Source organism: Podarcis raffonei, chromosome 8, assembly GCF_027172205.1.
Source record: "Podarcis raffonei isolate rPodRaf1 chromosome 8, rPodRaf1.pri, whole genome shotgun sequence".
Lineage (NCBI taxonomy): Eukaryota > Metazoa > Chordata > Lepidosauria > Squamata > Lacertidae > Podarcis > Podarcis raffonei.
In genome coordinates this window covers 7,965,440-8,022,666 of record NC_070609.1, presented here as the reverse complement: position 1 = coordinate 8,022,666, position 57,227 = coordinate 7,965,440, and the positions used below count along the sequence as shown (strand labels likewise).

Here is a 57,227-nt window from a genome sequence, read left to right as displayed (position 1 = left end):
CAGCCTTTACCAAAGGTGTCATGGGTTTTGAAGACACTCAAACTCAGGACGCAAGGGAGAAACGTGCTAAGAGGAAGGCACGCTTGGCAAATCCACACCATGATCAACTCCCGCCCGGAAACCTATGTCCCCACTGTGAAAGGACGTGTGGATCCAGAATTGGCCTCCACAGTCACTTACGGACTCACTTTTAAAACCAGGTTTATGGAAGACAATCTTACTCAGCTACGAGTGATTGTCCAAGAAAAAGAAGCCCAGGTTAGCGTCCTGTTGCAGACATTGGATGCTACTACGCAAGCTGCCCAGCAGGGGAAGCCGAAGTCTTCCATTCCAGCAAATTATTGACAGCCTCCATTGCTCACTCTACCGCAGGCAACCCTAAGATGGATCTGCACGACTCTTCTCCAAGGACCCTCCCAGAAAACAGTTGACAACCCCGGAAGAAGTATGGGTGGAGATGGAGAGAACAAGAAGGCTGGAGAAAACGACGCACAAATGGTTGTCAGAGTGGTGCATGCTCTAGTTATCTCCCACTTGGACTACTGCAATGTGCTCTATGTGGGGCTACCTTTGAAGGTGACCCGGAAACTACAACTAATCCAGAATGTGGCAGCTAGACTGGTGACAGGGACTGGCCGCCGGGACCACATAACATCAGTCCTGAGAGATATGCATTGGCTCCCAGTACGTTTCCGAGCACAATTCAAAGTGTAGGTGCTGACCTTTAAAGCCCTAAACGGCCTCAGTCCTGTATACCTGAAGGAGCGTCTCCACCCCCATTGTTCAGCCCGGACACTGAGATCCAGCACCGAGGGCCTTCTGGCGGTTCCCTCACTGTGAGAAGCCAAGTTACAGGGAACCAGGCAGAGGGCCTTCTCGGTAGTGGCGCCCGCCCTGTGGAACGCCCTCCCACCAGATGTGAAGGAAATAAGCAGCTATCTTCTCTTTAAAAGACATCTGAAGGCAGCCCTGCTTAGGGAAGTTTTTAATATTTAATGCTGTATTGCTTTTAACACTCGATTGGAAGCCGCCCAGGGTGGCTGGGAAACTCAGCCAGATGGGTGGGGTATAAATAATAAATTATTATTATTATTATTATTATTATTATTATTATTATTATTGCAAACGATACCAGTTGAATGGGGGCGAGAGACGGCAAATGTGCGGGATGCTGGATGTTGTCTGATGCCGTGCAAAAGAACCTCGTGCGTCCAAAGTGGCAATTGGGATGCATATATTCAGTTGCCCTGATTTCATAGAACCATAGAGGTAGAAGGTCTTTCAAAGGTCATCTAAGCCAGCCTTCCCCAACCTGTTGGCCTCCAGCTGTTTTGAACTACAACTCCCATTGGATGATGGGAGTTGTAGTCCAAAACAGCTGGAGTGTGCCGGATTAGAATCATAGAATGAACCCGGCTTCCTCTCCCTGCCGCAGCAAAAAGCACTCCTCTTTTCCCCAGCCCTGCCTCAATGCAGTAAGGGTTGCCAACTGTTTTAGCTGGTTCCGCTCCTGCGCCTTTCACTGTCCAGCCCAAATTAAGCAACCGACTGAGTGGCTGTATCTATACCCCGCCCTTCCTCCCCAAGGAGCCCAGGACAGCCAAAGGATCTGCAATCCAAAGACAAAAACAAAGCACAAAGAGTCTAAGATGGTTAAAACAATCCAATAACAATAAAACCATATCTAAAACCAGCTGTAGTCTCAGTTACAGTTAAAAATATTCGTCCATCTGAGTTGCCAGGAACTGTAATAATTCCCTCGCACCTTGTCTCGACATCGGGAAAAGGCTTGCCTGCAAAATCCCTGTGCCTTGGGCTGCCTTTAAAAAGGCAGTTCCGGTCTGAAAAAGTGGCAATCATACGCACACATCGCTCAGCTTCCCAACCAACTGAGAAGGGCCAGGGCTGGATCAATACCATTTGCTGCCTGAGGCTGAGGATGGGACGCTACCTCTTTCTTGCCCCATGCACAAAAGCTGGCCAGCCTGCCAGTGGAAGGCCAGGAAACAGGTGGCAGCAGAGCCCTTGTAGGCCTTCAGCCACTCTCTGCTTCTCCCCAGCTGTCAGTATTTGCCGCCTGAGGCAGTTGCCTCCCTCTGGCTAATGGCAGAGCCGGCCCTGAGGCCAGGCAAGTTGGCCAACTCCTCCTCCCTGTAGTTAAGAACATCAGAAGTTCCTGCCGAATCAGGCCAGTGGCTCACCTAGTCACAGAAACATAGAATTGTAGAGTTGGAAGGGACCACATGGGTCATCTATTATTTTTTAAAATTTTTATTCATTTTTCTTTTTCATTCATTACATACATCTCATATTCATAACATTTACTATGCCTCCCTCCCTCCTCTCCCTTGGGTTCCCTTTACCTATAGTGGTTAAGAGAGGTGGACTCGTAATCTGGGGAACCGGGTTCGCTTCTCAGCTGCTCCACGCTGCTGGGTGACCTTGGGCCAGTCACACTTCTCTGAAGTCTCTCAGCCTCACTCACCTCACAGAGTATTTGTTGTGGGGGAGGAAGGGAAAGGAGAATGTTAGCCACTTTGAGACTCCTTCGGGTAGTGATAAAGCGGGATATCAAATCCAAACTCTTCTTCTTCTTCTCCTCCTCATGAATTTGTCTGAGCCTCATTTAAAGCCCTCCAAGTTGGCGGCCATTGCTGCCCCCCGAGGGAGCAAGTTCCTCGTTGCAAATTCTTACGGTCTGGTTGTGGTTAAATGACTTAAGTTCCTGTTACTAGGCAGCCCTGGGGAGCCTGCAGCAAACTTTCCTCTGGTTTGCAATAGAGCAGGTGGGTGGGTGGGGGCTCTGTCTATATAATAAGGAATGAGTCTCGCTGACGGGGAAAGCTCTCGTGGCTTTATTCAGCAGACGAGCCAGTTTGCAGTCATTGAAGGAAGGAGAGAGAGAGAGAGAGAGAGAGAGAGTGAGAGAGAGAAATAAGCGTGGGAGTCTGGTTGGAAAAAAGAAAGCTATCAGCACCCATTGGGTGGGTAGGCCAAGCCCCACCCACCCTGTCCCTCCCCAGTCCCCGCCTGCCTACTTGAGTCGAAAGCTACTCCCTTACGAGCTCATGACAGCTCAGATGTTCACCCACGCAAAGCCGGCAGCAGCCAGACACACTTTCGACGCTGGGCGACTCATTCGGAAGCAAGCAGACTTCTTCGCACCCAGCCAGGGATGGGATGGGCAGGCTCCGTCCTCAGATACACCAGCCCAGAGTTGTCACATCTGGGAACTCCTGAGCTGCAGAGGAAACAGAGCCCTGGACGCCTCTGCCTCGGCTTAGCCCCTCTTCCTGCTCTCTGACGTTTCTAGAGCTGGGAGGAACAGAACCCAGGACCATTGACTCAGTCCTTTTTGGAGGGGGGTCCCAGCTCCACCTGCCTTAGCCAGGGGGCATGACCCCATCCTGACCCTGACCCTGGAACGCTGGCTGGATTCTTGCTCCGTAATCTGCTGGACCCTGATGTAGTCTTTCACAGCTTCTGGGAACAGGACTCCGGGCTCGTCTGTCGCGACGAGGGGCTGCCCTCCAACGTGAATTAATTGGGGATTGAAAGCAGGAGGAGGAGAAGGATCTGAATCCACCATCCGCCTCCTTCCTTCTCGGAACTCTAAGGCCTCAGATCTGAGAACAAGAAGTCCCGAAGCTTCCCCCTTTCTCCTCCTGGCCTTCCCCCTCTGAGACCTCCAGCCCCCTCTTCGTGCCAATGTATGCGCCGCAAGCAAACCTGACCCCTCCGGAAGACTGCAGCAGCCTGACCCGACTGCAGAAGGACGGCAACCCGGGAATGAGCTCCTTCATGTTTGCGGCAGGGGTGGTGGGCAACATGGCCGCCCTGGCCATCTTGGGCTTCCACCGGAAGGAGCTGCGGACCAAGAGCTCAGCCTTCTGCATCCTGGTGACCGGCCTGGCCATCACGGACCTGCTGGGCACCTGCGTGGTCAGCCCCGTGGTCTTTGTGGCCTATTCACGAAACGCCACCGTGCTGGGCCTGGCGGACGGAAGGCACTGGCTGTGCAACCTCTTTGCCTTCTCGATGATGTATTTCAGCCAAGCCGCCATGCTCATCCTCTGCACCATGGCGGTGGAGCGGTGCCTAGCTATCAGCTACCCCTATTTCTACTCGCAGCACAACATCCGCCGGTGGGCCAAGCTCTCTCTGCCCGCCACCTACGCCTTCAGCGCCCTCTTCTGCGCTCTGCCCTTCCTGGGCATTGGGAAGTACAAGCAGTACTGCCCAGGCACCTGGTGCTTTGTCCAGATGGACGTGGAGCTGACGGGGGGCGACCGCAGCAAAGCGGCCTTCTCGCTGTCCTATGCCACGCTGATGGCACTGTTGATCCTCGCCATCTTCGTCTGCAACGGCCTGGTCATCATCAGCCTGTGCCAGATGTACCGCAAGCAGAGGGCCCGACGGAGAGGCTCTATCAACGTGGCCCAGCAGCGGCGGCGCAAGAGCTGGCTCGGCCAAGGCGAGGAGGAGGTGGACCACCTCATCTTGCTGGCCCTCATGACGGTCATCTTCGTCATCTGCTCTTTGCCTCTCACGGTAAGTACTGCCACGGGGGTCACGGGGGGGCAGGGAGGGATAACGGAGAGGGGCTGGTGAGGTGACGGAGGCCAGCTTGGCTCAATGGAGGCAAATGTCTTGGCTCAATGGTGGCAAATGTCTTGGCTCAATCATGACAAATATCTTGACTCAATGGAGGCAAATGTCTTGGCTCAATGGTGGCAAATATCTTGACTCAATGGAGGCAAATGTCTTGGCTCAATGGTGGCAAATGTCTTGGCTCAATGATGGCAAATGTCTTGGCTCAATGGTGGCAAAAGTCTTGGCTCAATAATGGCAAATGTCTTGACTCAATGGTGGCAAATGTCTTGACTCAATAATGGCAAATGTCTTGGCTCAATGGTGGCAAATGTCTTGACTCAATGGTGGCAAATGTCTTGGCTCAATAATGGCAAATGTCTTGACTCAATGGAGGCAAATGTCTTGGCTCAATGGTGGCAAATATCTTGACTCAATGATGGCAAATGTCTTGGCTCAATGGTGGCAAAAGTCTTGGCTCAATAATGGCAAATGTCTTGACTCAATGGTGGTAAATGTCTTGACTCAATAATGGCAAATGTCTTGACTCAATAATGGCAAATGTCTTGGCTCAATGGTGGCAAATGTCTTGGGGACAGGAAGTGACATGATAAGGGTCGGCCAGGTTCGCAACTGAGACAACACAGTTTTCATCCGAGGTGGTCAAGAATCATGAGCCAATTGGCTCCATCTCAAGATTAGGGAGCCACGCGACTGCTCACCTGTGAGAGTCAAGCATCTCATGACCTGCCACTGCCCGGGTCTTCCACATGGCCTCAGGTGGCTGTTGCAGGAGGCATTTCCACAGCTGTATCCTGCACCGGGTTTGGGCTGAAGGCCACAACAGCAAACGCTGTGCCACATTTTCATCTCCCGCCTGCGTGCGAGTGAGGAGGGTGCACAAGACTGCCCCAGGCTGGGAGCTTTTTGCAACCTGCTTTCTCTAGGGGAAGGACTGTGGCTCAGTGGTTAGAGCAGCTGAAAGTCCCAGGTTCACACACCCCCGGGATTCCTCCAGGCAGGGCTGAGAAACAGGGGAGCCTCTGTTGGCCAGTGTAGACAATATTGAGATAGACGGCTCAGTCTTTCTGAGCACGTAGTAACTTCACAGAGACCCCAAGTGACAGAGGACGTTGTGCAGAAGCTGTCAAAACCAAGCTGGGATCCGTGGTGCGGTTGATGTGGTCCGATCAGCATGTCGCAGACTTCCTCGCCCAAGAGATGCACACACACATGAGATTAGACAGTTACGCAGACGGGTCTGCAAATAGTTATTTAACCATGACAGATATCCAGGTCAGGGACGATGTGAGAGCAAGCTTCCGATCTGAATTTCAGGGCCCCTGTTGCTGTGCAATAGCTGTCATAAACAAAAATAACATGACATAGAGGGTCTCCAGGTTCAGGGGCAGTCTATCTCTGAATATCAGAGTCTGGAGAGGAACAGCAGAGGAAGCCCATTGTCCTTATGCCTTCCTTGGGAGCCACCTGGGCTCTGCTGGAAACCAAGTTGGGGCTAGAGGCTTCTCTGATGCAGAAAGGTCATTCCAACACACACACCATAGTGTCAAGCGTCCCTTATTTGGCGGGACAGTCCCTTATCCCAGCGCCATGTCCCGTTGCTGTCCCTTATTGATGATGTCCCTTAAATAAGCTACTGAAGGTAATGCAGCCCTTTCTATGTCCAGCTGCCCTTTGTCAACAACAAATTGTTGCTTTTGTGTGTGTTGAATATATGCTATATGGTAATTTATGGACCTAGTAGGTATCTAAAGCCATTTGCATGCAACAAAATACGTATTTTATCAAAGTAATTGTTGATCCCTTATTTTGGCTGCTGATCCCTTATTTTCGAGGCTGCTGGCCCCTTATTTTCAAATCTGTAAGTTGACAGCTATGACACACACACACACAGAGAGAGAGAGAGAGAGAGAGAGAGCAGTTCTCTTGTTGGGTTTGGGGCACACGGTCGTTTAAGCGTGCCCTTTAGATCTGGCCCTGAAACACACACACGTTCATTCACACACACGTACATTCAGCCTGTATTTCTGCCTTGCTCCTCCAGCTAAAAGGAAGTTTAACTGGGGGCAGGAAGAACTATAAAAGCCTTGGCAGTGCTGTGGCCAGTGGGAGTTGTAGCACAAAACATCTGGAGGGCTGATCTATAACATCACCATGCCGGCAGATCTCTGTTCAGCCTGGGAGAAGACGAGACCAGTGTGGAGCTAGCAAGGCAAAATGTTGGGAGCAGAGGAGGAATGTGTGTGCCTTGAGATAAGAGGTAAAACCTCGCACCCGTTCCCTGCTTTATATTCCATATCTTTCCTGTTCCTTTTCTTCCTCTGTTTCCTGCTGTTTGCCCAATCGAAGAAATGCAACGGACAAGAAAAGCGTAATGTTTCGGTTGTAAAAAAACAGCTAAGCAGCTGAAGCAAAACTGGCTCCATTTCGGAGCATTTCACAGCAGCTTAGGATCAGAAGGCTTTCAAGGCGCCAGAATTGTAGAGTTGAAAGGGACTCCTGAGGGTCATCTAGCCCAACCCACAGCAATGTAGGAATCACAGCTAAAGAATCCCTGATGGTTAATCTCTGCTGGTGGGGGGTGTGGTGGGGGTGGACCACACCGGGTGTCACCACTGAGGGGGGTGACAAATTGCCAGGTGGGAACTGCAGCGTGCTCAATCCATGCGTCTCTCCTGGGAGTGACGCGGTGGCTTGGGGGTCTGCAGGCTCCGTGCTGCCCCAAATGGTCTGCCCACTGCCTCCCCTCAGCCTGAGTGGGAGGAGGCAGGCAGACTCCTCGGAGGCCCCGCCCCCGCAGGCGGCTGGCCCCGCCCCTGGGCGCGGGGCACACGTGCCGTCCCAGACGCCCAATAGGTTTGCTCTGCCGCTGCTTGTGAGGTTTCTGGCAACCAAGCTGTTGTAATAATAATAATAATAATAATAATAATAATAATAATAATAATAATAATTATTTATTATTTATACCCCACCCATCTGGCTGAGTTTCCCCAGCCACTCTGGGCGGCTCCCAATCAAATGTTAAAAGCAGTACAGCATTAAATATTAAAAACTTCCCTTCAGATGTCTTTTAAAGATAGGATAGCTGCTTATTTCCTTCACATCTGAAGGGAGGGTGTTCTACAGGGTGGGCGCCAGTACCAAGGAGGCCCTCTGCCTGGTTCCCTGTAACCTCACTTCTCGCAATGAGGGAACCGCCAGAAGGCCCTCGGAGCTGGATCTCAGTGTCCAGGCTGAACGATGGGGGTGGAGACGCTCCTTCAGGTATACAGGACTGAGGCAGAAGAGCGTGAGCCAGCAAAGGAATTGGCTACCCTACACACAGACACTCACACATAACCTGTCTGTATTAATACAGAAAACTAGAACCAGGGCACCAATAATTTCTTCGTTTTCAGCTGGCAGGAGTTGAAGCTTATTGATGGCTCCTAGCTACGCTCTGCCTCCATGTTTCGAGGCAGCAATGATTCTGGATCCCAGCTCCTGGAAACCACAGGAGGGAAGAGTTGGTCTTGAGTTCGAATCCTGCTTGCTGGTTCCCCGCAGGCCTCTGTGAGAACAGGATCCCGCTCTACATTGGCCAGATCCAGCAGGCTCTTCTTATGTCCTGAAAGCAAACATCGATCTGCCATTGAGATTCCTACATTGCAAGGGGTTGGACTGGATGACCTTTGGGTTCCCTTCCAACTATTCTATTACCCTTCAGCCCCTTTCTTTCAGGAACGTTTGTGGCAGACATTTTGCAGTTGCCAATTCCCTCCCCGTCGCCTTTCTTCTCTAACCAGTCCTCCTAGCAGCGTCCAGAACGGTCCCAGAAATTCTCCTGCTGCCTTTCCCAGTCCCTGGCCTCAAACATGTGAATCAGTCCTGGAAATCAGTCCTGCCCTTCTTCCGCATGAGGGACCTGGTGCATGTGTGGGCTAGAGGGAATAGTACGGTAGCGTGACTGTTCAGAAGCACTGGAGGGCCGGCAGCTGACGAGGCTGGATTCTGATGAGAAGGCAAGCTTTCATCATTTCCGTTCTTTGCAGATGGGGCAATGGCAAGGTTGCAAAAGAAGGGGGGGGGTGAGGCCTTCTCCCAATGCTTTTAAGAACATCCTGGTCTGCAAAGCTGGGAGATAAGCGTTATCAACTGATAATGCCTGCAGGGCATTAAGGCACAGGAGCAAGGCTGGCTACGAATAATAATAAGCTGGCAACTAATGAGACTTTTAGGGACGCGGGTGGCACTGTGGGTTAAACTACAGAGCCTAGGACTTGCCGATCAGAAGGTCGGCAGTTCGAATCCCCACGACGGAGTGAGCTCCCGTTGCTCAGTCCCTGCTCCTGCCAGCCTAGCAGTTCAAAAGCACGTCAAGGTGCAAGTAGATAAATAGGTACCGCTCCGGTGGGAAGGTAAACGGCGTTTCCGTGCGCTGCTCTGGTTCGCCAGAAGCGGCTTAGTCATGCTGGCCACATGACCCGGAAGCTGTACGCCGGCTCCCTCGGCCAGTAAAGCGAGATGAGCGCCGCAACCCCAGAGTCGGCCATGACTGGACCTAATGGTCAGGGGTCGCTTCACCTTTACCTTTAATGAGAGTTTTAATCTCAGGGTTCGAGCCCCACTTTGGGCAAAAGATAATAATAATATTATAATAATAATAATTTATTATTTATACCCCGCCCATCTGGCTGGGTTTCCCCAGCCACTCTGGGTGACTTCCAACAGAATATTAAAATACAATAACCTATTAAACATTAAAAGCTTCCCTAAACAGGGGGTTGGACTAGATTACCCCCCCCCTCCATGGTCCCTTTGAAATCTGCATTTCTATGACCCTAAGGCATGGGGAGATTTATTCTCACCAATTACTTATTATTCTTATTGATTACCGTCTCAGCCTTTCCCCAAGAGGCTCGGAGCAGCGTAAGCTGTGCACACACTGCATTTTAAAAGCATCTCTCTCTTTCCCACCCACTCCTGGGAACTGCAGGATATACACAGGTATAGGGACGCAGGTGGCTTTAAAACATGGCTTCTGAGAACTCTAGTTTACCTTTTGGCACGGCTGCAATTCCAAGCACATTTAAACTAGGATTCCCAGAATTCTTTTCATGGGGAAACGTGACTTTAAGAGTGCTTTAAACGTACAGGGTGGATGTGACCCAAGTATCAGGGCCGCCACATTGGCCATCGCTCAGAATGGGGTACACCGTGGATGGAAGTGCCAGTCGCTCTCTCTGCCTCAGCCTTAGACCAGGGGGAAGATTTCCAGCTTCCTGCTCCTAATTCCTGTTGCTCAGCAGGCAGGAGGATAGGAACAAAACCAGAATTCGCTGGCTCTGGCTCCCCCTACTGTTGACCTCCTTGCTTTACAGCCTATCAGCTGCGATGGGGACTGGCCTCTGTAAAGAAGGACACATGGACACCCTAGCTTGGTTGGGCCGTGTCCCCCGGGTGAATTCCACACATGTGTGAGTGTCTGGAGGCAGTTGGAGGATGGATGGCAGCTAACAGATTGAAGTTGAATCCTGACAAGACAGAAGTACTGTTTTGGGGGTGTAGCACCCTGCTTGTGGTTAACGCTTAGCTGGAATGAAATATTCAACGCAGCAATAGAGAAATTAAAATAATAATTTATTTGTCAGACAAATAAATGAGAGGCACAGTGGTATATGGTTACCAAGCTCTGGCCTGCCTTCCTGCCCTTATGGCCAGCACTTATATTCCCTCAGCTCAGCCCCCTTGCTCCTCCTTTGGCTGCCTCTGTCCAATCAGCCTGGTTAAAATTCCTATTGGCTGTTTGCTAGAACCAATCATAAAAGATACACCCATTTCCTATTACCTTTTATGGGAGACAAAGAGCTATATTTCCTTCTATTTATAATTGGCAAATAAATAGCCATTAACCTCTACATGGCACCTTAATTACCAAATAACCTTTTGCCCTAGACTAGGCGCCTTAACTAACATTTCATCTTTTGCCCTATTGCCCTATTCACTCCAAAACAGATGGTGGCTAATTTTATCTTTGGAGGTCATTAAGCAGAGGCTTGACAACCATATATCAGGAGTGCTCCGATGGCGTCTCTCTGTCTGGCAGGGGTCCGGACTCAATGGCCCTCATGGTCTATTCCAACTTCTTCTATGATTCTATGATTCTATGAAATAAGAATCTTACTTTCTAAATCCTTTGCATAATTACATTTAAGCCAATATATTTCATACATATATAGTTTTTTTAGAAGAAAGGGAACTTAGTAAAAGCTAAGCTAAATTCTAAAGATTCAAAGCAGTTTCAGAGAGAGAGAGAGACCTCTTCCCTTGGCCAGCTGCTGTTTGTATTAGCTCTTGCCCTTTTAACCTTAGGAAGATGTGGCTCAAGTTTAATGGGAGGCATCATAATTAATTACTATTTTTGCAACCTTGATTGTATTCTATCATTTGTATGGTCAGTGTGACCTTTTGTTCCCAGGCTTTAATTTCCTTTTACAACCCTGAGACACTGCTATAAATCAGGGGGCCCTTGATCAAGAAGATAAACAGCTGCCAGAGTATGGTTTCTGCCTGGCATGAGAGATACAAACATTTACAAATATATTTCTTTAAGGTCATTTTTAGAATACAGGAATCTGATCAAAATATAAGCCTTGATTAAAAATGCAGGCTATGATCAGATGCCTCATTCCCCCCTTTCAAGCTCAAGGACCTTCCCAAGTGTCCTTGATAGCTTGATCTTCATCATATTCCTGAGGTAAAGCTCTGTATAGGGCCATGATATGAGGTAAAGTTTCATTTGAAATCATCTTGCTAATTGTACTTCTAAAACATGAAATGATACATGGCACCATACACAAAACCATTACTACTACCGTCAAGAAAAACAAGCAAGACAATAGTATCCCTTTGAGTCCTGCGACATTTGGTAACCAGTTGGTGAGCCATCCCATATCCCATCCTTCCCATGTTTGTACTGGGACATGTGCTATATTCTCCATCTTTGTGGCCAACACACGGATTGCCTCACCATTATCAGAAATGTTAAAGCAACAGGCATTCCCTGTCAAGTTCAAGACTCCACATAGGCCTCCCTGCCTGGCAAGTACATAATCCATTCCCATTTTCAGCTGCAAAATGGCGGCTCTACTTTCATCCAACTGTTGTGCAATAAGTCTCAAACTCTGGGCCGTTGCATTGGTTACAAGTTCCACTACTGCTTGCAATCGAATTATTCTGTTTAGATTATAAATAGGATCTCGAGCCCCTTGTATGAGCTCATCAGGATTCCAGGAGGCAGGTTCATAATAGGCTATAATGCGCTCTGGTGGCCAATCATCAGTATCGCTCCAACTTTGGGTACTTCCTCCTGCTATATGAGAAATATCAGCGTTTCTTCGTGTACGCTTGGCTGAACTAGTGGGCATAATCCACATTGGTGGTAATACCCATCCCAGGAAACAAGTCCCACTCCATTTGGAAGGGAGTTTCTTGTATGCCCATTCTCCACATATCCACCACAACCATCGGGTCTGAGGTTTTTGGTACGTGGAGTGCATAAGGCGAAATATCAAAAGGGGTACAGAGTTCACAGTGCAGTAAGTTAGATTGCCTTTTTCTGTCACAGTTATGTTCCACACCATTTTCCATGCATGAATAAAAGGAGGTGCACAGGGCAAGGTATTCCGAGTTCGATAGGTAGTACCGTTTGCCCAGGTTTGACTATTCTTAATATAATCCCAAGTATAGTGGCAATGAGAAGAGCCTATCATGGTAGAATCAGCTGCCTCTGATGATTTATGTACACAGAATTCCCCTTGTACAGGTATAACTCGTATTGGTTTAGTTGAGTTCCACCCGGGGAAATTCTGTACTTCTGTTTGGTGTGGCATTTCGCTTACCATACCAATGGCATTTAATGGTATTGGTAATAAGGGCATACCTCCCTCTGAATCATCTGGCCCAAGAGAGCAAACAAGGCAATTGGTCCTATTTGTAACATTGGCTACCATCTCAGCTAAGCCTACCCACATATTGTGGTCATGGCGGAATCCATATTTAGCAAATTTGCTCAAATTCAAGGACCCTTCCCCTTCCCAAGGGATCAGGATTAATAATAAAATCATGTTGATGTCTAGTATATGCATTCCTTCCACAAAAGATTACCTTATTGTGATAACAAAAAAATATTAGTCCCAATATAATTCCCCCAGTGACAGAAATGGGGAACCACCAAGACCAAAACATATGTCCCAAGGATCCCCAATGAGTAATATCTCTGATAATTGTTCCACAGGGGGGGCAGTCAATCAATTGTATAAGAGAATCTTCCCGTTTACAATCGCTGGTTCAGACGCTCCTCAAGCTTCAGGCGTGCGCAGGTCAGCCAGCTTCCAGGTTGTGGCTGCAGCAGGCCTGTCGTCTAATGTTGCCCGTGACCTAGCCCGTTCCCCGTAGGGCTAGATACAGGGGTTTTTGGAGAGAGTCAGTTTTAAAGGATTAGAGGGGTCACCTTTGCACGTCCAACTGCCTTCGGACTTCTTCAAACGGGAGTGATGAATCCAGGGGGTCACCTCAGCTACCTTCACCGCTGTTGGAGTAGAGAGCAAGATGGTGTAAGGTCCACGCCACTTAGGTGCAAGTGGATCGCGTTTCCACTCTTTCACCCATACGCTATCGCCAGCCTGGAACTGATGAATCGGCTCGGCAATGCTGCACGGCGTGCGCTCGAGGGCCCACCTGTTAAGAGAAACAAAAACACGGGAGAGAGATTGCACTTGTCCCTGTGTCACATAGTCTCCTATTTGTTTGAGGTCAGCTGGAATATCCTGAACAAAGGAGGGCGGCCTCCCATACAGGAGCTCAAAAGGTGACAACTTAAGTCTTTTTGTGGGTGCGCACCGAACACGAAACAGTGTTATGGGTAACACATCTACCCATCCCAATCCTGTTTCCTGGGTTAATTTTGCCAATTGGGTTTTCAGAGTCCGATTCATTCTTTCAGTTTTCCCTGAACTCTGAGGCCTATATGCTGCATGCAGTCTCCACTTCACTTGTAGGACTCGACATACTTCTTGTACTACTTGATCAATGAACGCTGGCCCATTATCACTTCCAATGCATCTAGGTAATCCAAACCTTGGGATCAATTCAGTGAGGAGTCTCTTAGTTACCTCTCGCGCCTTTTCAGTTCTGGTGGGAAAAGCTTCAACCCATCCGGTAAGAGTATCTACAAACACAAGGAGATACTTGAATCCCTTAGAAGGGACCAGCTCTGTGAAGTCCACAATTAGGCTTTCCATGGGGACGTATCCCACATGTTGGATTCCAGGAGGTTGTACCGGTCCCTGCCTGGGATTGTTTTTAGCACAAAGAACACATTTCTGGGAAATGCAAGTTGCTAATTGTGATAGGTTAATAATATACAACTTCCGACTGAGACTCTCTCTGGTTGCAGTACCGCCAAGGTGAGTAGATTCATGATAATTTCTTACAATTGTACCTGCTAGGTGATGAGGTACATAAATCCTATTGTCTGGCAGGATCATCCAACCGTCCTTCACAATCGCCCCTTCCTGTTCAGCCCACTTCCTCTCTTCTGGGGTATAGTGAGGTTTAACTTCTTCTGGAACTACCTCTGGTATGAGGGCTGCTATAAATCCTCCCACAGGCTTTTGGGCTGCCTCTCGGGCTGCTTTGTCAGCAGCATGATTTCCTCTGGTTATTGGATCCCTTCCACGTCCATGACCTTTGCAGTGCATTACAGCAATCTGTTCTGGAGCCCATACTGCTTCCAACAGGATTTCTACTTCAGGTCCATATTTCAAGGCCTTCCCGTGGGCTCCTATTAGACCTCTTTCTTTCCATAGAGCTCCATGTGCATGCAGGGTTAAGAAGGCATATTTAGAATCAGTATAGATGTTTGCCTTACATCCGGCTGCCAATTGCAGAGCTCTAGTTAAACCTATAAGTTCAGCCTTTTGTGCTGAGGTGCCAGCAGGCAAAGCTTCAGCTTCCACAACTTCCTCATTGGTGACCACAGCATATCCTGCTCGTCTGGCACCCTCATGCAGGTAACTGCTACCATCAGTATAATATACAACATCTGGATTTTTCAATGGTTCATCTTTCAGATCGGGTCTACTGGAATAAACTTCATCCATTATTTGGAGACAATCATGTGATTCTTCATCATCTACCTCTGGTAGGGGCAGCAAAGTTGCTGGATTGAGCATATTCACTACTCGTAGATGAATCCTGGGATTTTCACACAACAGGCCTTGGTATCTAGCCATCCTTGGGTTTGTTAGCCAATAACTACCCTTATATTCCATAAGTGTCAGAACAGCATGAGGTACATTCACATACATCGTCTGGCCAAAGGTAAATTTATCAGCTTCTTTGACAAGGCTTGCAGTGGCCGCTACTGCCCTTAGGCATGGAGGCCATCCTTTTGCTACTGAGTCCAATTGTTTTGACAAATAAGCTACTGGACGGTTCCAACTTCCTAATCTCTGGGTCAGGACTGCCGCTGCAATCCCATTCTGTTCATGTACATACAGCTGAAAGGGTTTTTCCGAATTAGGCAGTCCAAGGGCTGGGGCCTCCATAAGTCGTTGTTTGATAGCTAAAAAGGCTTGTTGCTGCTCAGGTCCCCATACGAATGGGTCCTTTTCTGCACCTCGAGTGCTTTCATGTAAGGGCTTGGCCAGACTGCTGAAATCAGGTATCCATAGTCTACAAAACCCTGCTGTTCCCAGGAATCCTCTGAGTTGTTTCCTTGTGGTAGGTTCCTTAATAAGGCAAATAGCTTCTTTCCTCTCTGGTCTCAATGCTCGTTGTTGGTGTGAGATGTCAAAGCCCAAATATTTGACCTTTTCTAAACATAACTGTGCCTTTTTCTGGGAAACTCGGTAGCCAGCTTCCCAGAGCAAGTGGAGCAGTTCCTCTGTCCCTTCTTTACAGGTATCAAAATCCTTTGCCGCTAGTATAAGGTCATCTACATATTGCAGAACCACCTTTTCTCCAGGTATTGAGGGGTAACTTGTTAAATCTTTCGCCAAGGCAGTACCAAATAAAGTTGGGGAATTTTTGAATCCCTGGGGCAATCTTGTCCAGGTTAGCTGGCCTTTTGTTCCTGTCAAAGGGTCTTCCCACTGGAAGGCAAATATAGGTTGGCTCTGTGGTGCCAGCCGGCAACAGAAGAATGCATCTTTCAAGTCCAATACAGTAAAAAATGTTGCTTCTGGTGGGATCAAACTCAGCAGGGTATATGGGTTTGGTACATTTGGGTGCAAGGTCTCGATAGCCTGGTTTACGAGCCTCAAGTCCTGTACTGGCCTGTATTCATCTGTCCCAGGTTTCCGAACAGGCAAAAGGGGTGTGTTCCATTCTGATTGGCAGGGCTTAAGCAGACCATATTTTAATAGGCGGTCCAAATGTTTCTGGATGCCCTCTGCTGCTCGCCGGGGTAAAGGATATTGTTTTACAGATACAGGGGTAGCCATAGGTTTTAGGGTTACTACAATTGGAGCTATATTCTTAGCCATTCCTGGTGGGCTATTTTCGGCCCATACTCCTGGTGGCACCTGTAGGGTTTGGAGGAGCTTGTTTAATTCTGTATCCAATGTGGGTTGGACTTGCAGGGCTGACATTAGGCGCCATGATTGTTCCTTAGGTACTGAGAGGGTAATTATTCCTGCTGCCTTTGATGGCAGTTTCATTTCTGGACCTTGAGGAGTGAAGGTGATTTGGGCCTGCAATTTGGACAGCATATCTCTACCTAAGAGAGGTATTGGACACTCAGGTATATACAAAAACTGATGGGTTAAACGATGTCCCCCAATCTGGCATTCCAAAGGTTGGAGGAAAGACCTCTTAGCTGACTGACCAGTGGCACTTTTAATGACTACACTTTTGGATGCCTTTTTCTGCAATAGTTCTGGGAGTACTGAGTATTCAGCCCCAGTATCAATCATAAAGTCTATTAAATGGCTCCCTAATTGAATCGTGACCGTGGGCTCCTGGAAGCCTAACTTTATGGAGTCCGGTCGTTCCTAGTCTTGGGTAAAATCCTCCTCTGCCAGTCCAATGAAATTGTCTCTACTCTGTCCTTGTCCAGGTCTCTGATATCTTCCATTTCGGATCATTCCCCGTCCCCGTCCCTGGTTTCTTGGGCCGGAGCCTGGGCCTGGGCCGGGGCGTACTTCTTCCAACCTCAGGGGTTCAGGACACTCCCGCTTCCAATGACCCTCCTTCTTGCAATTCGCACATTGATTCCTTCCCAGTGGTGGATTCCTTCCCCGCCCTCTCCCTCCATTTAAGGGGCGGTAGTCTTGCTTCACTGCTGTGGCTAGCATCACCATCTTTTCCTTCTGCCACTTCTTCTTCTCTTGTTTCTCAGCCTCATCCCTATTCCGATAAACTCGACGTGCAATGGCCATGATTTGGCTCATCAGCATCCCTTCCCATCCTTCTGATTTCTGAATTTTCTTACGAATATCAGAAGCACACTGGGCCACAAATGTAGCAGTAATCATTCTGCTGTTTTCAGGGGCTTCAGGGTCAAAAGGAGTCCATATACGATAGGCTTCCTGCAGCCTCTCTAAAAAGTCTCCCGGACTCTCATTTGGTTTCTGTTCTACTTCTGAGACTTTAGACATATTAGTGGGCTTCTGGCATGCCCTGCGGATACCTTGCACAAGCGTCTGGCGGTAGGTGGTAAGCCTGGCCAGGTGAATTGCATTGTTTGGATCCCAATTAGGATCTTCCAAAGGAAAGTTATCCTGGAGATGACGGTCAATATTAAAAATATTTCCCACTCTGGCCTGCTCACGCAAATATATCTGTGCCTTTTCAATTATGTCTCTTCTTTCCTCAGTGGTGAACAGAGTATTCAGGAGTTGGCGGCAATCTGTCCAAGTAGGACTATGAGTATTTACTATTGAAGTCACCAAGTCCATCATAGCCTGAGGTTTTTCTGCGAAAGATGGGGTGTGTGTTTTCCAATTCATCAGATCCGTAGTTGTGAATGGAATATACTGGAGGGTCGAAGTTCGAGGTGGCCGTGGTCCGGGTTGCCCGTTAACCAGCACAGGCTCCTCAAGTGCATCAAATACTCTTCTAAGAGGGGCTACTACGTGACCTTTCTCTTCGCTTTGCTCTAGGGGCCTCAAATCATAGGGGATGGTATCTGTCCCAAGGCGTTCTTTTAGCAGCTTTATACGCCTTGCTGTATTGCTTGCTGACCGATCAAGGTCTTCCTGTAACTTCTGTAATAGTTCTCTAGGATTTGGATGTACAGGGGTTTGGGGTGGGCAATTAGTTGGTCCACTAAAGGAGACTGTAGATGGAGTTCTACTGGGACTCACAGGTGGAATAACCACTTCTGCTTGGGCTTTATTATAGGACTCCAAGGCCTCCTGAAGATATTTATCATAATCTATCAAGGAATCAAGTTCTGTGACTCCACCCCCATTATTCGTTCCACTTTCTTGCCTTGGGGTTACAACTGGTGGAGTATTTGGATTAGGCTCCCTTCGATGTGGAGCATAGGGTGGAGGTGGAAGCACCTCTTCCTCTGGTCCCTCAAAAATGGGTTTGAGTTTATTTGGCAAGATTCCTTTCCTAGCTTCGGCTTTTACAGCCAATAATTTGCATCGTTGGACTTTGCATTCCCTTATCCATGGAGGATTTTTATTTAATGTGCTCAGCCAAGAATCTATATATGAAAATTGTTCTGGGCATCCTCCCGTTTCTTTGGCGATGTTAGTCCAAAGTTTGCTTACTAAATTTATATCAAAGGTTCCCTGAGATGGCCATTCAGCATTTTGTTTCGGCCACTCTAATTCACATAACGTTCTCAAGCGCTCTGGCGTCATTTTGACTCCATATGCCCCTGAGAAGGCTTTCTTAAAATTATTTAACATACATTCAAGAGGTGTATTTTCCCCCTTTGAACCTCCAACTCCCATTGTATGGCCCTGTGAAGTATCCACTCAGTCACTTACACACTCGCTTCGTGGGGTTCCTTGCCCAGTGAAGTCGCCTTACTGGGAACCGAAGTACTACCCACTCCACACTCAGGTTGTACTTTCTCACACATACAATGCGCTGGATACTTCACCACACTCTACCTCCCAACCTTTCCCTTTTCCCTACACCAGATCACCATCTGATGTACCCAGTCATGTAGCGTACTCAGTTTCCCCCTTACTGAGACGCAGAAGTTTGATCAAGACTTCTCTTCCTCCCAATTAATTGGAGGGCCAAAACCCCTTTGTGCACTTACCCTTAGCGGATCCCTCTTTATTTCTCTGGTTCCCCCCGGTCCGTCGCCGTCGGTGAGCAGGGTATCAGACAGACGAGACTTCTGCGTTCCCCTGGAAAAAATGTTCCAGTGCGCGCTGGGTAAGCAGTTAGTGGTCCTCCCTCTTGTACCCTGCCCAGTAAGGCGAAGGGGCTGCGTTCCAGCAGACCACTTATCCGAGTCACAGAGGCACCATAAAATGTAGCACCCTGCTTGTGGTTAACGCTTAGCTGGAATGAAATATTCAACGCAGCAATAGAGAAATTAAAATAATAATTTATTTGTCAGACAAATAAATGAGAGGCACAGTGGTATATGGTTACCAAGCTCTGGCCTGCCTTCCTGCCCTTATGGCCAGCACTTATATTCCCTCAGCTCAGCCCCCTTGCTCCTCCTTTGGCTGCCTCTGTCCAATCAGCCTGGTTAAAATTCCTATTGGCTGTTTGCTAGAACCAATCATAAAAGATACACCCATTTCCTATTACCTTTTATGGGAGACAAAGAGCTATATTTCCTTCTATTTATAATTGGCAAATAAATAGCCATTAACCTCTACATGGCACCTTAATTACCAAATAACCTTTTGCCCTAGACTAGGCGCCTTAACTAACATTTCATCTTTTGCCCTATTGCCCTATTCACTCCAAAACAGATGGTGGCTAATTTTATCTTTGGAGGTCATTAAGCAGAGGCTTGACAACCATATATCAGGAGTGCTCCGATGGCGTCTCTCTGTCTGGCAGGGGTCCGGACTCAATGGCCCTCATGGTCTATTCCAACTTCTTCTATGATTCTATGATTCTATGAAATAAGAATCTTACTTTCTAAATCCTTTGCATAATTACATTTAAGCCAATATATTTCATACATATATAGTTTTTTTAGAAGAAAGGGAACTTAGTAAAAGCTAAGCTAAATTCTAAAGATTCAAAGCAGTTTCAGAGAGAGAGAGAGACCTCTTCCCTTGGCCAGCTGCTGTTTGTATTAGCTCTTGCCCTTTTAACCTTAGGAAGATGTGGCTCAAGTTTAATGGGAGGCATCATAATTAATTACTATTTTTGCAACCTTGATTGTATTCTATCATTTGTATGGTCAGTGTGACCTTTTGTTCCCAGGCTTTAATTTCCTTTTACAACCCTGAGACACTGCTATAAATCAGGGGGCCCTTGATCAAGAAGATAAACAGCTGCCAGAGTATGGTTTCTGCCTGGCATGAGAGATACAAACATTTACAAATATATTTCTTTAAGGTCATTTTTAGAATACAGGAATCTGATCAAAATATAAGCCTTGATTAAAAATGCAGGCTATGATCAGATGCCTCAGGGGGACAGGAGGCGGGTGGGTGTGGGGGACTCCCGGGTCCTAAATGGGGTAACTGTGCCCCTGAAGGACCAGGTGCGCAGCCTGGGAGTCATTTTGGACTCACAGCTGTACGTGGAGGCGCAGGTCAATTCTGTGTCCAGGGCAGCTGTCTCCCAGCTCCATCTGGTACGCAGGATGAGACCCTCCCTGCCCGCAGACTGTCTTGCCAGAGTGGTGCATGCTCTAGTTATCTCCCGCTTGGACTAATACAATGCGCTCTACGTGGGGCTACCTTTGAAGGTGACCCGGAAACTACAACTAATCCAGAATGCGGCAGCTAGACTGGTGACTGGGACCATATAACACCAGTCTTGAAAGCCCTACACTGGCTCCCAGTACGTTTCCGAGCACAATTCAAAGTGTTGGTGCTGACCTTTAAAGCCCTAAACAGCCTCGGTCCAGTATACCTGAAGGAGTGTCTCCACTCCCATCGTTCTGCCCGGACACTGAGGTCCAGTGCAGAGGGCCTTCTTGTGGTTCCCTCGCTGCGAGAAGCCAAGTTACAGGGAACCAGGCAGAGGGCCTTCTCGGTGGTGGCACCCGCCCTGTGGAACGCCCTCCCACCAGATGTCAAAGAGAAAAATAACTACCAAACTTTTAGAAGACACCTGAAGGCAGCCTTGTTTAGGGAAGCTTTTAATGTTTTAATAGGTTATTGTACTTTAGTGTTTTGTTGGAAGCCGCCCAGAATGGCTGGGGAAACCCAGCCAGATGGGCGGGGTATAAATAATAAATAATAAATTATTATTATTATGGGACTCTGAGGCATTTGCCCTATTTGCAAGACCCACTTACTTCCCCAAGCCCTGCTTCTCCCCTTCCCCAAAGCTATGGGGCCTTCCTAGGACAAGTGTTGCCTGCGCCCCTACAAAACCTTTGGGTTTGCCAGCCACGTCCGGGCCCAAACCAGCCATGCCAAAACCCGGCCTCAAAGCTCTCACCCCGCCGCCTCGCAACCCGCCCACACTGCAGAAGTGAGCAAATTGGCACGACCGGAATTGGCATGGAAAACAGCCAGACTCCCTGAGGTGCTGTCGATTTCCTGCATCTCCTCAGCTGCCCCACATCCTGCCGCAGAGGCAGCCAAGTCGAGGCGAGTCTATCTGCAGTTTCCGCCTGAGGTGCCAACCTCTTCCAGGATGCCTGGCCCGGGAGCTGAGAGAGCTCACGCAATTTGCCAATATTGTATCTTAGTTTTAGAAAAACTCCCAGCGAAAGAAACTTCCAGAGCCTCCAAGTGTCCCTATTTTCCAGCACAGAAGCCGTCCTGGTTTCTGATTTGTTCCTGGAATGCCCCGCTTTTCCTTAAAGGTAAAGGTAAAGGGATCCCTGACCATTAGGTCCAGTCGTGGCCAACTCTGGGGTTGCGGCGCTCATCTCGCTTTATTGGCCGAGGGAGCCGGCGTACGTGGCCAGCATGACTAAGCGGCTTCTGGCGAACCAGAGCAGCGCACGGAAACGCCGTTTACCTTCCCGCCAGAGCGGTACCTATTTATCTACTTGCACTTTGATGTGCTTTCGAACTGCTAGGTTGGCAGGAGCAGGGACTGAGCAACGGGAGCTCACCCCATCACGGGGATCCAAACCACCGACCTTCTGATCGGCAAGCCCTAGGCTCTGTGGTTTAACCCACAGCGCCACCCGCGTCTCTTCGCTTTCCCTTAGGACATCCCTATTTTCACTGGAGAAATGTTGGAGGGTAGGGACCTTTATCTGATAACACCGGAGAGGTGCAGCAGGCCAGGATCCATGGGCCTAGTGCTGTTTCAAGCTTTGTGGCCCTCCAGATGTGGATTGCAATTTCCAGCAGCCCCATCATCAAGCATCAGTTGAGCTATTGAGTTTTATGGTTTCAGGACCAGCAGGGGAGGGTGGGCAAGGAGAGATACTGTAAACTCTCAGACCACATCCTTCCCAGGGTCTGTTGCTTTTTTGTGACCAATTCCCTACCCTAAGACATTAATCATTATTATTTACATTAGTGATTCCAGAAAATTTTGGGGCCACTGCTCTCTTGGCTCCATAAACTCATCCTCGGTGGCCCCTACTTTATAAAAAACATTCTTCAGAATAGAGATTTGCATGCCCCCCTAAGCGGGTGGCGCTGTGGGTTAAACCACAGAGCCTAGGGCTTACCAATCAGAAGGTCGGCGGTTCGAAGCTCCCGTTGCTCGATCCCTGCTCCTGCCAACCTAGCAGTTCGAAAGCACGTCAAAGTGCAAGTAGAAAAATAGGTACCACTCCAGCAGGAAGGTAAACGACGTTTCCGTGCGTTGCTCTGGTGTTCCAGAAGCAGCTTAGTCATGCTGGCCACATGACTCAGACGCTGTACGCCGGCTCCCTCGGCATAAAGCGAGATGAGCGCCGCAACCCCAGAGTCGTCCGCGACTGGACCTAATGGTCAGGGGTCCCTTTACCTTACTAAGGAAGATAAGAATGCAATGAAATTTGAAAGGGCCGTTTGTTCAACATCCGATTAAAACCAGTTGAAGTAATTCAACAACTGGTGACCTTGATCCAGTGATACCAGATTTCCGAAGCCTGATAGTCATTCACAGCTCAGCAGCTCCCCTCAGGTAACCCCACCCCAGGGAGTGATAAATCCCACTTCCACCCATTTACACTTATAGCCCACCTCTCGCTTCAAGGGGCTCAAGGCGACATACATGTTGTTGTTTAGTCGTTCAGTCATGTCCTACTCTTCGTGACCCCCTGGACCAGAGCACGCCAGGCCCTCCTGTCTTCCACTGCCTCCCGCAGTTTGGTCAAACTCATGCTGGTAGCTTCGAGAACACTGTCCAACCATCTTGTCCTCTGTCGTCCCCTTCTCCTTGTGCCCTCCATCTTTCCCAACATCAGGGTCTTTTCCAGGGAGTCTTCTCTTCTCATGAGGTGGCCAAAGTATTGGAGCCTCAGCTTCAGGATCTGTCCTTCCAGTGAGCACTCAGGGCTGATTTCCTTCAGAATGGAGAGGTTTGATCTTCTTGCAGTCCATGGGACTCTCAAGAGTCTCCTCCAGCACCAGAATTCAAAAGCATCAAAGAATAGAATCACTCAATTGTAGAGTTGGATGGGACTCTAAGGATCATCTAGTTCAACCCCCTGGAATACAGGGGGGCTCAAACCTGCAAGCTTGGTGTTATCGCCACCACAACATGCTTCTAACCCTCTCTCATTCCACCTCCACAAGTACCCCTGGGCCTGCTGGGAGTCATAGTATCAAGGCGCACCAAGTTAGGGAAAGCTGAAAGAAAGGAGGAGGCTCTGGTAGGCTACTCAGAACAGGGAGTTATGTGTGTCACGAGACACAGCAAAAACATCTGGGCTTCTCTTGGACCACATCCTGGGGCACCGAGCGAGCAGGATGGGTGTTGCGGCCAGCTTGCTGTTTGTGCCTCAGCTGGTGGAATTTCCAGAACACAACTTGCCTTTCTGAAATAAAGGACGAGATCGGGGTGGCCAAGGAAAGAGAGAGGGGGGTGCCAGGCAGCTGAATTTGCTGGGGCTCCTTGGGAAACTGGTTGCAAATCCGGATCCGTGGGCTGACCAAAGGTGGCGGCAAGAGTCGGATCCTGTTATCTTTCCCCCTCGGGTGTGTCTCTGCAGGCCTCCTAACAAGGGTTAGGCAAACAGAGATACCTACAAGTAGGTGTGAAACACGCTGCCAGTCCAATGAGCTGTGCTTTCTAAGCCACAGGTCCTAGGAGCAGAGGAAGCTGTCTTATTCCAAGTTCTGGGGTCCTCAAGGTGCTTACAGATGGCATCTGCCAGGACCCCTCCAATTACTTGTTAAAAAATTAATTTTAAAGAGAGGGCCGTTTGCTTGGAGGTTGTACATTCAGAGGAGGGGGTGGGGGTGGATGCTGCTATTGTTTTGGCTGGGGCGGTCCGCTTTCTTGTCTCTGGTTGCTTCCAGACAGGAATTCAGGAGAAACTCAAGGTTCAGTTTGCACTTAGGTAAAGGTAAAGGGACACCTGACCATTAGGTCCAGTCGTGACGGACTTTGGGGTTGTGGCGCTCATCTCGCTTTATTGGCTGAGAGAGCCAGCGTACAGCTTCCGGGTCATGTGCCCAGCATGACTAAGCCGCAGTGCACGGAAACGTCGTTTACCTTCCCGCCGGAGCAGTACCTATTTATCTACTTGCACTTTGAGGTGCTTTTGAACTGCTAGATTGGCAGGAGCAGGGACCGAGCAACAGGAGCTCACCCCATCGCGGGGATTCGAACCGCTGACCTTCTGATTAGCAAGTCCTAGGCTCAGTGGTTTAACCCACAGCACTACCCACGTCCCTTAAAGGTAAAGGTAAAGGGACCCCTGATCATTAGGTCCAGTCGTGGCCAACTCTGGGGTTGCGGCGCTCATCTTGCTTTATTGGCCGAGGGAGCCGGCGTACAGCTTCCGGGTCATGTGGCCAGCATGACTAAGCCGCTTCTGGCGAACCAGAGCAGCGCACAGAAACGCCTTTTACCTTCCCACTGGAGCGGTACTTATTTATCTACTTGCACTTTGATGTGCTTTCAAACTGCTAGGTTGGCAGGAGCAGGGACCGAGCAACGGGAGCTCACCCCACTTAAGGGGGCCCAAACTCAATTCTCGCTTTCCGAGGTTAGTGTGTCTGCTGCCAGTGCAGGCACAATCCTGCGCTTTCAGAAGCAAGGTGCAAATGCAAACACAGCCGTCCTTGGAAATCTGCACCCGTCAAAATTTCGCAATGCAGTTCTCTAGGCAAGAAATGTGCAGAGAGATACACAGGCAAAGTGTGCTTATGCTAGTAAAAAAAAATATTATACACAATTGCATCATAAGAGGGCAAGCTGCTTTGCAAAAGGAAAAGGGGTGTATATTAAGGGAAATTGCACATAAAATATATATATTAGGAGAAATTTGCACTGTAATGCGGATGAATGTTCATGGGCGTTTTATAAAATGAATAAATTGCAAGCTAATGTGGAGAACTGAATGTAAGGCTGGGGAAACAAGGAACGGAGAGAAGGCAAAACTGAAGGGTTGTGCCCAAAGCTCCTTCCAGATGACGTTGTTTATTGAGCGCTGAGCCTGGTTTCTGTGCGAGGAGAATAGATGTTGGTGGCTGTTTAATGAACATTAATCCTGATTTGTTTGTGGGGAGGTTAGATGATGTCGCATTGCAGCAAATATTATCCGGCACTTTCCACTACATTTCTGCATCACTTTCCTTTTTGTAAACAGTCTGATCTTTGAGGAGAAGTGGGTTTGTAGTGCGAAACCTCCCAACCAAACTGAATATTCATGTAACCTGAATTTGCTAGTATGTGATTGCGTCTCACCAGACAATAACGATGGTCTCCAAGTGTCCTGTGTTTTCAGGGTGGTGGTGGGCAGGTGTTTTTCCTGTTTCTGGGGAGAATCTGACCAGCGTCAGTTTTTCTTCTGTGAAATGGGTATTTTGCAGCGTCTATGACATTTTATTACATTTCCACCTGTGCCAGCCTCAGGCCCAAGAAGTTTGGGTACCCCTGCCAGACCTCTGGCCACTCAGTATTGTCGACATGGTCCGTGGCTGTCCTGGGCTTGGGGCATATAATTTGATCACAACAGATCTCTTTCTCCATTATGGAACCTGTCCCCCATGCTTGGGCGCATGAGTGAGCCAAAGTGAGCTATCTTTCCATTTCCAGAAATGGAGAAGAAGACCCTTTTTCGCCAGCACTGCAGCAGGGGGCAAAGAGTTAAAGACCTGCTCCCCCTCCGCCACAATTCCAATATAGGTTGGTGCCTGCCTGCCCCACCCCAGACGCCTGGTACATTACTTTATTTTTGAACCATGCATGGTGAAATAAAGTCATGCTGTCTACCTCGGCCCTCAGAAAGAATTCTACTGAGTCAGAGTATTTGTCCAACTAGCTCAGTGTTGTCTACAGGGACTGGTAGTGACTCTCCAAGGTTACGGATGGGTTTTCCCCCCAGATCTACTTAGGAACATGGGACTTGGGTGGCGCTGTGGGTTAAACCACTGAGCCTAGGACTTGCCGATCAGAAGGTCGGCGGTTTGAATCCCCACAACGGGGTGAGCTCCCATTGCTCGGTCCCTGCTCCTGCCAACCTAGCAGTTCAGAAGCACGTCAAAGTGCAAGTAGATAAATAGGTACCACTCCGGCGGGAAGGTAAAAGGCGTTTCCGTGCGCTGCTCTGGTTCGCCAGAAGCGGCTTAGTCATGCTGGCCACATGACCCGGAAGCTGTACGCCGGCTCCCTCGGCCAATAAAGCGAGATGAGCGCCGCAACCCCAGAGTCGGCCACGACTGGACCTAATGGTCAGGGGTCCCTTTACCTTTACTTAGGAACATAGGTAGACGCCTTATGCTGAGTCCAGTGACTGTTCCAGCTAGCTCAGTATTATTGCTCCAGCTAGCTCAGTATTTACACTGTTTGGCAGGGACTCGCCAGGATTTCCAGCAGGAGCCTTTCCTCAGTATTATTGCTCCAGCTAGCTCAGCAGTATGGCTGTACAGTGGTACCTCGGGTTGCAAACAGTCCTGCTTATGAACACTTCGGGTTACGAACTCCACAAACCCAGAAGCAGTGTTCCAGGTTGCGAACTTTGCCCTGAGATACGAACGCAATCCGCTTCCGGGGCCGCAGAGGGCCTGTGTAGGGAATGGTGCCTTGGGTTAAGAATCTTCGGGTTAAGAACCCACTTCCAGAATGAATTAAGTTTGTAACCCGAGGTACCACTGTAGTTAGCTCCGTATTATTGCTGTAGTTAGCTCCGTATTATTGCTGTAGTTAGGTCAGTATTATTGCTCCAGCTAGCTCAGTATTTACACTGTTTGGCAGGGATTCTCCAGGATTTCCGGCAGGAGTCTTTCCTCAGTATTATTGCTCCGGCTAGCTCAGTATTATTGCTCCAGCTAGCTCAGTATTATTGCTCCGGCTAGCTCAGTATTATTGCTCCAGCTAGCTCAGTATTATTGCTCCGGCTAGCTCAGTATTATTGCTCCAGCCAGCTCAGTATTATTGCTCCAGCTAGCTCAGTATTATTGCTCCGGCTAGCTCAGTATTATTGCTCCAGCCAGCTCAGTATTATTGCTCCAGCCAGCTCAGTATTATTGCTCCAGCTAGCTCAGTATTATTGCTCCGGCTAGCTCAGTATTATTGCTCCAGCTAGCTCAGTATTATTGCTCCGGCTAGCTCAGTATTATTGCTCCAGCCAGCTCAGTATTATTGCTCCAGCCAGCTCAGTATTATTGCTCCAGCTAGCTCAGTATTATTGCTCCGGCTAGCTCAGTATTATTGCTCCAGCCAGCTCAGTATTATTGCTCCAGCTAGCTCAGTATTATTGCTCCGGCTAAAGGTAAAGGTAAAGGTACCCCTGCCCGTACGGGCCAGTCTTGACAGACTCTGGGGTTGTGCGCCCATCTCACTCAAGAGGCCGGGGGCCAGCGCTGTCCGGAGACACTTCCGGGTCACGTGGCCAGCGTGACAAGCTGCATCTGGCGAGCCAGCGCAGCACACGGAAACGCCGTTTACCTTCCCGCCAGTAAGCGGTCCCTATTTATCTACTTGCACCTGGGGGTGCTTTCGAACTGCTAGGTTGGCAGGCGCTGGGACCGAGCAACGGGAGCGCACCCCGCCGCGGGGATTCGAACCGCCGACCTTTCGATCGGCAAGCCCTAGGCGCTGAGGCTTTTACCCACAGCGCCACCCGCGTCCCTATTGCTCCGGCTAGCTCAGTATTATTGCTCCGGCTAGCTCAGTATTATTGCTCCGGCTAGCTCAGTATTATTGCTCCGGCTAGCTCAGTATTATTGCTCCAGCTAGCTCAGTATTATTGCTCCGGCTAGCTCAGTATTATTGCTCCAGCTAGCTCAGTATTATTGCTCCGGCTAGCTCAGTATTATTGCTCCAGCCAGCTTAGTATTTACACTGTTTGGCAGGGACTCGCCAGGATTTCCAGCAGGAGTCTTTCAAAGACTGACCTAGAGATGCTGGTCACTGAGCCTATGACCTTCTGTAGGCTAAGCAGATACCCTACCAACTGAACTGCAGCCTCGCTGCAACTTCTTTTCAATATTTCCCCATCTGAATCAGTCCAGAGGCCCACGCAGAGGCTGCAGCCAGCCAGAAGATTCTGGAAGCTCACGGCCAATATCAACAAACAAATAAAAAGTTTCCCGCATTATTATTTTTTAAAAAACGTAAAGGATATGGCATTACTTGCTAATTGACTTAAAGTGTTTTTATCTCCCATTCTCCACTTGAAAGAAATGCCTAAGCCACTTTGCAAGCCAATAATCGTTAAAAAGGAAGATAAAATATAAAAGACGAAGACGAATAAGGAAAACAAAAAGCAATATGAGAGAGAGGGAGAGAGGAAACAGCAGATAAAACGTTTAACCTCCCGATTAAAATTTATTTAGAATTAACAGCTGGGCAGGCTGAACGTCTGCTAGAAAATGAATCGCTTTGCGTGGCGTAGGAAAGTCATGGGGAAGCGGGTGCAGGGAGGGCCCAGCCCAATTCAGCTTGGATCGGCGTTTGCCAATCTAGCACCCTCCAGATCTTTTTGACTACAACTCCCAGCAGCTCCAGGAAGCAAGCCTAGTGGCCAGGAAAGATGGGAGTTGTAGTTCAGCAACAGCTGGAGGGCCAAAGTTTTCTGCAGCTGGAGGACATGGAGGTGAGCCTTCTCGGAAGATTACAATGGACCGACAGGATCATTTGAGAGAAAACAGTTCACTGGTAGGTTCATTATCTGCGGCAGCATTATCTGGGAGCTTGCCCATTCTCAGAAAAATACCGTATTTTTCGCCCTATAAGATGCACCAGACCACAAGACGCACCTAGTTTTTGGAGCAGGAAAACAAGAAAAAAAAATATTCTGAATCTCAGAAGCCAGAACAGCAAGAGGGATCGCTGCGCAGTGAAAGCAGCAATCCCTCTTGCTGTTCTGGCTTCTGGGATAGCTGCGCAGCCTGCATTCGCTCCATAAGACGCACACACATTTCCCCTTACTTTTTAGGAGGGAAAAAGTGAGTCTTATAGAGCAAAAAATACGGTATGTCTTTGACCATATGCAGAGCGCCGTTTCTTCACCCCCATAACCTTCCCCGCTTCTGTCCTCATTTCCTTCTGTAAACATTTCCCTGGAGAGACACGAGGCTCAGAGATGAAGTCGAAAGGCCGGTTTTCATTTGCAAAAGAGGAGGGGAAGCCGTGAATCACCCTCTGAACGCCCGATGGCTGAATGGCTTGTTGCAGGAAATGCTGCCTGCACTGCAATATTGTGCATAAGTGCACAAGGGCGATGCGGACCCACGCAGGCAAGCCGCAAGCTGAGTTAAGTCAGAGGAAACAGAGAGTCGACCCAGCAGAGGAGATACTCTGAAGCCAAGGCGACGGCGACCTCAGGTCAGAGTTACCAGGTCATGTGTGCACCTGACTTGCAGATCAGCAGTCTTATTAAACCACCTACAGCAGTGTAAGAAGAGCCCTGCAGGATCAGGCCCTGAACTGGTATTCAAAAGTATCGCTGCCTCCAACTGTGTCGGCAGAACACTGCCATTGTGCCTGGCAGCCATCGATAGCCCTCTCCTCCATGAACTTGTCCTCTCTTAAAGCCTTCCAAGTTGGTGGCCATCCCTGTGGCAGGGAGTTCCATAGTCTAACCACGAAGACGTCATTCCTTTTATCTGTCCTGTATACTCCAACATTCAGCTTCATCACAAATCCACAAGTTCTGGTGTTACGAAGAGAGGGGGGGGACCTTTGTCTGTCTACTTTCTCCCCACCACACGCAATTTTATGAACATCTATCCTGTCTCCACTTCCTTGCCTTTTCGCTAAACCAAAAGGTCCCAAATGCTGCAACCGTTCTTCATCGGGAAGTCACACCACCCACTTGATCATGTTGGGGGTGCTTTTCTAACCCTACGGCTCTTGTGGGCACTGGGCCCGTTATAGGTGTGCCACAGTACCCCAAACACTCCTGTTCCCTAGTTCTCAGGAGCCGGAGTAGAGCATAGAGGGCACAGACCACGAGGCAGAGGGCCTTCTTGGTGGTGGCGCCCGCTAGTGGAACGCCCTCCCATCAGATGTCAAAGAGATAAACAACTACCTGACTTTTAGAAGACATCTGAAGGCAGCCCTGTTCAGTGAAGTTTTTAATGTGTGACATTTTAATGTATTTTTAATCTTTGTTGGAAGCCACCCAGAGTGGCTGGGGAAACCCAGCCAGATGGGCGGAGTACAAATAAATTATTATTATTATTACTACTACTACTACTACCGAGAAGGCCCTCTGCCTGTTTCCCTGCAGCTTCGCTTCTCGCAATGAGGGAACCACCAGAAGGTCCTCGGAGCTGGACCTCCGTGTCTGGGCAGAATGATGAAGGTGGAGACGCTTCTTCAGGTATACTGGGCCTTTGAGGCCGTTTGGGGCTTTAAAGGTCAGCACCAACACTTTGAATTGTGCTCAGAAACGTACTGGGAGCCAATGTAGGTCTTTCAAGACCGGTGTTATGTGGTCTTGGCGGCCGCTCCCAGTCGCCAGTCTAGCTGCCGCATTCTGGATCAGTTGTAGTTTCCGGGTCACCTTCAAAGGTAGTCCCACATAGAGCGCATTGCCTCTTCCCGCTCACTGAACCCTGATATTTCTTCTGCTTCCCACACCTCCTCCTCTGTGTTTGCTCCCTCTTCTCCCTCCAACCGCTCATTGTCATTTCACCGCAACAGCCTCTTCATTTGACCAGTACCACCAACTCCCAAAGGTGCTTTGCACACTGAGTAAAGGTGACTGGGAGACAGAGATGCTCAAGGGAGAGGTAGATCTCTCTCCCTTTAATGAGAACAGGCCAGGGGAGACATTGAAGGGAATCAGGACAGGAGTTAAAAGATGGATATATTAGGAAGAGGAGGAATAAACAAACTAACCACCTGAGATCAAAAAGGGAGAAGATAAGAGAGGGAAGCTGTTGGAGAAGGAAAAAATGACCGAGGGGGTCAAAAGAAGTGGCAGTTTGGGGAGTGGAGAATGGGGTACAAATCAAGCGTGAAAGCAGGAAAGGAGAGGAAATAGGTAAAAAGACTTTGAAAGGCCTGTGGGGGTGGAAAGGGAAATCTATCAAAAAAAAAAAAAAGCCATCTCTGTTTAGAATCTCTGGATCAGCAAATATTGCCTAAAACGGGGAGGCTGAGTCATAACACCCCCGGAGCAAATGTCTACACACGTTTCAAGGAAAGCTGAGCTGCGGAACTCCTTGCCACAGGGGAAATGCTGTGGGAAAGAGTGTGGTGGTTTCCAAAGATGGGTCAGATGTCAGTAGAAAACAATGTCAGCAATTGATACTGGGTTCTGCCAAACTCTGTCTTCACCTGCCACCATTTTGTGAGTGGTGCACCGCCATTTTGTGACTGGTGGACCTCAGCCTCTATCCTGTGGGTAGAAAGTTTGAGAATGCCTGACCTGCAGTGTAGATTCTACACCAAGGTTTTGAGGGAGAAAATAAGAATCACAGAGCATTTTGTGGCTGCTGCCAGATGAGACCGCCTTATATAGAACCAAAGCTCTGTGTCTTGGATACAAAATTCAGCACCATGAAAATCTCACCACAGACCGGGAATGAAAAGGTACTCTGGTTAGGAGAAATCTCGGGCAAAAATGTTAAAAAGTTAAATCTGCAGACAAAATGGCATTAGGAGGAATTCACATGAACATGTTCGAGAGCTGAAAGGAGGGTGCTTTCTTAAGAGAAAATTCGCACATTGCTGCAGAAATGTGGAAAACCAAATTTAAGTTCGTGAAAATGAGAAACGGAGAGAACCAGAATGGACCGATTCACCCCTCCCTAGACATGACGGCTCTATGTAATCTCCTGGATCAGAGACAGGTTGCCTTTGAAGAGGGTTGGGGAGCGATTCAATAAAGTTTGCATTTAAAGGCGAGCCCATGCGATTCGCACTTTCCAAAATGCTATGTGAACTGAAGCACAGAACCTGACAAGAGCAGGTGCCAGGAACAGGTCAGCAACAACTCACACGACTTCAGTGAAGTTAACTTTTTATTTGAAGAAACAAAACAGCTCAGGAGGCCAGGCCTAGTGAGCACAGCAACTCTTCCTGGTAGATCTTGCCCCAACGAGGCAGTTGTGAGGACTGAGGGCCCTGCCTTCCCACAGCTCCCTAAGTCTCCTACTCTCCCAAGTCCTTCCTAAGCAATCTGAGACTCTGTCGTCTTGTCCCCTCGGGCCCTTCCGCCGCCATCCTCCTCGCGGCTGCCAAACTGGGCGTCTCTGCCTGGGACCGCCCCTCTGCCCGTCACCGCCGCTCCCGCTCCTGCTAGGCCGTACTGTGGCTGTGCCGCCGAAGGACCCGAATGAGATGGGCAGCCTGGCACGGCCTATAAATTGCTGAGGAGCCTTGAGAGGAGAGCGAGGGCAACCATAGAAAAAGCAGTTCAGAGAGAGGAGGAAGAGGAGGAGGCGCGGGCAGGTGTTCCAAGGGCTACAAGGGAAGGACCGCAAGCGCTTCTCCCATAGATTTGTAGTGGTAGACTAGCATAGATGGTCTGATCTGTGGGTTTACTTTGGGCGCTATTTCCCCCCTTTCCTCCCGCCCCGCCCGATGGAACTGAGAGCTGCAGATGGAGCACGAGAGAAAAGATACAGAACTGCAGCAGCATCTTCGTAGCTTGGACTTCGTTATGCGCGAAAAGTGGTTGCTGCTTGTAGTTATTTAATTGCAGTGTTTCATCGGCTGGTGTCTTGAGCAGCAACCTCTGGAAACGAAGGGCTAAAAACTGGCGCTGCTCTTCCAAATTATCTGGTCCCTTTTAACTGGTTGACTAAAATCCCTTATTTCGGGTGCTGGTCCCTTATTTTCAAGGCTGCTGGTCCCTTATTTTCAAATCTGTAAGTTGACAGCTATGCCACAGACTCTTCCTGCTCACTAAACCTTGTTGCCTCTCTAGCTTCTGACACCTCCACCACCCAGTCTGCTCCCTCTTCTCCCTCTCATCATCAACCCACTCTTCTTGCCCTGGGGGTTCCCTTGAGGGATCCCCAGCTGGTGCCTTCCACCGTTTCTCTGCATGCAGCCAGTCCATAAACACCAGCCTTCAAAATTTCGCACTTCTCTGAATTTTGCATTTTGGGCCAAATTGCGTTCAAAAGCATCTACATTGTGCGAAATTTCACTAAACTACTGGTGAATTTTCACGATGATTTTTTTTTTTAAAGAATCCCGCGTTTGGAAGCTGATGTGCAGATGTACTGAATATAAGAGTGGAAGGATGAGCAATGGAAACCGAAATGGGCAGATCTGCCCATCCCTACCGCTGAGTAAAAGTTGCTGGGGGAGGGAAAGCGGAGAAAGCGACTGGGCTCATGTCCCAAAACATCTGCTTGGCTAATGTGGGAAACGGCCCATTGAACTTGACGGGCCTTAGCTCTCTTCCAGCAAAGCTCTTCTTCTATTTTTGTGAAAGAAGCTTAAAAAATGTCGGATGTTCCCGAGGAGAATCTCCAGAGAGAATCACCAGAGCTGAAGACATTGCCCAGGGCAACCATGATGGGGCTTTCACCTGTGCTTTAAGCTGCGTTGTCTAGACCCCAGAGCAGTCACAGTGGACTCTCTGGCCTAGGAAAATTCAGGTTGCTTACCTCTGGGCCAGTACCAAGAATTTTAGATTTAGTCTTTCATCCGTATGGGGATAGCTCTTTTAAAACTGGGTCTTTATGGCTCCCGAGAATTTGAACTGTGTCACCCACCCCTGACATCACCCTGGAGATTTCTGTGGTTTGATTTGAATAAAGCAAATCTAGACTGGTGACTGGGAGCGGCCGCCAAGACCACATAACACCGGTCTTGAAAGACCTACATTGGCTCCCAGTACGTTTCTGAGCACAATTCAAAGTGTTGGTGCTGACCTTTAAAGCCCTAAACGGCCTCAAAGGCCCGGTATATCTGAAGGAGCGTCTCCACCCCCATCGTTCTGCCCGGACGCTGAGGTCCAGCTCCGAGTGCCTTCTGGCAGTTCCCTCCCTGCGAGAAGCGAAGTTACGGGGAACTAAGCAGAGGGCCTTCTCGGTAGTGGCGCCCGCCCTGTGGAATGCCCTCCCAGCTGATGTCAAGGAAATAAACAACTATCTGACGTTTAGAAGACATCTGAAGGCAGCCCTGTTTAGGGAAGTTTTTAATGACTGATGTTTTAATGTATTTTTAATCTTTTGTAGGAAACCGCCTAGAGTGGCCAGGGAAACCCAGCCAGATGGGCGGGGTATAACTAATAAATTATTATTATTATTATTATTATTATTATTATTATTATTATTATTATTATTATGAAGCAGCTCAGAATCTTTCTGCAGTGATCATGATAATAGTAGTAGTAGTAGTTTTTTTTCTTTCTTTCTTTCTTTCTTTCTTTCTTTCTTTCTTTCTTTTTTCCCTTCCTTCCTTCCTTTCCCCCTGACAGGACTTAAGGTGGCTTACAGACAAAAATAGGAACTGTTCAAAACATTATTTTAGTAGTAATTTAATTTATACCCACCATTCCTCTCCCAGATGCCCAGGGCAGCAGTCTTGGAACAAGTGATGCAACAGCAAAGCAAACACATTTTTTTTGTTACAGATAGGGACGCGGGCGGCGCTGTGGGTTAAACTACAGAGCCTAGGACTTGCTGATCAGAAGGTCGGCGATTCGAATCCCCGTGACGGGGTGAGCTCCCGTTGCTCAGTCCCTGCTCCTGCTGACCTAGGAGTTTGAAAGCACGTCAAAGTGCAAGTAGATAAATACCGTATTTTTCGCTCTATTGGATGCACCGGACCACAGGACGCACCTAGTTTTTAGAGGGGGAAATCAAGGAAAAAAATATTATTTCCCCCCCCCCCAGCCCCAAAGAGCAACGGACAGGCTGCGCGCTTCCTCTTTAGCCTTGAGCAGCATCTTTAGCCTTGCACAACGGGGTGGATCATGCCCGCTGTCCACCGGGGCTGGACTAGATGACTCCTGGGGTTCCCTTCCAACCCTGCAATTCTGTGACCTTGGAAGTTTTTGGGGGTCTCCACCACTGGAGGCTTTTAAGCAGCGGTTGGGGGACCATCTGCCTGGCGTTCTTTAGCTGTGATTCCTACATTGTGAGGGGGCTGGGCTAGATGACCCTCGGGTGGCCCTCCCAACTCTATACAGTCCTACACTTCTGCGGCAGGAAATCCACAGCCACTTCACACAATGCTCACTCCCAATTTTCATTGGAGAGACATGTGGCTTCACTGTCTAGGTAGGTACCCCCCTACCTGCCACTCTTCCCTCACCCCACTTAAGCCGAGGGAATTCCTGCCCAGAGAAGCTCCCAGGTGAGGCAAGGGTTAAGATCTACCTCTGGTAAATGGCTTTGTATCCTCCCTCTTTCCCTTTTCTCTTCTTCTTCTATGCTAGTTCCTTCTCTTGTGTTTTGTTTACCGGTAATCTGTTTTTATTGTATACTAAAATAAAAGCTGCAAAGTTTCCTTTTTTATAACTCCCCCCCCCTCCAAACTAAAACGTTAATCTAGATAAAAACACTGATACAGAGGAAAATAAGGGGGTGGAGAAAGGACGAAAAAAGAAAAAGAGGTAGAGATAGAGAGATTTTTAAAAAGTTGGCTTCTTTAGCCTTGCGTAGCCTCCCACGGCTGGAGAGGCGCTCACGGCTAAAGAGGAACCCCGGCAGCGAGCGGGATGGATCGCGCTTGCTGCCCGGGCTTCCTCTTTAGCCTTGCGCAGCCTCCCACGACTGGAGAGATTGCACAAGGCTTTTCTAGAGGAGGGAGAAGGGACTGACTGGCCGAATAACAGTGACCTCATTGTGGGAGTTTACTATAGATCCCCAAGCCAAACGGAGGACATAGATGATGCCTTCCTGGAACAGATGGCCAAGCATGCAAAAGGAAGGGAGATAGTAGTAATGGGGGACTTCAATTACCCAGATATTTGTTGGATGTCAAACTCAGCCAAGAGCATAAGGTCAAACAGATTCCTCACTGGCCTTGCAGACAACTTCATTGTCCAGAAAGTGGGAGAAGCAACAAGAGGAACAGCCATTTTAGATCTGGTCCTAACCAATGTTGATGACCTGGTTAGTGGGGTAGAAGTGGAAGGATCATTAGGCGCGAGTGATCATGCTCTTCTGAAGTTTACTATACAGCGGAAAGGAGCAGCCAAGCATACTAGGACTCAATTTCTCGACTTTAAGAAAGCCGACTTCATAAAACTTAGGGAAGTGCTTGGTGAGATCCCATGGACAGTAATACTAAAAGGAAAGGGAGTTCATGATGGTTGGGAGTTTGTTAAGAGGGAGATAGTAAAAGCACAACTTCAGGCAATACCAATGAGACGGAAACATGGAAGGTGCCTAAAGAAGCCAGGGTGGCTATCTAAAGAACTTTTAACTGAGTTAAGATTAAAAAAGGATGTGTACAAAAAATGGAAAAGGGGGGAAACCACCAAAGAGGAATTCAAACAAATAGCCAGCAGGTGTAGACACAAAGTCAGAAAAGCTAAAGCACAGAATGAACTCAGGCTTGCTAGAGAGGTTAAAAGCAACAAAAAAGGCTTTTATGGGTATGTTCGTAGCAAAAGGAAGAACAAAGAAACAGTGGGGTCACTCAGAGGAGAAGATGGTGAAATGCAAACAGGGGACACAGAAAGGGCTGAACTCCTCAATGCCTTCTTTGCCTCAGTCTTCTCCGATAAAGAAAACAATGCCCGACCTGAAGAATTTGGAGCAAATGATTCAGCAGAGGAAACACAGCCCAGAATAACTAAGGAGATAGTACAAGAATACTTGGCTAGTCTAGATGTATTCAAGTCTCCAGGGCCAGATGAACTGCATCCAAGAGTATTAAAAGAACTGGCAGATGTGATTTCAGAACCACTGGCAGTCATCTTTGAGAATTCCTGGAGAACAGGCGAAGTCCCGGCAGACTGGAAGAGGGCAAATGTTGTCCCTATTTTCAAAAAGGGGAAAAGAGAGGACCCAAATAATTACCGCCCAGTCAGTCTGACATCAATACCAGGGAAGATTCTGGAGCAGATCATTAAGCAAACAGTCTGTGAGCACCTAGAAAGGAATGCTGTGATCACCAATAGTCAGCATGGATTTCTGAAAAATAAGTCATGTCAGACTAACCTGATCTCGTTTTTTGACAGAATTACAAGCCTGGTAGATGAAGGGAACGCAGTGGATGTAGCCTACCTTGATTTCAGCAAGGCATTTGACAAGGTGCCCCATGATATTCTTGTAAAGAAGCTGGTAAAATGCGGTCTTGACTTTGCTACCACTCAGTGGATTTGTAACTGGCTGACTGACCGAACCCAAAGGGTGCTCATCAATGGTTCCTCTTCATCCTGGAGAAGAGTGACTAGTGGGGTGCCACAGGGTTCTGTCTTGGGCCCGGTCTTATTCAACATCTTTATCAACGACTTGGATGATGGACTCAAGGGCATCCTGATCAAATTTGCAGATGACACCAAACTGGGAGGGGTGGCTAACACCCCAGAGGAGAGGATCACACTTCAAAACGACCTTGACAGATTAGAGAACTGGGCCAAGACAAACAAGATGAATTTTAACAGGGAGAAATGTAAAGTATTGCACTTGGGCAAAAAAAATGAGAGGCACAAATACAAGATGGGTGACACCTGGCTTGAGAGCACTACATGTGAAAAGGATCTAGGAGTCTTGGTTGACCACAAACTTGACATGAGCCAACAGTGTGACGCGGCAGCTAAAAAAGCCAATGCAATTCTGGGCTGCATCAATAGGAGTATAGCATCTAGATCAAGGGAAGTAATAGTGCCACTGTATTCTGCTCTGGTCAGACCTCACCTGGAGTACTGTGCCCAGTTCTGGGCACCACAGTTCAAGAAGGACATTGACAAACTGGAATGTGTCCAGAGGAGGGCAACCAAAATGGTCAAAGGCCTGGAAACGATGCCTTATGAGGAACGGCTAAGGGAGCTGGGCATGTTTAGCCTGGAGAAGAGGAGGTTAAGGGGTGATATGATAGCCATGTTCAAATATATAAAAGGATGTCACATAGAGGAGGGAGAAAGGTTGTTTTCTGCTGCTCCAGAGAAGCGGACACGGAGCAATGGATCCAAACTACAAGAAAGAAGATTCCACCTAAACATTAGGAAGAACTTCCTGACAGTAAGAGCTGTTCGACAGTGGAATTTGCTGCCAAGGAGTGTGGTGGAGTCTCCTTCTTTGGAGGTCTTTAAGCAGAGGCTTGACAACCATATGTCAGGAGTGCTCTGATGGTGTTTCCTGCTTGGCAGGGGGTTGGACTCGATGGCCCTTGTGGTCTCTTCCAACTCTATGATTCTATGATTCTATGAGGAAAAGCCCGCAAGAGCCGCGCGAAGCTTGTGTGCGGCTCTTGGGGGCTTTTCCTGCTTGCCTCCCCCCCTGCATTCGCTCCATAGGACGCACAGACTTTTCCCCTTAGTTTTTAAGACGGAAAAACCGCGTCCTATGGTGCGAAAAATACGGTAGGTACCGCTCCGACGGGAAGGTAAACGGTGTTTCCGTGCGCTGCTCTGGTTCGCCAGAAGTGGCTTAGTCCTGCTGGCCACATAACCCGGAAGCTGTACGCCGGCTCCCTCGGCCAATAAAGCGAGATGAGCGCCGCAACCCCAGAGTTGGCCACGACTGGACCTAATGGTCAGGGGTCCCTTTACCTTTACCTTTTAGGTAGCCGTGTTGGTGTGCCATAGTCCAAAGAAAATTTAAAAATTCCTTCCAGTAGCACCTCAATAACAAACATAGTTGGTCTCTAAGGAATTTTTTTATTACATTTTTGTGTGTGTTAACACCACTGAACATGTACAGACAGTCTCCCCCCCCCCCACTGGCACACGCGCACACACACAGAGTTGAGCAACCCAAACCATTGCCCATCTATTTGGGATTAAAGAGAAAGACACCCCGGGTTCTGTTTACCAGGCGGGGTTAATGCACCCCCCACTTTTGTCTTTAGAATTTAAAGCAAATACAAATCCAACTCCTTTGTTAGCCTTGCTAGGAATAATAGATGAACCAACAATTATCTCACTGGGAGACGCTGACATTTTTGCTGGTAGCTGCTCATTTAGAAATTGCTAAATGCTGGCCTGTCGACAGACGCACGGTGCGCTCTCAGATGCCAGGTTAGCACGGTCAGAAGCAAGCTGAGTCCTTTACCCTTTTATAACACCAGGCATTCATTTATCTCCTATATGAGACGATCAATGGAGACAACATCTCTCCAGAACCACAGAAATATCTGGAGAGACTTATTGGCCGAGAGACTTTCGTATGCATCGTAAACTTTAGACTGCTGTTACGCATCTTTCCGAGAAAGGGCAGGCGAGCTGGTACTTTCGTTGCCTGCTGTATACTACATGTGAAATAGCCATAAAATGTATACATATATTGAATACAGAACAGCTTGCATCCATCGCCCATAAAATGCCAGGCAGTTCTAACCACCCACAGTGGGGTATCCGGCCCAAATCGGGGTTGTTGAAGGATTGTTTTGCATTACTGTGGCAACAAGAAAGGGGCAGGGCAGGGCTTTGTTGAAACAGCTGAGGATGCCAACCGGGCGTGGACAGAGGGTTGTGCAACAGGCGGGCGATAAGGAGCCCGGGCTGAAAAGCCTGCAGGCACCGCCACACACAAGGACCCTGGCTCAAGATGCCAGTGGCCGAGTTTGCTAGTGCCACGTGGCTGAATACGAAGAACTGTGCTCTCTGGCACAGCCTGGCAAAGGACAGGCTGTGCTTGCAGGGGCTGCTGTTCCTTGAGGAGACCTTCAGGGGGGCATCCCTGCAGCAGGGCCAAATTTCAGCAGCAATCGGACCACACGTCCTGGTTTCAGCGCCACATCTGGCATGCCAAGCGACGGCAAGGGCAAGGAGGTCTCTGGGCGTGTTGCAAAGAGCCCGTCTTCGCTTGCCGATGAACCACCGCAGCCGCTCTCACCACCAATCCAGGGCAGTTAAGGAGCAAAGTGTCGTGGGTTCAGAACCGAGGCGGTGCTGCGTGTTATCAGATGGAGGCTTGCGCCGGCTTCATTTCTGCACATCGAGCATAAGTGCGGTTTCAGGTTTCAGCAGGGCAGAAAGCAGCTTTTTGACACGGCAAGGAGAGGCCAAGGTTGAAAGTGCTTCCCTGTTCTAGATTCAGATGATAATTTGGGGGGAAAGGCAATTCTACAGAATGCTTTGTGGTTACTTCGCCTTATTTCTTTCGCGTGCGTTTAGCAGTCAGAGATATTGTGCGCTTTTCCACAAGGCGTCTGAGGGACCCAGAGACCTCGGGACGAGAGCTGACAGAGGAGGCCCATCTCTCCACTTCCTGGGTGGAGTTTAACGACAACAACAATAATAATAATTTTTATTTATACCCCTCCCTCCCCAGCCAAGGCCGGGCTCAGGGCGGCTAACAAGCAATAATTAAAACAAATTGAATGAATACAACTTAAAAACAAAATTAAAATACAACATTAAAATATTGAAACCTCATCGCAGGATGAGAAAGAAAAAAGAAAAAAGAAAGAGGGGGAGGGAATCAAATTGGCTCTAAGCCAAAGGCCAGGCGGAACAACTCTGTCTTACAGGCCCTGCGGAAAGAAATCAGATCCTGCAGGGCCCTGGTCTCATGAGGCAGAGCGTTCCACCAGGCCGGAGCCAGTGTTGAAAAGGCCCTGCCTCTGGTTGAGGCTAATCTGACTTCCTTAGGGCCCAGGACCACTAGGGTGTTGCTATTTACCTTGAGGTCCTCCGTGGGGCATACCGGGAGAGGCGGTCCCGTAGGTACGAGGGTCCTAGGCCGTGAAGGGCCAGCAACTTAAATCTGACCCTGTACTCCACCGGGAGCCAGTGCAGCTGGAAAAGCACTGGGTGAATATGCTCCCATGGCAGGGACCCCGTGAGGAGCCTCGCTGCTGCATTCTGCACCCGCTGGAGTTTCCCGGACAGCTTCAAGGGCAGCCCCGCGTAGAGCGAATTACAGTAGTCAAGCCTGGAGGTGACCATCGCATGGATCACTTAGAAAGCACCTCAAGGAGAATTAGTCCAGTTCAGACAGGGTTATCGATGGCTACTAGTCACGATGGCTCGGCTCTGCCTCCAGCAAGATTTCCTTATGTTCTTCTGAGTTTGGCGCAGTTCTGAATTACTTGGCTACATTGGCTGTTTTCACTGGTGCGTTTTAAATTTGGATTTCTAAAATACGTTCAAACTGTCCCTATTTTGAGCTACCTGTCCCAGATTAAAACGCTGCCTGTAATTTGTTCCTGTTTTGCTTGAGAAAGAGAGGGGAATACATTTTTTACAGGATGCTTTGCTTGTAGCCCTCCCTTTCCCCCAGAGTTGAAAGGATCTCATTTTGACCCCCTCCATTGGCTCCAAAAGCGTTTTGACCTTAGTGTGCCTGCACATGCAGGTGAGCACATGGTCACTAAGGCACCACAAAGCACGCATGCTGCAGCTGAAGTGCTATCATTTTTCCAAGTGTGATTTTCATAGAATTATAGAATTGCAGATTTGGAAGGGATCCAAACCCCGGCATTTCAGCTGATGTGAAGAACTGAACTTTAGACTGGGAAAACCAGAAATCGAGAGAAATCAGAATTAATAGATTCACGCAACTCTACTAGGAGGGTGTGTGTGTGTGTGTGTGTAAGAGAGAGAGAGAGAGAGAGAGAGAGAGAGAGAGAGAGAGAGAGACCATCCCTTAACATAAAAGGTTGTGCATTTTCTAAATACACAAGAGAATGGTCCCTATTTCTGAAATATCTGAGGATAGTATATATTTGTTTCGATGATTTTGACTGCTGAAGCCACCCTCAGGCATAAGTCATAAGATGCAGCTCATCTGTTCAAAAAACAAAATAGACAAACCCAAAGCCCTGTAGAAATGAGAAACGGGGAACAAGAAACCGAAAATCAATTAGGCAGCAAGCAGAACAGACCAGGAAAAAGCCCAGACAGCATCATCTGGGCGTCTTTTCCCAAAGGATTCAGGGAAGTGAGGTAGTGTCTACCTGTCGTTCACATATAGGTCAGAGAGGCAGAATGAAGGGGCATCCATCTGCTACCTTCTCATTCCTCAACTGATCTTGTTCTGGGAGAAATTACTGGCAAGAGGGTGGATGTCCCAGGGTGAATCGAGTGCTACCAGCTACAGAACCATGCTTTAAGCCAGACTTTGCCAGGTGTTTGGGACTACAACTCCCATCAGCCCCAGACAGCACAGCTGCCACGGTGTGTTTAGACGATAGTTAAACCACAGATTTGCCAGGCGCCATTTGAGCACTGGGGACACGGGTGGCGCTGTGCTTTAAACCACTGTGCCACTTGGGCTTGCTGATCGGAAGGTCGGCGGTTTGAATCCCCGTGACAGGGTGAGCTCCCGTTGCTCGGTCCCTGCTCCTGCCAACGTAGCAGTTCGAAAGCACGTCAAAGTGCAAGTAGATAAATAGGTACCACTCTGGTGGGAAGGTAAAAGGAGTTTCCATGCGCTGCTCTGGCTTCGCCAGAAGCGGCATAGTTATGCTGGCCACATGACCTGGAAAATCTGTCTGTGGAAGCGGACAAACGCTGGCTCCCTCGGCCTGTAAAGTGAGATGAGCGCCGCAACCCCAGAGTCCTTCACGACTGGACTTAAATGTCCCTTTATTTGAGCACTAAAGCATGTGGTTTGTGCCATGTGCAGATCGGGGGGGGGGCATTGATGCACCGCTGAGTCATGTAAGCTGCACTAAGAGGCCACATCTCCAAAATGTGTTTGTTCCTGATTTTAGCATTCTTTTCTGCTGCCCAGTTTCCGCCACATTTAGACCAACAGCACCTGCTTACCCAGACCCCAGCGTATGTGAGAAGGAGGGTCCTAAAGCAATTGTATAAACAACGTTTTGCCATTGGATTATATAGTTGGCTGGGTTTTTACCCTTTCTTTTCCTCTTTGTTTTAAACTTGTTTCATTGGTATTACATGCTGTGATGTTGTTCATTTGCTACAACGAAGAGCAGGCTGAAAGTGCTGAAAGTAAATAAATTAAATATGTGGCAACGTGTTGGGGGCATAGGCTTGGCCCCCGCACCTTCCTTTTTTTTCCTTAGAAGTTAAACACTTTGCAAGTGCAAGTGGCAGAGGATTACAAAAAATTTTGCATGGCACAGAGAGGATGGATAGAGAGAAGTCCATCCCCTTCTCTCTGGAACTCACAGACCTCCAGTGAAGCTGAATGTTGACAGATTCAGAAAGGAGAGAGTGCTTCTTCATGTAGCGCATAATCTATGGAACTCCCTGCCACAGGAGGCAAAGATGGCCACCCACCTGAATGGCTTAAAAGCGACAAATTCTTTTTCTTCTTTTTAAATTTTTTATTCATTTTCCTTTTTCATTCATAACATACATCTTATATCTATAACATTTACGATACATTCCTTCCCCCCTCCCCTTCTGGACTTCCCCCAACTTCCGTTTCTGGTTTGTTTCTCCTTTCACCCAATTTGCTACTTCCTAAAAGAAAATAATACTAGTAACATATTTATACAACAACGTAAAACCTTAAAACATAAAACCTTAAAACCTAAAAATAAAACACATCATCCTATTTCTCGATCTTCCACACATTTTCTAATGCTAATAACGTGAATGTTTATTTAAATCCTGCCATCAAGTCTATCGACTTTCTTTGTTTCTGCAAGTATAATATAAATGGTTCCCTTTCTTTTTCAAAGTCACTGTTGTCTTTTTCTCTTTGTCTGTCTGTCAGTTTTGCCAGTTCTGCATAGTTCATCAGCTTCTCTTGCCATTGTTCTTTAGTTGGTATTTCTCCAGTCTTCCAGTTTTCTGCAATCATAATTCCATTGTTGTTGTTGTTGTTGTTTAGTCATTTAGTCATGTCTGACTCTTCGTGACCCCCTGGACCAGAGCAGGCCGAGGAAGCCGGCGTACAGCTTCCGGGTCATGTGGCCAGCATGACTAAGCCGCTTCTGGCGAACCAGAGCAGCGCACAGAAACGCCGTTTACCTTCCCGCCGGAGCAGTACCTATTTATATACTTGCACTTTGACGTGCTTTCGAACTGCTAGGTTGGCAAGAGCAGGGACCGAGCAACGGGCGCTCACCCTGTCGCGGGGATTCAAACCGCCAACCTTCTGATCGGCAAGTCCTAGGCTCTGTGGTTTAACCCACAGCGCCACCAGCGTCCCAATCAAGGAAGGAAACCAAGGCGCAAAATGAACACTCAAGCCCTTCAAGATCCCATTAAGCGAGATTGCTTCCAAACGACTCTTAAGAACCATCTGCTTTCAGATTGAGGAACACTGGACCAAGCTAAAAACATCCATTATTTCAGCCTGTGAACAAACTATTGGATACCAAACCAAGAAACACCAGGAATGGTTTGATGAGAATGACAGTGAGATTGAACACATGATTGACAAGAAAAGGAAGGCCTTTCAGAGCTGGCAAAAAGATAGAAACTGTCCCACTAAGAAAAAATTGGCCTTCACATTCACTTACGGACTCATTGTTAAAACCGTGTTTATGGAAGACAATCTTACTCGGCTACGAGCGATTGCCAAAGAAATAAGGAGATATAAGGAGGGCTGTTTGAATTCTACAGTTTCTCTCTCACACACACAGGCACAAACAGAGTCCCACATGAAATCTGACATCTAGCAGGGAATTGGGAGAGAATTGGGAAGAATTAAAACTGTACACTAGTGATGTATGGAAGTGAGAGCTGGACCATAAAGAAGGCTGATCGCCGAACAATGGATGCTTTTGAATTCTGGTGCTGGAGGAGACTCTTGAGAGTCCCATGGACTGCAAGAAGATCAAACCTCTCCATTCTGAAGGAAATCAGCCCTGAGTGCTCACTGGAAGGACAGATCCTGAAGCTGAGGCTCCAGTAGTTTGGCCACCTCATGAGAAGAGAAGACTCCCTGGAAAAGACCCTGATGTTGGGAAAGATGGAGGGCACAAGGAGAAGGGGACGACAGAGGACGAGATGGTTGGACAGTGTTCTCAAAGCTACCAGCATGAGTTTGACCAAACTGCGGGAGGCAGTGGAAGACAGGAGTGCCTGGCGTGCTCTGGTCCATGGGGTCACGAAGAGTCGGACACGACTAAACGACTAAACAACAACAACAACAACAAAAAGTACACTGCCTCAGGGAGGGCCGGGAAACTTGGCAGAAAGGCTGTATATCCATCCAATAATTTATAATTTAAAATCCCAGTTCCGCTGACTAGCTTGCATCATGAGTGTAAAGATGCAACTGCTGCTGGAACAGATCCAGTCGCCTTTGTTCACGGTGCTTTCAGAAACGTGGACCTTGGATCAGACCAATTGCCACTTGAAATGTATGGGTTTTTATCTTATCCACAGTAGATAAGGGAGTGTATCTTCCAATAAATTTAAATTAGCTTGAAACCAATGTAAACGAGCTTCATCACTGTCGCAGCTCCCCCTCCCTGACCAAAATCGTAATTTTGTGAGGGCTCTTTGAGATCTGTAACCCCTTCACAGGACTTCAGTTTTGAAAGTTCTTCAGTTGAGTATGTACAGTTTAAATGGGTCAGAAACTGGTTTAAATTGGTAGTGTAGACATACCTAAGGGGAACAATAAACCCCAGTCCTACTGAGGGAAGCCCTTACAATTTGAAAATAAATGGGTGGGAGGAAAGGGAAATGAACATGATCTCTGTTTTGATTGATGTGAGTTGAAAATATAAAATGGCATGTATAACGGCAACTCTGAGGTGCTTTGTTTAGAAAGGAAGTTGGCCGAATCTCTGGTCCTGGCTGCAAATCTTGCTGTCTATTTTATGTTTCCCTCCTGACAAATCCATATCCCAATTCAAACACTGTTGAATGGATCTGAGTGTCATTTGACTAAGTATACAATATTGTATTTCCTGGAGCATCAGTCTCAGAGGTGACACGGAGGCCTTGCTTCGCTCCAAGGCTTGGAGTCATCAGCCTTAATTTGTGCCATCCAATTATGACGAGGTCTGCAATTACCTAGCAATCTCATTAACCCCCCCTCGTCATAAAAGCACGGTGGGATTATTTCTGGTTTGATTACGGTTGTGGCAGCGGAAGGAGCCGGGGGTTTCCTGCGTGATAACATCCCAGGGTGCAAGAATCATTAAGCTACCTCTCTGGGGTCTGGATTTAACTTATTATATTATATGCAGGAAGGTTGGGGGTGAACTGAAGCACAAAGAGGGATCTGCTTTCCTCATCCACCTGCAAAAAGACAAAAACACCCTCCACCCCACACCCCACTGTGGACACTTCCGGATACAGACTTAATATTGTAAACCGGTCGTTCAGGTATTGTAAAAAGGTCATTGGCAACTAGCACTTTTTTCTCTTTTTTTTGCAATGTAACAAGCTTTATTAATAGTCTTACAATACATTACATATACAGTGGTACCTCAGGTTAAGTACTTAATTCGTTCCGGAGGTCCGTTCTTAACCTGAAACTGTTCTTAACCTGAAGCACCACTGTAGCTAATGAGGCTTCCGGCTGCTGCTGCGCCACCGCTGCAGCACGATTTCTGTTTTCATCCTGAAGCAAAGTTCTTAACCTGAAGCACTATTTCTGGGTTAGCGGAGTCTGTAACCTGAAGCGTATGTAACCCGAGGTACCACTGTAACGTTATTATTTTTTTAAAGAGCTAAAAAAATTCAAAACTGCCCGTGCTGAGAGTACTTCTTGTTTTTTGTTTTTTAAAAAAATCTGTGTTGGCAAACTGTTGCACTAACATATCAGGAATGCGGAAGCAATTGCAAAGCATGACCTAGGAATAGAAGGGAGAAGAGAAAGGAACAGACTCCCACGAGAAGTGGCGAGCTCTCATTCCTTGGAGGTTTTTAAGCAGAAGTTGGGTGGCCATCTGTCAGGGATGCTTTAGCTGAGCTTCCTGCCTTGCAGTGGGTTGGGCTAGATGATGATAATAATGATGATGATGATGATGATATAATTATTATTATTATTTATTATTTATACTCCGCCCATCTGGCTGGGCTTCCCCAGCCACTCTGGGCGGCTTCCAACAAAATATTAAAATACAGTAAAGGTAAAGGTAAAGGGACCCATGTCCATTAGGTCCAGTCGTGGCCGACTCTGGGGTTGCGGCGCTCATCTCGCTTTATTGGCCCAGGGAGCCGGCGTACAGCTTCCAGGTCATGTGGCCAGCATGGCTAAGCCGCTTCTGGCGAACCAGAGCAGCGCACGGAAACGCCGTTTACCTTCCCGCCGGAGCGGTACCTATTTATCTACTTGCACTTTGATGGGCTTTCGAACTGCTAGGTGGGCAGGAGCAGGGACCGAACAACGGGAGCTCACCCCGTCATGGGGATTCAAACCGCCGACCTTCTGATCAGCCAGCCCTAGGCTCTGTGGTTTAACCCACAGCACCACCCACGTCCCTTTAAAATACAGTAATGTAGCTTAAATTATGTCATGACATCATGACATTTAGCATTGGGGTCCCTTCCAGCTCTACAAATTTATGATTCTTACTCTTAACCCATATATTGAAACAAATATATATATAATGAGCTAAAGAAGATCTTTAGATATACATTTTTGAAAAAGCCAGAGGCATTCTTGTTAGGAATGGTAGGAGAAGATATAGTTAAGAACGATCAGAAACTGTTTTTATATGCAACAACAGCGGCGAGGTTACTGCTAGCCCAGGTTTGGAAACAGCAGCAATTACCAACAGTAGAAGAATGGCGACAAAAGGTAACGGAATATGCAGAAATAGCCAAACTAACAGGGAAAATTCGAGACCAGGGTGAAGAAACATTTCATAAAGAATGGGGGGAAATTATGTTGCATATGGGAAAGATAAGATGAAATAGTAAAACCAGTAGAATTGGAAACAAACCTCAAAACAGGAAAGATTAAGAAAAGTGATGGATAATGAAAATAGTAAGAAACAAAATGTATAAGGAAACTAATATAACTAACAGTAGTTGTAAATGAATACAAGCAGACAACAAGAATTGTATAAACATGAGGACTTACTTGTTTACGGATACACTATGGACAAATATGGAAAATGAATAACAATATATAAAATGGAATAAAATAATGCGATAAAATTATATGTGATATAAAAAACCAGAAGAAGGAAGGAGGGAAGTCAGCTCTGAAGAGCAAGTCTAAATGTAAAATGTAATACAGTATTTGTATGTGGAGTATCTAATTGAAAAACTAATAAAGATTATTTGAAAAGGAAAAGGAAAGAAAAAAGAAACAGTGATGAATCAGTTAGAGCTAGAATTGATTCACAGTGGTTTGAGCAACGAAAGCTTGCAAGCCTGTATTCCTACTAGGCTAAAGACCCCAGCTCTTCTCTGTCATGAAATGGGATATGGAAGAAGGGGAACAGCCTGCAACTATCAGTGGGGTGGTCCATCCGCCTGGATCTCCACTGAGCTCTTGCAGAAGCCACAGCAAAAGGATCACAGCTGGCCCCCTAAGATTCTCGAGGCATGAGGAAATCTCCCTCTCAAGCAAATTGCTACACGCAGCTCACTGAGTGTGGAGGGACTTTCTCTGTTTCAGTCACACTTCCCTCTCAGAACAATTTCACAACTCTCAGCGTTTGGTCACCGTGAGAGTTGCCAACTTTTTAATTGAAAACAACAACATTTGCGCTGTGTTCACACGATGGGCTTTCATGAGCAAAAAAACCCCTCTATCAGAAGAGGGGCTTTCGGCCGGTTAACAAGATCTTACACATTCAGCAATTACACTATTTTCTAAGTATGCCTGAAGCGCAGGAGGCAGTCACCAGGAATTTGAACTCACTCGAGGGTTGGGTTAGATCCAGAATGCACACACAACTTGTCTTTTTTATATGCTCTTCGCTATTAAACCTTCTGTTTTTGCCTCTCCCTTCTTTGAAATCTTCTTGGGTCTTCATAGAATCATAGAATCATAGAGTTGGAAGAGACCACAAGGGCCATCGAGTCCAACCCCCTGCCAAGCAGGAAACACCATCAGAGCACTCCTGACATATGGTTGTCAAGCATCTGCTTAAAGACCTCCAAAGAAGGAGACTCCACCACACTCCTTGGCAGCAAATTCCACTGTCGAACAGCTCTTACTGTCAGGAAGTTCTTCCTAATGTTTAGGTGGAATCTTCTTTCTTGTAGTTTGGAACCATTGCTCCGTGTCCGTTTCTCTGGAGCAGCAGAAAACAACCTTTCTCCCTCCTCTATGTGACATACTTTTATATATTTGAACATGGCTATCATATCACCCCTTAACCTCCTCTTCTCCAGGCTAAACATGCCCAGCTCCCTTAGCCGTTCCTCATAAGGCATTGTTTCCAGGCCTTTGACCATTTTGGTTGCCCTCCTCTGGACACGTTCCAGTTTGTCAGTGTCCTTCTTGAACTGTGGTGCCCAGAACTGGACACAGTACTCCAGGTGAGGTCTGACCAGAGCAGAATACAGTGGCACTATTACTTCCCTTGATCTATTGATGCAGCCCAGAATTGCATTGGCTTTTTTAGCTGCCGCGTCACACTGTTGGCTCATGTCAAGTTTGTGGTCAACCAAGACTCCTAGATCCTTTTCACATGTACTGCTCTCAAGCCAGGTGTCACCCATCTTGTATTTGTGCCTCTCATTTTTTTTGCCCAAGTGCAATACTTTACATTTCTCCCTGTTAAAATTCATCTTGTTTGTTTTGGCCCAGTTCTCTAATCTGTCAAGGTCGTTTTGAAGTGTGATCCTGTCCTCTGGGGTGTTAGCCACCCCTCCCAGTTTGGTGTCATCTGCAAATTTGATCAGGATGCCCTTGAGTCCATCATCCAAGTCGTTGATAAAGATGTTGAATAAGACTGGGCCCAAGACAGAACCCTGTGGCACCCCACTAGTCACTCTTCTCCAGGATGAAGAGGAACCATTGATGAGCATCCTTTGGGTTCGGTCAGTCAGCCAGTTACAAATCCACTGAGTGGTAGCATAGTCAAGACCGCATTTTACCAGCTTCTTTACAAGAATATCATGAGGCACCTTGTCAAATGCCTTGCTGAAATCAAGGTAGGCTACATCCACTGCGTTCCCTTCATCTACCAGGTTTGTAATTCTGTCAAAAAACGAGATCAGGTTAGTCTGACATGACTTATTTTTCAGAAATCCATGCTGACTATTGGTGATCACAGCATTCCTTTCTAGGTGCTCACAGACTGTTTGCTTAATGATCTGCTCCAGAATCTTCCCTGGTATTGATGTCAGACTGACTGGGCGGTAATTATTTGGGTCCTCTCTTTTCCCCTTTTTGAAAATAGGGACAACATTTGCCATCCTCCAGTCTGCCGGGACTTCGCCTGTTCTCCAGGAATTCTCAAAGATGACTGCCAGTGGTTCTGAGATCACATCTGCCAGTTCTTTTAATACTCTTGGATGCAGTTCATCTGGCCCTGGAGACTTGAATACATCTAAACTAGCCAAGTATTCTTGTACTATCTCCTTAGTTATTCTGGGCTGTGTTTCCTCTGCTGAATCATTTGCTCCAAATTCTTCAGGTCGGGCATTGTTTTCTTTATCGGAGAAGACTGAGGTAAAGAAGGCATTGAGGAGTTCAGCCCTTTCTGTGTCCCCTGTTTGCATTTCACCATCTTCTCCTCTGAGTGACCCATTTCTTTGTTCTTCCTTTTGCTACGAACATACCCATAAAAGCCTTTTTTGTTGCTTTTAACCTCTCTAGCAAGCCTGAGTTCATTCTGTGCTTTAGCTTTTCTGACTTTGTGTCTACACGTGCTGGCTATTTGTTTGAATTCCTCTTTGGTGGTTTCCCCCCTTTTCCATTTTTTGTACACATCCTTTTTTAATCTTAACTCAGTTAAAAGTTCTTTAGATAGCCACCCTGGCTTCTTTAGGCACCTTCCATGTTTCCGTCTCATTGGTATTGCCTGAAGTTGTGCTTTTACTATCTCCCTCTTCGAAGCGTGTTGAAATATACTCGGAGTCTAGAGTGGATTTCATGCTCTTTATTCAGCTCGTAGTAGTGAGGAGGAATGAAAGTTTCCCCACAATATCTGCTTTATATACATTATTTACACAATGGGCTGCACATGATTGGCTAATTCCGGGATTCTCCTGTTGGCCAATCAGGTTGTGGATTCACTTCTACCTGGAGCTGGATTGGGTGGCTCCTGCAGACCAATCATACTGCTGCATTGTTCTAGGACCAATCAGACTGCTGCATTGTGAATCCTATTGTTCTAGGACCAATCAGACTGCTGCATCCTATTCAACTCAGTACATAACACATGTTGACTAATGTGTGGTGGGGAAAGCTGTGGCTTGCTCTCCCTTTTAGATCTGCCTCTGCAAATATTTGAGGAAACTGCTTAAAAACAGCCTGCTGATGGTTCTTGACTCCAGTCCGCCTTGCAGATATATAAATAGAGTTGGTTCCCTGATGCGCTGCAGGGGGTGTCATGAAAGAGGAACCCATTGGCCACAGGTGATGGCAAACATGTGTACAGATTGGAGGAAGAGGCAAGGAAGGAAATTCCTGAAATGCCAGGTGTACTGGTCCTTTTAAACTTCCAAACCGTGTCTTTTGCCAATTTGGGATGAGTCAAATACAGACTTAATATGAAAACCACTTATCGTTTTTCTCCAAGTAGCTTAATAATAGTAATATTAATTTATTATTTATACTCTGCCCATCTGGCTGGGTTTCCCCAGCCACCCTGGGGGCCTCCCAACAGAATATTAAAAACACGATAAAACATCAAACATTAAAAACTTCCCGAAACAGGGTTGCCTTCAGATGTCTTCTAAAAGTCAGATAGTTGTTTATTTCCTTGACATCTGGTGGGAGGGCGTTCCACAGGGCGGGTGCCACCACCGAGAAGGCCCTCTGCCTGGTTCCCTGTAACCTCACTTCTCGCAATAAGGGAGCCACCAGAAGTCCCTTGGCGCTGTACCTCAGTGTCCAGGCTGAACAATGGGGGTGGAGACGCTCCTTCAGGTATAGCTTGCTTGGCTTGGCTTCCCGGGGTCTTCACTCACCTCCTGAGGTACAACTGGAGGTGTCAGAAATTGAACCCAAGACTTTTTGTGTGCATTAGCTGGCTGTGATCCAACTAAGCTGTTTGCAAAGAAGGTGGGAGGGAGGGCAGGGAACTTGCCCAAAGCAGCCAGGGCTTCCTTTCAGGCACCCACATGGTACTGGGCTGGAAGCAGCTGCTGCTGTCCCCTTTTCCTTTTTAAATTTTTTTATTCAAAATTAAAACAAAACATATTATCCAGAAACATATCATCCTTATTTTTTTCCCCATTTGTCCTCTCTCCCTCCCCCCACCCTCCCACACAAAACCCACCCACCCCCCAGCTTCCCTCAGTTCCAGTCTTTGGTTTCTCTCAGACTGCTGTTTTCTGTATGTTACAAAGTTGTATAGATCCTCAAACTATTTAGCTGATTATTATCAATAAAAAGTTTGCGAATGTTTATTCAAACCCAGCCAAGGAGTCCAGTTCGCTTTGTTGCGTCTTCAGATACTTTGTAAAGGGTTCCCATTCATCTTTAAAGTCACAGTTATCCTTGACCCGTAGCTTATATGTCAGTTTTGCCAGTTCTGCATAGTCCGTCAATTTTTCTTGCCATGATTCTTTAGTTGGGGTTTCTTCAGTCTTCCATCCTTGTGCTACCAGAACTCTCGCGGCCGTTGTCACATACATGGAGATGTTTTTCAGCTTTTTTGGCAGATCTTTCCCTACAATCCCTAACAAAAATGCTTCAGGTTTTTTAACAAATGTCAAATGGAACATTTTCTTCAATTCGTTGTATATCATTTCCCAAATTTTTTAAATTACTTTACAATCCCACCACATATGATAAAATGTCCCCTCCTTTTTCTTACACTTCCAACATATACTTTTTGCTCTATAACTCACTTTTTCCCTCCTAAAAAGTAAGGGGAAATGTGTGTGCGTCTTATGGAGTGAATGCAGGCTGCGCAGCTATCCCAGAAGCCAGAACAGCAAGAGGGATCGCTGCTTTCACTGCGCAGCGATCTCTCTTGCTGTTCTGGCTTCTGGGATTCAGAATATTTTTTTTCTTGTTTTCCTCCTCCAAAAACTAGGTGCGTCTGGTGGTCTGGTGCGTCTTATGGAGCGAAAAATACAGTATATTTGAACTAGTTTAATACATTTTCCCTAACTGCACTGGTGTTGTGTACAATCTGTACATCATCTTCATGCAATTCTCCTTCAATAGGGAACAATCTGTAAATTTTTAAATCAGTTTTCCATAATTTTCCCCAATCTTCCATCATAATATTATGACCTTGTGCTGCTTTCCCCCTCTCCTGACCCCTTCTCTTCTCTTCTGCCACAGATCCGGGCTTACATTGGGGGCATCAACCCTGACCACATCGAGAACGAGGACATGAAAGCCTTCCGATTCAGCGCCTTCAACCCCATCGTGGACCCGTGGCTCTTCATCATTTTCCGCAAAACCGTCTTCCGCAGCATCCAGAACTTTTTCTACTCCCAGTTCTGGTGGCCCTGGTGGTCCAGGACGCAGAAAGCATCTGCCACACTCGGGACGCAGGACAGCATCCCTTTCCAAGACTATTCCGCATGCTGAGAGCCAAAGCCACCCTACGGACGTGGCGCTTCCTGGCAGTGGGCGCAGAGGGACGGGGTGACGACTCAGAGGAGGAGCTGAAATGATGTCCCACCTGCAGAGCATCTCCACAAGGATCCAGGAACTGGGGGGGTTAGGTTGGAGCAGGTGCGGGTGGTGGCGAAGGAACAGGTCTTTGGAGGGGAGAGATTCTTTTCCCCTACAATGGCATCCCCCATAAGGAAATTTCCAGGAGGACATGGGAAGTGGCCAATTGGTCCATCCAGCTCAGGAATGTCTCGACACTGATTGGCAGATGCTCTGCAAGGTTTCAGGCAGGAGACAATTCCAGCCCTGCCGGGAGATTCTGCTACCTGGGACCTTGAACATGCAAAGCGGGTGGCTCTATATCAGGGGAGCGACGACCCTTTCCATAGGGATGCTCTGCTTTGCGTTTCCTCATTGGTTAAAGAGGACGGGAGATCAGTTTAAAAGGGCGTCTGTAATTCAAGCACCAAGAGGGCAAAACAGAGGAAGACGATGGAGAGAGAGAGAGAATATAAATGTGACTGTATAGCATTCGGTTTGCCTGCATGTTGAGCAACCTGTGCCATCCCAGCTCTGCCTTGTTTGCTAACATACCCAAACAGATAATGGATATTAAGTTTGTCCAGTTTCACGCTTCCGGCGTCGATTAGCACACAGGGTTCAATTGTGAAGCTTTACTGTGAATCTTCGAAAGTGTAGAAATAAAAAGCGGCGAGTTTCTATCCAGCACGCCTGCGTGGATGTACTTTAAAATGCACGCAGACAGAGCTCAAACAGGGCCTGGCGAGTCTGCGGCTTAACTCTCACATAAACACAGCATAGGGGACGCGGGTGGTGCTGTGGGTTAAACCACTGAGCCTAGGGCTTACTGATCAGAAGGTCGGCGGTTCAAATCCCCACGACAGAGTGAGCTCCCGTTCTTCTGTCCCAGCTCCTGCCAACCTAGCAGTTTGAAAGCACGTCAAAGTAATAATAATAATAATAATAATAATTTATTATTTATACCCCCCCATCTGGCTGGGCCTCCCCAGCCACTCCGGGCGGCTTCCATAAAAACCAAAAATACAGTAAAATATCACACATTAAAAACTTCCCTGAACAGGGCTGCCTTAAGATGTCTTCTGAATGTCAGGTAGTTGTTTATCTCTTTGACATCTGCTGGAAGGGCATTCCACAGGGCGGGCGCCACTACCGAGAAGGCCCTCTGCCTGGTTCCCTGTAGCTTTGCTTCTCGCAATGAGGGAACCGCCAGAAGGCCCTCGGCGCTAGACCTCAGCGTCCGGGCAGAATGATGGGGGTGGAGACGCTCCTTCAGGTATACTGGACCGAGGCCGTTTAGGGCTTTAAAGGTCAGCACCAACACTCTGATTTGTGCTCGGAAATGTACTGGGAGCCAATGTAGGTCTTTCAAGACCGGTGTTATATGGTCTCGGCAGCCGCCCCCAGTCACCAGTCTAGCTGCTGCATTCTGGATTAGTTGTAGTTTCCGAGTCACCTTCAAAGGTAGCCCCACGTAGAGCGCATTGCAGTAATCCAAGCGGGAGATAACCAGAGCATGCACCACTCTGGCGAGACAGTCCGCAGGCAGATAGGGTCTCAGCCTACGTACCAGATGGAGCTGGTAAACAGCTGCCCTGGACACAGATTTGACCTGTGCCTCCATGGACAGCTGTGAGTCCAAAATGACTCCCAGGCTGCGCACCTGGTCCTTGAGGGGCACAGTTACCCCATTCAGGACCAGGGAATCCTCCACACCTGCCCGCCTCCTGTCCCCCAAAAACAGTACTTCTGTCTTGTCAGGATTCAACCTCAATCTGTTAGCCGCCATCCATCCTCCAACCGCCTCCAGACACTCACACAGGACTTTCACCGCCCTCACTGGTTCTGATTTAAAAGAGAGGTAGAGCTGGGTATCATCCGCATACTGATGAACACCCAGCCCAAACCTCCTGATGATCTCTCCCAGCGGCTGCATGTAAATGTTGAAAAGCATGGGGGAGAGGACAGAACCCTGAGGCACCCCACAAGTGAGAGCCCAGGGGTCTGAACACTCATCCCCCACCACCACTTTCTGAACACGGCCCAGGAGGAAGGAGCGGAACCACTGTATGACAGTGCCCCCAGCTCCCAGCCCCTCAAGACGGTGCAGAAGGATGTTATGGTCGATGGTATCAAACGCCGCTGAGAGATCCAGCAGAACTAGGAAACAGCTCTCACCTTTGTCTCTAGCCCGCCGGAGATCATCAACCAGTGCGACCAAGGCAGTTTCAGTCCCATGATGAGGCCTGAATCCCGACTGGAAGGGATCCAAATGGTCCGCTTCTTCCAGGCGTGCCTGGAGTTGTTCGGCAACCGCTCGCTCAATCACCTTGCCCAAGAATGGAAGATTTGAGACTGGGCGATAGTTGGCCATCGTGGCCGCATCTAAAGATGGTTTTTTAAGAAGCGGTTTAATAACCGCCTCTTTCAGCGGGTCTGGGAAGGCTCCCTCACGGAGGGAAGCATTCACCACCCCACGAAGCCCATCGCCCAGTCCTTCCCGGCTAGCTTTTATAAGCCAGGATGTACAAGTAGATAAATAGGTACCGCTCTGGCGGGAAAGTAAACGGTGTTTCCGTGCGCTGCTCTGGTTCGCCAGAAGCGGCTTAGTCATGCTGGCAACATGACCCGGAAGCTGTCTGCAGACAAATGCTGGCTCCCTCGGCCAATAAAGCGAGATGAGCGCCGCAACCCCAGAGTCGGCCACGACTGGACCTAATGGTCAGGGGTCCCTTTACCTTTAAACACAGCATGGAAGAAACCTTTGCCAACCTAGGATCATAGAGTTGGAAGGGGTCACCGGGTCATCTAGTCCAACCCCCTGCAATGCAGGAATCTCAACTAAAGCATCCATGACAGATGGCCATCCAGTCTCTGTCCTACAACTCCCATCAGCCCCAGCCAGCGCAGCACAGCTGTGTCTGATGGAAGTTGTAGTCCAAAACATCTCCAGGGAATCTTGGGGGGAAGTTTCCAAGGTGTACACAACTTTCTATTGCCATGTTGTTCAGCCAATACAAGCCAGCTAACGCTCCAATCCTAAACAAGACTATTCAGAAATAAGTCCTGCTGAATTCAATGCTGTTTACTCCCGGGTAAGCAGGGTTAGAATTGCAGCCAAAATCTTTTCCCCAGAGGCTCAAAGTGGGGCGAGCCTACAAGCTACAATCCCTCTTTCCAGCTGACTTCGTCTTTCTGCTCTCCAGCCTACAGCCTTCCACTCAAAAGAGAATCAAGTTG

At 47.9% G+C, this 57,227-nt stretch overlaps 1 protein-coding gene across 1 annotated transcript; it reads left to right on the top strand.

Annotated features, from left to right (window-relative positions):
• Positions 1-2,917: 2,917 nt before the first annotated feature.
• PTGIR (prostaglandin I2 receptor) lies at positions 2,918-54,763 on the top strand. Its single transcript, XM_053401898.1, has 2 exons — positions 2,918-4,551; positions 53,670-54,763. Exons 1-2 carry the CDS (start codon positions 3,709-3,711, stop codon positions 53,919-53,921), a joined length of 1,095 nt encoding a protein of 364 aa, XP_053257873.1. The 5' UTR covers positions 2,918-3,708; the 3' UTR covers positions 53,922-54,763.
• Positions 54,764-57,227: the final 2,464 nt, after the last annotated feature.

What these genes read in the sequence shown, in the direction of transcription:
- PTGIR (XM_053401898.1), top strand. Translation starts at nt 3,709, where the DNA reads ATGTATGCGCCGCAAGCAAACCTGACCCCTCCGGAAGACTGCAGCAGC. An exon ending in TCTGCTCTTTGCCTCTCACG is followed by an intron (nt 4,552 to 53,669) that starts GTAAGTACTGCC and finishes CTTCTGCCACAG; the next exon opens with ATCCGGGCTTACATTGGGGG.